Raw genomic sequence first — 72089 nt, 5'->3', positions numbered from 1 at the left:
GATCATTCCTCAATCTCTGTGCTGCCTTTGCATGTCATCTACCTAGGAAGGTGATGCTTCGAAATCGTGTTAAGAATTTTAATCACAAATAGTCTCAGCACACTGTATAGAGAGGGAAGAAAGGGGGTGCCTGCTTTCCCAGACTTCTGTTCAACCCCTGCCGTTTTCCTCACCTTAGATGATGTATTCAAGACTTGGATTCATTTTTCCATATTATAGCCATATCTTTCACAGCTGGGGCGAAGGGAAGGAGAGAGAGTGTTAGATAGCTACAGGGAAAGTCATAATTTAAGGGTCAGAAGCCTTTTAAAACTGGTGCTAAGGTTTGGGGTTCTTCTCTTCCACTGTATTTAAGAGGATTATGCTGCTGCCACCGGCCCCTTCTGTCCATCACGCCAAGCAAAATCCGGCCACGCGCTAATGTCCCTTAGCTAAAATTGAGCTGCCTACTCTGGCCTTATGACTACCATTACTTGTTCAAAAATTATTTCATTTAATTATTTCATTTAATCCTTTTGAAGCACTAAGAAGCCAGGTGCTATTACCAGCCCCCACTTTACACAGGAGAAAACAGGAGCCTGGAGAACACAAATAACCTCATTTGTGGTCACACCAGCAATAAGGAGGAAACCTTCAAACCCAGGTCTGTGTGCCTCTAAGACCAAGTGCTAAATACTGTGCTGGACAGCTACCCAGCAACTCTAATAAGGAGAATGAAATCCAGGACACACCTAATCACCAGAGCATCACACTAACTATGCAGCAGATACGAATCTCTGCCCCAGACAGGGGCCCTGGTTTGGATGCCTTCACTTCACATTTTTAAAGTAGCAGCCCCAGGCTGTATACTTCACACATGGATTGGCTCCCAAAATTTGAACCCTCATCTGGTATTCCTGAGACCTGCCATTCCTCAGTCTCTCAAGAGAGGTTGATTTAAACCATTCCTTCTCTCTCCTTCCTATGTATTCTTTATGAAAACCTCTGTGTTGTAATGGTTTTACAAAGGTAGAGATTTACTAGTGATAAAATGACTTTCCAAGGGTTAAACCTATACAAAATATAAAAATTATGACAATGGTTGTCAAATATATGTGCTATTCCACTTAGCCTCATAATACCCCTATATAAAGTGGGGACCATTAATGTCTGTACCAACGATGCTAAAAAGTCTGGTTCACATATAGGTGTCAGTCCACAAATTGTTACTGGTCTGCAGTATAAAATAATATACTATAGAAATTGAGAGTAAATTTTTAGAAATTTTTAAAACAATTTGACAGAATCATTTTATGTCTGTTAAATTTAAGAATAAAAAGTTCAATTATTTCTAGGAATTCCTTTTTACTGTTATACTATAAATACATATATATATGTATTTATATATATATATCTCTTAAAAAAAAAAAACTTTCTTCAGCACGGTTTGAGAGATACAGGGATTTACAGCTAAAGGAACCAAGGTTTAATTAGGGAGGTTAGTAATTCACGCAAAGTCACACAGCATTCGGAAAGTGGAGTCACAGTCACCTTCCCCTTAAACCCTTGGGACTGAAATTATAGAGCTCTGCTGTGTATTTCTCTCTTCAAGTGTCTTGTTAGGGGGCTATGATAAATCTCTAGATTCTAACTTGACTACTTTGACTAGCACACAGTCGGGAGGTCAGAAACCAGCAGCCTTGCTCATTATTTATATTCAGCAGCTCCTCCACACTTCCCTCCCTCTATCCATCAGATCCTATGCACTCAGGCCAGTTTGGAACATCAATCCCACAATATTCATTGACCTTAGGGTTTAGGGTCATGATGGTATGCTGCACTAGTTATACTCACTGAGTTTTACTCCTTGAGTGGGATGGTTTCTGGCAATTGGATTCTAAAACCCAGATGTCAGTTAAAGGACACCACAGGGTCCTGCACGAACCACATCAACATTCTTCCCTATTCCCCGTCCCATCATTGGCAATTTATTAAGGGCAAAACAACCTTTCCTAACTGGGTGGGATATGTTACAGAGAGTCTGTGCCCTTTATAAGAGCATTCATGACCCCACCCCGTGCTTGTTTTGACATAGTACTTTGACAAAAGAAAGTACTAATATGGCCAATGTTATCAAACATCAGTAGAGCTACTTCTTAAGACTGTGGTATCTGTCTTCTTGATTTGAAAGTCATTAGAGAAAATCTGCCAAATCAACCAGGAGAAATTTAAACCACCAATAGAAATCAAACCTGCAGACACATTTGTCTATATTCGGAACCCCTGCCCCCAAACACTGGGCAAAGCAAAAAGAACTGAGCTGTCAGGGAATAAACATGCCTGTCTCCTGCCTACTCAATTTGACAGGATTAGGGCTCTATGCACAAAAAGACTGCTCTATTTATTATTTATTTTTTAACAAAGGTAATACATGAAACCAAAGGAATATCTAGAGTAACAAATCCCAAATTATGTTTCTGGTAGTCTTGGGGTTTCTGGGAAGGTGTCATATGATCATGGGAGATGGAGGAGGGAAGGACAGAGAAGTTAGCCAGGTGAAGGGTAGGTCTCTCTGTTCCTTCTTTAATCATAGTAGCCTTGCTTTTACCCATTTCCAATTTTGGACTCTGTAAAATTCAATGTGAGGAAAAGATTCCACTCTTTTTAAAAAAATTTTTTTGAAAACTACTTATTTAACTACAATTTTGTTCCTAAACATTTTGGTTTGATTTAAATCAGCAAGTTTTAAGCCTATTTTAGAATTGAATTGGATTTTGATTTTTTTTTTATTTTTGTAACTCCAAACTTTTATTTCAGAAATATTTGGCTGTAGAAATGAGTCAGACATCTCATTTTAACTGAGACATTTTTGCCAAACAAAATGAAAGAAAATATGAATATTCTGTCCTCTTGAAAGAGAAATGTTGGTACAGGGTCTGATTTTCTTTTGTTATAAGAATTTCTTGAAGACTTGTTGGGGGATGTTTAATGCTGGATTGGGAACAGAATAATGCCCTGTCTCTATTAAAATTTTCATTTTCATTTTAAAAAATTCATTGAAATATTTCATTACTGAAACTCTTCTCTAATATCTTGGTCTGCAGATGAGAAAAAAATTCTAGCCACAGAGTGGTGCTCCACTGGGCTCTGTAGTTAACCGAAAGCCCTATGTTGGTAATGCTAGGAGTCCTGTGAAATACATTCAGAAATATAAGTGGAACAAACTAACCTATGACATTCTAGGTCTACAACCTAGAAATCAATAAATCCAGGTGTGATGGAGCCATGCCCAGAGATATTTGCCACCTTGGGTATTTCCAAGTTGAAATTTGGAATTTGATCAGTTTTAAAATACAAGTATGAGTACCATATTAAATTTATAATCATCTTTGCAGAACACTCTGGACCCCATTAAAAAGCTATTATCTTAATAGCTTTTCCACAATAATCATAATTAATGCTCTTAATTCTTTACATTGTCCTTAATATTCAGGGTAATCTGGCAAGAGAAGGATTATTATACCCACTTTGCAAAAAAGGAAGCCAAGACCCTAAAAGTTAAATGACTTATCTAGAACCATTATAGCCAAATAAATGGTTGCTCCAAGTCCTTCTAATATATCACAGGTCATTCCATGAGATTAGAAGCTACACACACACACACACACACACACACACACACCTTGAGGGTATGAAAGAGGATATGAGTTGGCATCAATTTTATTGAATGCTTACACCAGATACTGGGAAAAGTATTTTACATATACTACCCTCTTTACTCCTCACAATGCCCACTATCCTATAGTAGATACTCTATCTCAATTTCACAGATAAGGAAATTAACTGAGGTTTAACATAGTTAAGCAATCCAGGTCACATCTTGAAACATATGAAGTCAGATCTAAAGCCCGGATCCATGTGATCCAAAATACAAATAAAACCAAATTTATACTTATTTTTTTTAAGATTTATTTATTTATTTGGGAAAGGGGCAGAAGACGAGGGACAGAGAAAACCAGACTCCTCGTTGAGCAGGGAGCCTGATGTGGGGTTCGATCCCAGGACCTCGAGATCATGACCTGAGCTGAAATCAAGAGTTGAACACTGAACCAACTGAGCCATCCAGTCATCCCACAAATTTATACTTCTAAATGAAGAATTCTTCTCAAGGGACTACATACCTAGACCCCTGTTGCTTCCATTGTTTATGCTTTTTTTAAAACTCATCTTTTAAAATTGCCTTCTTGAGGGTGCCTGGGTGGCTCAGTCAGTTAAGCATCTGCCTTCGGCTCAAGTCATGATCCCAGGGTCCTAGGATGAAGCTTCACATCAGGGTCCCTACTTAGCAGGAAGTCTGCTTCTCCCTCTCCCTCTGCCTGTCACTCCCCCTGCTTGTATACACACATAAATAAATAAAATATTTTAAAAACTTAAAATTAAGATAAATAAAAAAGAAAATTGCCTTCTTAGAATCAGTTTATGAACCAGTTGGGGAAAAGTGGCCCCTTAAACCAACTTCATAGCAATACTACATTCCAGATGACTACTGGATTTGCCCGTTTTTCTCTTAAAAAAAAATCGAACATCCCTGAAATTTTTTTTTAAAAATGCCACTGACTTCAAAGTAACTCCAAGAATGTTTTGAATAATTATAGCACTATTAGATTTATAAGTTTATCATTTCCCTGGATGCATATTATAAAGGAGCAATACTCATTTAGGGACATAATTTATATATGTTCTTTAAAAAAAAAATCTATCTCACAGCTCATGAGTATCTTCTCAGTCCCATTGTTCGGCCAGCTTTCATCCCCATTCCTACATGGTGTCTATCCCCAGACATATGTTCTATGCCTGCCCTCACATAATGATTCATCAAAGAAAGTCAGGCATCTCTGAATAGAAGGAATACCAACCAACAGCGAGGAATCAGGGGCAGTGATTCTTTGGGAGAACTGCTAATCATCCAGAATTTTCTCCATGACAGTTCAGAAACCTTCCCTTCCTCGTCCTAGAGATAAAATGTCTAACCTGACAAAAGAGTCCCACATTCTCCTGGAAATGACAGATGACTATCAATATTGGCCTGCATTTTGTGGAAATCTTAAAGGGACGAATAAAGGTTATATATCTGTAGCCATTGAGCATCTTGATTAAAATCAGTATAACTCTGAAACTCCAAATCACTCATAGGATATCACTTTTGAGCTAAAATCCTACTAAGTTGGGGAGAGATTGGCATTTAAACAGATGTCAGCAGTGTTTTGGGAAATGTAAATTGAGGTACAGATGGTGACTGCTAGGGAGTTAAGAGCATCTGTGTTCTATGAAAAAAAAAACTATATTTGTGAAAAAAATTTTAAATAATAACTGAAATTCCCAACTTGATTTTGAAAAAAGACAAGAAAATATTCTCGTTGGATGGCACTGTTTGATAAGTTTCTTATCATACCAAAGATGATTTGAATTTCTGGGTCCTGGATATTAATTAGATTCAAGATGGGGAATTATACCCTATGTCTTTAGCAAGCCAAAATCAGAACTTTTACTTCAAAAGAAAACTATATAAGCCTGGGAAAGATTGCTGATTCTTCTATTTCAGCCAGTTTTTTACCTCAGTGTAAGTTCTAGGGAAAATACCAGTTATCTGCCATGTACTGGTAAAGAACAGGAGTCAAAAAGCCTGTGTTCAAATTCTGAAACTGCTTCTTTATAGCTATGTGACCTTAGGACACACTACTTAATTTCTCTAAGCCTTAGTTTCTTCATTTGTAAAATAAAGATAAAAATAACAGTACCTTTCTTGATAGGATGATTGTAAGGATTAGAATTATAGGTAAAATGGTTAGAGCCTATGGTAAACATCAATAAATATTAACTATAGTTATTATAGGCTTTCTTCCTAATCCTGGCAGATCTATAGAAGTCTGGGTATCACTGACCAATATTATCTCCCCAGGTACCACATCCCTATCTCCATCTAGACCCAGCATGAATAATGACCTAATAATCTGGATCTCATGAAATGGCAGGTCCACAGTTCATGCAAATCATTAATAATCTAACAAAGGACCTTTGTTCTCCTTTCTAACAGGACTCTAGACATTTTCCAACAAAAAATCAGCCACTCCAAATAAGGACACTTGCATTTTTTAGATTATGCCTTTTTGTGATATACAGAATCCTTTTCAGGTTACCACGATAATTCAAAAAGTTACATTCCCTTTAACATGATTAGCATTCTAGGAACCTGAGCGTGCTGAAACAATTTTCCACGAAAAACGTGGAAGAGGTTGAATCAAATATCTCTCTGTGTATTGATCTGTTTGTTTGTTTGCCTGTAAGGATTCTTATGCTCAGCTTCCTGTATTAATCCAGTTTTGCAATGAGTTTTCTCCTTTAGGGCAAATCAAGAAGCGAAAAAGTTAATTGATTAAGTCATATTAGGAAACACGGTAGAAACCATATAGGAATCCAGACTCCCAGGTTAGAGTTTAATGTGCTATACACTCTGCCTGATTGGAATGAGTTTATGAATTAGATCCCATACACAAATGGATGCATTTATCTTCGTTCACAGCATATCCGCAAACTCATTTACCAGATCCATAAGCACTTGTAAACATTGCTAATGGAGTTTGCTAAATGAATATTATAAACATAATCCAAATGAGCTCTCCACGGAAATTGCAAATCATATGAAAAATATAGTGCATTTGGTTATAGCACATTTCAGGAACGGTATATTTTAGTTAATTGTTTTAGTACATTATACATAGCTAAATGTCAGCACCTAGAAAAAAAATAGCTCTTTCTGCTTGCTTTATACCATTCAACCTAGGATACTGAATCTTATTTTAACCCATCAATCAAGGTTCTTTATCACTACAGCAGATCTTCCTGGTTCACACTGTATCCTTCAGAGGAAACTAGGGCACTTGAGAAGCTGTGCAAACTCCTTCAGTCAGTTAGAATATGAATAAGATCCCTGAAACAGCTTCCAAAATGGTGCCTTGGTGGCAACTTTCAAGTTAGCTCTATATACAAAGGGATTTGACTCAAAGTTATGCTCTTTAATTAATGAAACAAAAGCACAGAGGTAGTTGTAAACATATGATAGTCTTTTTTCTTATTCAAATACAGTGATATTTTCAACTACATATTTTATAATTTTAGTTTATTTGAATGAAAATTGTGTACTCAAGTCAATTCTTACCCAAAGCACAAGCAAGGCAAAATCTGAGACTTCCAAAGGTTTTCTTACTTAGTGATGATCTATTTCAAGCATTAGAAAAGTAAAAATCTATTCAAAACTCAAAGTCTGATGTTTTCAAGATTTCAATTCTTTGAAAATGTAAACTTCATTTTTTTGTTTTATGCAGTGAGAGACTGAATGTACAAATGGACAATGGCCAGGCCATGTATAAAAACAGAACTTTTACCTACAACCTGAAACAACTTGCCAAGGAAACCAACTCATTATCTACAATAGCCCACCTCTTACAAGTCAGACTGCTATCTCTAATAACAAATGAGGAAGCTAAATGATGAACCCGGTTAACAGTCAGCCCCAAACATACAGATCTTAACTGACAGCTTCTCTAATTTTTGTCCCTGCTACCAACTTAGGACCAAGTAAGAAAAAACAAATATGTGCCTTAACCAACCACATAGGATGCCCCACTTGCAGTTATCTTACCTACATTTTCTCCATGCTAACAGCCTCCAGTTAGAACACATCTGAAGCCTTCCCTTTTTGCCACCAGAAAGCTTTTCCAATCCCCTGCCTGCCTTTAAGTCCCTACCAAAACACCAATAACATAAATGGCTGATCCCCTTGTTATAGTAATGTCTGAATAGATGGACTTTGCTAGTTCTCATTTGGTTGGTCTTCATTATTTGTACAAGAGCAACACAGATAATGTTTTAGAGAAAAAAATAAATGTTGAAATACATTTCATCTACTTTATAGAAAGGACCATTGAGGTCTGTATGCTGGAAGAGATTATCCTTTGAAGCAATAAAGGGTCTCTTTGTCATTTTGGAAGAGGTTACTTGTTATATAGTTTTCCTAGGAAAGGAAAGTATGAGCAAAGCTAGTGTAGACATTATGAAACTAATTTCTCAGTGGCTAATGTTTCTTGAGTCAATACTCGGTCGAACTTTATTACTACTCTTGCTACCACGTACTAGATTCAGCTCTTTTTAAGTTCATCTTGAACATTTTTGTCAGTCCTCCTTCAAAGTAAACTCTAATAGTCAGGGCTATGTGTATATATACAAAAATAATAATGGAGATAGAAACCCTCATTCCCCCACCTCCGCTCTCTGACCACAAGTCCCCAGCCAATAAGAGATGGTCTCATTTGTTGTTTTATCTTTATCTCATTTTTATTCTTTATTAAATTGGATGAGACTTGGAGGTTAAACAGAGACTAGAAAACAATGATAATAACTTATCTTCAGTAGCCAAGGATGGAATGTGATGAGGAAGTGAACATTTTGGTTAATAAGTTAGTAGACCAAAAATCAATGCCCAAGTTTTAGGAAAATAGGTCAAATTTTATTTTTTCAGCTATATTGAATAAAACCTGTTTGTATTTTTTTGTTTATTTAGGGTTTTTTTTCTGATTTTAGAAGTGTTTTAAGATTATGTAGTGACTTGGAATTATCATGTGAATACCAATTATCACTAAAAAAGTGAAGTGCAGGCAAATATCAGATCTGGTCCAGATAAGAGGCATTGTCCAAGATTTTTTTTTTCCTCAAAAAATGCCACCAACTTATACTACTTTCAGTGGACATAAGACACTATTTAAGGATAAAAATGTCTTGATTACCTAAGTCTAAAAACTACAGTGCAAAATGTGAGTCCTTACTTTCTCTTTAATAGGTATACCTCAGATGCTGAGAGTCAAAAATGCCCTTCATATCACTATAGAATTTTCGCAACAGGAGATCTTTAAATGCGACATAAAAATATACCCTTCATAATGAAGCTTATCCTACATTTCTAATCAGTTTAGCTGGCCTTCAGCACATTTTTCTGTTTCTTCCATTCCATTTTTATGATGAGGTGACAAAAACTCAACATAATATTCTAGACAAGGATATGCTGTCAATTTATATAATGACACCTTAATATTTTCCACATTATTCTCACTCCTCTTCCAGTGACTTATTTTTAGCACTGTTGCACATTGAGCAAAGCTCATGATCTTTTTCTTGGAAGGTTATGGCTAATTCAATATCCATCACTGTGTATGATTAGCTTAAATTGTTCTTTCAGATGTGCATCACCTCACACTTGCCTGTTTCAAATTTCATCTTCATCATATTGTCCAATTACCTAGTTTTGTTAAGTCTTGCTGGAGTCCCTTATGGTGCTTATTGGACTGAAAATTTAGCGTCATTGAATAATACCACTCCTTTATTCACCTTGTCTTATAAGTGGTTAATAAATATATTCAACAACCAAAATCTTTTCTGGTACAGATCTCCAGGGCCTTTTGCTATTAATCTCATTCTGCATCCACAACTGGACTTGTCCCCCATTACCTCAAGGCTCTTTTCTCATCTTTTAATCCCTGGTCTGGCTTTTACCTCTAAGGCTACAATAACAAAGTTTTCTTAACGGGTACTTGGAAGGTAACTCATCAAAATTCCTGTGCAGGTCAAAAAAGCTCCTGTGTACTCCTGACAGCATTCTTGTGATCAAAACTTAAGTAGCAACCATGGTACACAATATTGCAGCCAAAGTTATATGAATGAGCCATTTTGTATTCTGCTCTGTCTATTCCTCACTTTTTTCTGTTATATGAATAAAATGTTTACTTTCATTAGTTATTTATAAGCCTCTAGACTCCTTGTAATAAAGGATTTGTAGTCTTTGGACCTACCCTCTGCCCATCCTATCACTTTATCTGTTTAAAATAGTAACTGGATTTGACTTGAAATTCACATGGCTTTGAATTTATAATTCATACAGAGTGCATTATTTACCTTCTTTTATGGACATTACACATCTTAAAGAAAAGCATAAAGTTCCACTGATATCCTAACAAATGAAAAGTTTTATGCTGTTAAATGTTTCAATATGAGAAGTCATTCCAAAATGCATTCTAATGCCCATTGAACAAGTAAGGGAAAAAAAGTCTCAGATAATTGGTTATTCAAATCCAAGGCCTGGTTTGACTTCTATATAACTTTCAAACAGGATGCCTTTAACCACAGAGAACCAGGGGCATCTCTTGGTATGTCTTTGACTCTCTATAAATGAGAACTCTTAATTCAGATTCACAGGCATTACAGCCTTGTCATTCTGCTTGTGCAGAATTTTTCACAGTAGCCATATCTAACATAACCCCCTTTAGAGTCCTCCCCAATAAATTCCAAAATGCTACCTCAGAGCTCTAAGATAAGTAATATATCATGTAATCACACAACTCACAGTTTGATATCACATAAATAAAGTGTGACAGGTTTCATGGATCTTCAAGATTCTAACAGCAGTTAAAAGAACTGAAAGGAAGAAGCAGTTATCTGGGCAGGGCATCCATTTCAAAACATGTATTACACTTTCAAAGATTCCAAAGTGACTAACGATAAGTGATTTAAGGGTACAAACTCTCTCCTTACCAAAGGACATTCCCTTTGACTCTCTTCTGTGAAACAAAATATATAGAAGCAGCCCCAGACTGCACTTTTAAATTAGGAAATAATGCACGGCAAGAGCAGATGAAGAAACAATGTTTTCATGCTTGGGAAAATGCACATCCCTTGTTTCTCAAATCCCCTTCCAAACCTAAAATTGAGAGTTCAGTTTTGTACTCAGATAATGTAAAGACTCAGACTATTGAAAAGCTGTGATGTGCTATGAAATCTTCTTTAATATCTTAACAAATACATTAGTATTTATAAGTAACTATTTATTATTTTATCTTAATAAATTACACTTAAAGAAATGCTCCTTCAGCTCTAGCATTGCTACTACTGGCATAAATCAAGTACTTTTGGATTGTCCAAAGTAGGGAGAAAAATCAAAGCCAAGATAGCAAACCCCAAAAAGAAGGTAAAGTTCTCAGACATAGATAGTATCTTAAGGGAAGATGCCACACCTTACATTTATTTCCTTCACTTCCCTATAGTTCTGGATATTTGGTTTTACAAACAGCTGCTTTAGTGAGTTAGAGAAGTCTGTGTCCTGGCTTGGCCATTCATTTTTTCATTCAACAGATTACTGACTGACACTAAATGGCACTACCCATGATGAACAGGAAGCCCCGCGTTGCTTGGGTTTCTTCACCCTAGTTCTGCTTTGATGTTTCTATCATTTTTGGACATCATGAAGATTGTTACCATACATAGAACAGCGGTCAAATACTTTATTTTCCCTTGCTGGATTTTCCCTTGTCTTCTCTACCTCTTTTATAGAGCATGTAGTCATACTAACCAAACAACCCAGAATGTAAAATGCAACAGCATGGAGAACATGTTTCAGTTTTGGCTAAACCCCAAAAGCTTGAACAGCCATTGAAGATATTCACACAAAAACCTGGCTGATGTCACCCATTCCTGGCATCAGGATCCCTGAAATTATCAGTTCTAGTGAATTTCTATTTTCAAATCTATTTAGTGAAATGAAAAGTGTTTTATCATCAGTAAATTATTCTTTCATTATAAGGTTCTATTGAGTTTCAGATATCATCTCAAAGAGATGGGAGAAAGGGATGAAGAAAAGTTCTACGCTAATACCATCCATGTTGCTAGAGGGCCAGGAATTAGGAGGTAAATTTGTTTTCCCTTTGTGATGATATTTTATCAGAAATGCTTCATTTACTTTTTCTTCTTAATTTGAACTGACAGCATAAAAAATAGCTTGGATTATTAATCCTACTAAGCTACTTCTTTTTTGTGAGCCTTCCATTGCCATATTAAGGCCTTTTAATTTTTTGTTCTGATTACTCTAATGAACTCTGATTATTAACTCTCTGTTGCTTATGTTATGATAGAATTTAAGCCATTTATCCCTATATATAATAGATTTTTACTATATTTCATCATATTAATATATGAAACTATGATATTTTAATTTTTGTGAAAAATATTTCCAGTGATTTTCAAACATTACAGTTTGGAAATTACATTACAATTTGGAAAAACATTACAGTTTGCCCAAAGTCCTAAATAAAATTGTTCCACATAGTGAAGCCACTATTTCCTCCCTAGTGAGGACTCCCCGAAAGTCTAAGAGGGTCTCATGAATTGTGTTTCTCCCAGTTACCTCTTTCCTAATCTCTGGCCATTCCTTTCATTTCCTCTCCAAAATTCAATTCAAGCTTTTTTAACCCTTTCTAACTCAAGCAACCTGCAAATTAGCCAGAACAGGATAAGAGAAAATAAATAGCACCTGCCCAAAAAATGAAGAATGGGGAGAAAAAGGAAGGAAGCAGATACAGAAGAAAAGTTCTGAAAGCTTGTTTCTGGTAGCTTTGATGACTAGTTAGAAATATTGACTTTGTGTTTCTGGATTTTCTGGCATTGCTTGATAAGAATGGCTGAGGTCCTGAGGTGCCTGAGTTGCTCAGTCGGTTGAGTGTCTGACTCTCAGTTTTGGCTCAGGTCTTGATCTCATGGGTTGTGAGACTGAACCTCACATTGGACCCTGCACTCAGCAAGGGAGTCTGCTTGAATATTCTCTCCCTCTGCCCCTCCCTCCACTTCTCTCTCCCCCTGCCCTACTTTCTGTGTGTGTCTCAAACAAATAATAAATCTTGTTTTAAAGAGTGGCTGAGGTGCTGGTAAGTAGCCTTTGGGCCTCTGGCTCTTTGTCTATTATTGTATTTACACAGAGTGCTGAAGTGCTGAAGAATTATTGCCGACCACTTAGTCACAATCCTTCTCTTACTCTCCTTGTTCCACTGCTTTAATTTGGCCTCAAAAAAAGGAGAGGAGAACGGGCACCTGGGTGGCTCAGTCAGCTAAGCATCTGACACTTGATCTCAGCTCAGGTCTTCATCTCAGGGTCATGAGGTTAAGCCCCACATTGGGCTCCAGGCTGGGTGTGGAGCCTACTTAGGGAAAAATGGATGGGGGAAGAAGAGATTGGAAGGGGGGGGAACCTATTACATGGCCTTTTGCTGTTTAAAAACATCAAAAAGTGTTCTGCTTATAATGTCTTGAAGTCTATTATTCAGTCCTTCAGAAATTTATTTTCGAACGATCTGTAAACCAATAGAGAAATATTCCACCTCTTTCTCAGAACTTAACATAAATCCTGGTACAATTCAATCTTGGGGAAATGTAATATAAGAAAACATATAAAGTTTCAAATGTAAAATGAAATTGCAATAATATAAACTATGTCAACAACAGGTTCTCTATGTTAAGTAATGCAGAAATATATCATCCTTTTTCCAAAACTCTGTGAAACTGAAACAAAATTCTTCCCCCAAAACAACAAAAAAAGGAAATGATAAATAACTACAGTGATTTGCTCCCAATTTTTTGGCCAGCCTATACTGTGTTAGCACCCTGCACCAACCCAACCACAGGTGTTGGAATCAAGAATGACTCTCTGCAGGTAGCTTGTTACCTAGGAACCACATCAAGGTCTTAAGTGTCATAAAGCAGGTTAGCTTATGAACCTGTATTTGCCTTATAAACTCCCTTGGCTTTATTATCCTTGGAAATAGTCTCATGACAGCTAAGTGAACAGAAATGAAATAAAGGTTTATCAGGCAGCACTGAATAAGCTAAACACCGAACAGTTAAACAGCAGAAATCAGTGATGATGCGTACAGTAAAAAGAAAAATCACTGCCAAAAAAATGTGTTTGTTAAATGATCCTTCTCTAGGGTGCCTGGGAGGCTCAGTTGGTTAAGCTCTGCCTTCGGCTCAGGTCATGATCCCAGGGTACTAGGATCAAGCCACACATCGGGCTCCCTGGTCAATAAGAAACCTGCTTCTCCCTGTCCTGCTTGCTCCCCATGCTTGTGCTTGCACATGCACTCACTTTCTTTCTCTCTGTCAAATAAATAAATAAAATATTTTTTAAAAATAAATAAACAGATGATCCTACTCTAAATAATTCTACTCTAAAGCTGCAAGAAAAGAATGAACAAAACTATTTTCCTTTATTTCTAACACTATCCAGAATGGGTAAATTGTCCTATTTTGAAGTCCATTTATTAAAGAAGTCCAAAGTTTCAAGGTAGGATTGATAGAACATGAAATAAGGGTTTGACTGATAGCTGGTAAAGACTTGCTGAGCTGAGCCATTAATTTACCTGATTTCAAAGACTCCTAAGTATCCTGTCTACACTTAAAAAAATTATTTTCAGAGCTAGAATTATATAAAATATACACAGAATGTTAGGTTTGAGTAGGGGAAAACAATAGTGACATTAAGCCAATCAGCTCAGACATTCATCCACAGAACTAGAATTGTCTGAGCTCATTTTTTAATGAATGCAAGAGTCTTTCATTAAAGCTTCAATATATCATCAAATATTCATTGTCCTTCAGGTTTTTAGGAACTAATTTCTAACATGCTCTTCTAATGAAATATTGTGCTTTCGAATTAAACAAAACTCAGTACAATGTAAGTTGCTTCAGTAGGGGCTTTTTCAATGCTCTGGAATCCTTGAATATTTGCTTTAGCTATAAAGGTGGTGACCCAGTACCCTAATTTTGGTCATCATTTCACAAAAAGCCAATTTAGTAACTTGATTAAAAAAAATTCAAGTACAGAGTCTGAATAGTAAATATTTCTACTCAAAGTGTGAATACAAACATGTTTTCTTAACAGTTTATCCACTGGGAAATATTTTTAGAAATGGGTTGATGCTGTTCTTGCTCTAAGTGCTCCTAGAGCAAAAATGTGTGTGATTTCTTTCAAAACTCAAGAAACAGCATTAATTGAAAAACCAGGTGCCAAGAACATGACAAAATTAAACTGTGCTTCCGAGTGCACTTTGTTTCCTATGTTTTATTTTCCATGAGCTGTTCTGGTCTATGTGCAATCCCTCAGGGCTCCCCTGTTGCTGGTTCCTTTCATTGCATGTTATACCATAGATAGGTCCAGACATCATCTACATAAGCCCAGAGCAATTTTAATTAATAAAAAAGAGCATTCAAAAATGTGAAAATCAAGACTTTAAAATGCATAGAGTAGTAATACCAAAAGGAGTATCATTTATTCTGTTGCTGGAGTACACATGAAGTAGCTTATTGTGGTTGTTGATGCTTTGCAACTAAGAAGGCAAAAATGTCAGAAATTGAAATATCTACAAGTGTCCATTTAAAATGACATGTTGGGAGGGGGAGGAGTTAAGATGGCAGAGAAGTAGGAGGACCCTGGGGTTTCCCTGTCCCTTGAACACAGCTGTACTGAGGTCAGATCAATAGGAACACCCAAGAAATCAATATGAGGTTGGGAAGGAGGATCGCCACAGTTGGAGGAAGACAGTGTGGCAGGTGCATGGATGTGGACTGGGGGAGGGAACACTTTCAGCAAGGAGAGAAAAAGGAGAAAGGGAGAGATGGGTTGAGAGAGTGTGGTCTCAGGTTGCTCAAGAAGGAAACCTCATGGAGCACAGACTGGGAAGCTGGAGGATCTGAGTGTCACAGGTATTTTGCAGTCAGTGAGTAGAGTCCAAGCTCTGATTTTGGAAGTGCATGACTTAACCTAGAGTGGATCTGCAGCATGGGTTCCTGGAGGCAGGGAGGTCTCTGACCCAGGAGCATGTAAAAAGTGGTGTAGGGATCTCCTGGGTCACACTGGGAGAGATCATTCCCCTTCCTAGAGTACATTTGGAAGAGGGTACATTGCCTCTCCAAGGACAAAGGACCCTGCAGGCACCAGCAAATGGCCTTTCATCAGAAGGGGACAAAGGTGGGCCCAGTGAGTAGATAACCAAGTCCCTGCTTTTCAAGGTAACATACCATAGATTCTGAGAATCATGCAGGAGGGCAGACTGTTTTTCTGGGACAAAAGGCACTAGTCAGAGTGCAGCCAGACTCTAATCTGGGGGAGGGATAGGAGGTGAGTGCTGGCTCCTTTAAGATTTAGACTTTTAAATCCCAGCCATGTGCCAAAGAAAAAATACAGGAGAGGTGGGCCCCAGATACAACAATGGCTTGCCTTTCTGTGAGGGCTTCCTGACAGAAGGGTTGGGGGATTGAGATCCCCTCTCCAGAAGAGAGTGGGGTGGTGACATTTTACCTACACTATCAGAACAGCTGGACTTCAGAGAGCAACACAGAGGCCCCCAGTGGAGGTGAGAGCTGCTTACACCAAACCCTACCTGTGTCTGGCAAGTACTTTTTTAAAAGGGACAGGATTGACTCAGCCAGCACAGCTAGTCTCTGCCACCAAAAGAGCAACACCAGCAACACACTGCAAGTACCAAATCTACAGATCATACAGCGCTTCAAAGCATCCCCTTCAGTTCTGGTGGAACTAGGACAAGGCTATAGGGTTTTTACTTTCCTTATTCGTTTTTTTTTTTTTTTTTTCCTTTTAGAATCAAACTTAAAGTTTTTTTCTTTGTTAGTTTGTTTCTTCATTTCCTTTTCTCTCTCTTTTTGTGTTGTTTTTGTTTTTGTTTTTGTTTTTGTTTTTTCTTGGATCAGGCTTCTTTTTTTCTTTCCTTTCTTTTTCTTTGGAATCAGGCTTATAGTTTTGTTTGTTTTTGAGCAATCATTTTTTTTTTCTCTTTTTGTTTCTTTCCTTTTTTTCCAGGCTTTTTTTAACAAAAAAATAAAAGAACACCCACTGCAGGAAAGGAGGAGCTCTACAGAGGACTGACCAGTGGGAAAGAGCAACCAAAACTAACAGCAGAGTGCACACAGCATACACCAGAAACACTTCCTGAAGTGCCACGCCCCTGACAGTCTATGACCTCTTTTTAATATAGCATTACTCTGAGGTACAGGAAACATAACAAGGTTTCATAACATGCAAAAGATAGAAACTTAGCCAAAAATGACAAGATGGAGGAATTCTCCCCAAAATAGAGATCAGGAAGATATCACAGCCAGGTACTTGCTGAAAACAGATATAAGCAATATATGTGAACAAGAATTTAGATCAACAGTCAGAAGACTATTAGCTGGACTTCATAACGGCATAGAAGACACCAGAGAAACCCTTGCTGCAAACATAAAAGACCTAAAAACTCGTCAGGCTGAAATTTGAAAATGGTATAACTGAGATGCAAAATAGATTGGATATGATCACAATGAGGACTGAAGAAGATGAGGAGAAAATAGGTGATATAGGAGATAAAATTATGGATAAAATCTTTCTTCAAGGGGCACCTGGGTGGCTCAGTGGGTTAAAGCCTCTGCCTTCAGCTCAGGTCATGATCCCAGGGTCCTGGGATCGAGCCCCGCATCGGGCTCCCTGCTCAGTGGGGAGCCTGCTTCTCCCTCTCTCTCTGCCTGCTTCTCTGTGATCTCTGTCAAATAAATAAATAAAATCTTAAAAAAAAAAAAATCTTTCTTCAAAAGAAGAGGGAAGAAAAACTATTAGAACATGAGACTTAGGGAACTCAGCAATGCCAAAAGGTAAAATAATATCTGTATCATAGGGGGCATCTGGGTGGCTCATTTGGTCATGATCAGCTCAGGTCATGATCTCAGGGTCCTGGGGTTGAGCCCCACATTGGACTCTCTGCCCAGCAGGGAGCCTGCTTCCCCTTCTTTCTACCTGCCTCTCTGCCTGATTGTGGCCTCTCTTTCTGTCAAGTGAATAAATAAAATTTTTTAAAATAATAATAATAACAATAATAACATCTGTAACAGAGGAGTCACAGAGAGGAAGAGCTGAAGAGAGAGGAAGATTTATTTAAACAAATTATAGCTGAGAAAAACTTCCCTAATCTGGGGAAGAAAACAGGCATTCAAGTACAAGAGGCACAGAGAACTACCCTCAATATCAACAAAAACCGGTCAATACCATGACATATCATAGTGAAACTTGCAAAATACAAAGATAAAGAGAGAAATATGAAAGCAGCTAAGGGGGGGGGGAGGTCCTTAACCTACAAGGGTACACACATAAGGTTAGCAGCACACCTGTCAGAAAGGACTGGCATGATATATTCAACATGCTAAATGGGAAAAATATGCAGTCAAGAATACTTTACCCAGCAACGGTCAATCACAATAGGAGAGATAAAGAGTTTCCAAGAAAAAGAAAAAACTAAAGGAGTTTGTGAACACTAAACCAGCTCTGCAAGAAATATTACAGGGGACCTTTTGAGCGGGAAAGAGAGACCAAAAGTAACAAAGACTAGAAAGGAACAGAAACAATCTACAGGAACAGCAACTTTATAGGTAGTACAATGGCATTAAATTCATATCTACCAATAATTACTCTGAATGTAAATGGACTAAATATTCCAATCAAAAGACAGAGGGTATCAGAATAGATGAAAACATAAGATCCATCAATATGCTACATACAAGGAGCCCTTTGGTGGCTCAGTCAGTTAAGCATCTGCCTTCAGCTCGGTCATGATCCCACAGTCCTGGGATCGAGCTCCATATTGGGCTCCCTGCTCAGCAGGAAGCCTGCTTCTCCCTCTCCCTCTGCCTGCCACTGCCCCAGCTAGTGCTCACTCGCTTTCTCTCTGTCAAATAAAATAGATAAAATCTTTAAAAATATATATGTGGTGCTTACAAGAGACTCATTCTAGACCCAAAGATACCTCCAGATTGAAAGTGAGGGGATGGGCATCAAAAGAAATCTGGAGTAGCCATACTTACAGCAAACAAAATAGATTTTAAACCAAAGATTGTAATAAGAGATGAAGAAGGTCACTATACCATAATAAAGGAGTCTATGCAACAAGATGATCTAACAATTGTAAATATTTATGCCCCTAGCTTGGGAGCAGCCAAATATATAAATCAATTGATGACAAAGAAACTCATTTATAATAATACATTAAGAGTAGGGGACTTTAAGACCCCAATCACAGCAATGGACAGATCATCTAAACAAAATCAACAAGGAAACAAGAGCTTTAAATGAATGGCTAGACAAGATGGACTTCATCAATGTATTCAAAGCATTCCATCCTAAAGCAGCAGAACACATTCTTTTTAAATGCACATGGAACATTCTCCAGAACAGATCACATACTGGGTCACAAATCAGGCCTCAACCAATACAAAAAACTGAGATCATACCATACGTATTTTCAAATCACAATGCTATGAAACTTGAAGTCAACCACAAGAAGGAATTTGGAAGGACCACAAATACAGGGAGGTTAAAGAACATCCTACTAAAGAATGAATGGGTCAACAAGGAAATTAAAGAGGAATTAAAAAACACATGGAAACAAATGAAAATGAAAACATGACAGTCCAAAACCCTTGGGAGGCAGAAAAGGTGGTCCTAAGAGGGATGTATATAGCAATATAGGCCTTCCTCAAGAAGCAAGAAAAATATCAAATACATAAGCTAACCTTACACATAAATGAGCTAGAAAAAGAACAGCAAATAAAGCCAAATCCAGCAGGAGAAGGGAAATAATAAAGATTAGAGCAGGAATCAATGATATAGAAATAAAAAATTAGTAGAACAGGTCAATGAAAGTAGGAGCTTATTCTTTGAAAGAATTAAAAATAAATGTATAAACCCCTAGCCAGACTTATCAAAAAGAAAAGAGAAAGGACCCAAATAAATAAAATCATGAATGAAAGAGGAGAGTTCACAACCAACACTGCAGAAATACAAACAACTATAAGATAATATGATGAGCAATTATAGGTCAACAAATTAGGCAATCTGGAAGAAATGGATAAATTCCTAGAAACATATTAACTACCAAAGCTGAAACAGGAAGAAATAGAAAAACTTCGCAGACTAATAGCCAAAGAAATTCAATCAATAATCAAAAATCTCCCAACAAACAAGAGTCCAGGGCTGGATAGTTTCCCCGGGGAATTCTACCAAACATTTAAAGAATTAATACTTATTCTTATGAAACTATTCAAAAAAATAGAAATGGAAGGAAAGCTTCCAAACTCATTTTATGGGGCCAGCAATACCTTGATCCCAAAACCAGACAAAGACCCCCCCTAAAAAGGAGAATTACACCACTATTCCTGATGAACATGGATGCAAAAATTCTAAACAAATACTAGCTAATCAGATCCAACAGTACATTAAAAGGATTATTCACCAGGACCAAGTGGGATTTATTCCTGGGCTATAATTGTGGTACAACATCTGCAAATCAATCATCATGATACACCACATTAATAAAACATAGGATAAGAATCATATGATCCTCTCTCTCAATAAATGCAGAAAAAGCATTTGACAAAAACAGCATCCTTTTCTTTTTTTTTTTTTTAAAGATTTTATTTATTTATTTGGCAGACAGAGAGAGATCACAGTAGGCCAAGAGGTAGGCAGAGAGAGAGAGGAGGAAGCAGGCTCCCCGCTGAGCAGAGAGCCCAATGCGGGGCTCGATCCCAGGACCCTGGGATCATGACCTGAGCCAAAGGCAGAGGCTTAACCCACTGAACCACCCAGGCTCCTCACAGCATCCTTTTCGTAATAAAAACCCTCAAGAGGGGCACCTGGGTGACTCAGTAGGTTAAATGTCTACTTTTGACTCAGGTCATGATCTCAGGGTCCTGGGATCCAGCCCCACATTGGGCTCTCTGCTCAGCAGAGAGTCTGCTTCTCTCTATCCCTCTCTCTCTCTCTGTGTGTTCTCTCTCTCTCTCTCTCTCCCTCTCTCTCAAATAAATAAATCTTTAAAGAAATATCCTCAATAATGTAGGGGTAGAAGAACATACCTCAACATCAAAAAGGCCATATACAAGAACCCACAGTTAATATCATTCTCAATGGGGAAAAACTGAGAGCTTTTCCCATAAGGTCAAGAACATGACAGGTATGTCCCATTCTCACCCCTGTTGCTCAACATAGTACTGAAAGTCCTAACCTCAGCAGTCAGAAAACGAAACAAAATAAAAGGCATCCAGATCAGCACAGAAGAAGTCAGACTTCCACTCTTCAGAGATGGCATGATACTTAATGTAGAAAACCTGAAAGACTCCTCCAAAAAATTGCTAGAACTAATACAGGATTTCAGAAAAGTCATAGAATATAAAATCAAAACACAGGAGTCTGTTGCATTTCTATATTCTACACCAATAATGAAGCAGCAAAAAGAAATCAAGGAATAGATCCCACCCATTTACAATTATACCAAAAACCATAAGCTACCCAGGAATAAACCTAACCAAAGAGATAAGGATCTGTACTCTGAAAACTATAGAATACTTAAGAAAGAAATTGAGGAAGACACAAAGAAATGGAAAAAACATTCCATGCTTATGGACTGGAAGAACAAATATTGTTAAAATATCTACACTACCCAAAGCAATCTACATATTCAATGCAATCACTATCAAAATAGCATCAGCATTTTTTCACAGGCTGGAATAAGAAATTCTAAGATCCAAATGAAACTATAAAAGACCCACGATAGTCAAAGTAATGTTGAAAAAGAAAGCCAAATAAAATTAAAAAGTGTAAAAGCGGGGGTCTATTATTTAATAAAAACTATATAGGAACCAAAAATCTGAATGGGAAAATCTTTAATGAAACAAAGAAATGTTTCTCATTAGCTATAAACCTGAACAAGTTTCTCAGGCCCTCAATATAATTTCCTTGTGATTACTGGATTAGGGTTTGAGAGGCATGCCAAACTGGGCCTCACACACACATCTGAGCAGATAAAATAAAGAGGAGACACACAGCAGCACAGCAAATCATGATAGCTGTCTTAATAACTTAGTCATGTTCATGACATGTTCAGTACAGTGACCCCCCCCCCAAGGGAATTGCAATAACTAAAATTTTTTCTCAAATAAGTAAAAGTAATCTTAAGGACTATGGCACTTTCAAAAACTTTCTATGGTCAAGAGAATATAGGAATTCCAAATATTTTATTTTGTTCTTGTTCCAAAAAGGAAGTGCGGCTTTATGTGCTTGATTTGGCAAATCCTCCCACGGGATTCCAGGGTAGAGACTGTTTAACATGGTAGCCATTCTGTTCAAGCCCTGTCAGAAGCAAGCCCAGAACCAGGACCCAGATATTTTTCCCCTTTGACTTAATATAACATTTCAGGCTGTAAGTGCCAGAAGCAACTGGCTTCCCAATTGCAAGAGAAAAACCTAAGTAGAAAGTCTGCATGTACTGTTACTGGACAATAAAAGTAGGAGCACTAAATGTGGGCATATTTGTCAAAGTACATCAACAGGAATCCACTAACTTATTTATCCTTAGATTCTAGGTAGACAGTATTTTAGCCGCTCAGTTTTGTAACATTAAACTCATTATCCTATTTCCTACATAATACCTAGCAGATGCCAAATCAATGAAATGAATTTTTAAAAACCCATTTTAATCCTCTCTGGACAGGTAGTGAGATGGAGTTAGAGAATGACAGGGCCACTTCAAGACCACTCTTCCTATCCTAAGCCTGGCTACCACTGGCTTATGGCACTGGAAAAGGAAATAGCATTGTTTAGGGTACTAACCCAGGCAAATAGTTCTACCTTCTTTAAAATATACCATTTTACTGATGAGTATCTGAAAGTTGAGTAAAGTATGTGTTAGGAACATGAACTCACCCTTACTTTATGCATTGATACAGTCTTCACTGCTTCTTTGTACTTGAATTGATTTTCTTTTTGAAGATGTTAAGTGATCTATTTTGCCAATTAATCTTTCTTTTTTTCCCCCTAAAAAGTCAGAGCTGGTATTCAGTTCACATGAGTATAGCGGTACCAGTTTTCACCACTGGCATCCATTCTGATTAGTCAGAATTGGTGTCTGAGCTAGCCAGCTGGTGAATACTTTGAATATCATCCCTCTGTGCCTAAAGTCAGTATCTGTGTTTACTTTTTCTGTTACTTGTATTCATTACTGGACCAGATGGATCTAATAGGAAGGCCAGACTTAACCTTGGACAACCTAGATTTTAATCCCAGCTCCATCTCTTAATTAATTATATGACTAATTTCTAGAGATCAGTTTCTTTATCTATAAAATAGAGGCAATAATATATGTCATTATATACATAGACATTAGGATTATTGAGACTATTAAACGAGTTAATTCTTGGAGAGTGATTTAATCTGCATTATGGTAAAGTACCCAATTATTGGCAGCTTTTATTATTAGGCATTGAAAGGCCAAACCTCGGGCTGCCTACACTCTTCCCATACACTTTCAACATCCTCTTACTGATAAAATAAACGAAGGGAGGATATAAAACCAACTTCATGATAACCAGTACAACTTATCTGACAGAAAAGGGAACAAAAAAATCCAATATTCACACAACCTCTTGGGGCTCAGGACTTCTTATAGAGACACCCCTACCTGGAGGTAAGATACAGATATCAGGTAAGTTCAAACATGCTATATAATGTGCTTTCAAGTCACTTTGTTTCAAGGGCACTGGTTTGTATTCTATGAGAAAATCTACTTTTCATTTAGTTTTTATATAACACAAGTCTTTGTAGAAATCTGAGAACTAATTCTTTCCTCAGTGTGATATATGTCCATCTGAGCTAATGGGTAGATAACATTTATTGATTTCTTATGAAGTATCTGGCACTATTTTAAATGTTTTGCATATAACAACTCACTTAATCCTCCCAACAAACTTATGAGGAATAGGTACTATTATTATTCCCATCTTATAGAAGGCTGAGTAGGCTAAGCCATAGAAGGATTTGAAAATTTACCGAAGATAATACACTTAGCAATGCTGCAACTAGGATTCAACCTAAACCTTCAGGCCCTAGAGCCTTTGCACTAATGACCGTACTATACAACTTCTCTTTGGAATACCACATATGTATAACTTCCAAAAATCTTTTAACAGGCCTAATTATTATTTCTTTGATATTCAGTTTTAGATTCACACTTGGGCCCAAATACACACCTACCATTTACAGCTTCCTGCATAGGTCATGCCAAAGAAGTATTTTAAATTAAATTGATTACAAAAGCCCTTGAAATAAACTTAGAAGTGAGAAAGCTGACCAAGAAAATTTAAGAGGTATCATACTCAAAAAGAAATGAGAAAGGAACACTGCTCAAGCAAGGGGTGCATTCTTGGTTTACTAATGATGCCCAAGAAAGGCATTACAAATTATATTTGGATCTGCCTATTTTAGGTAGATTTCCATTATGACACCCTCATGGTTTTATTTTTTAGATAATACTGGTTTAGATTAGGAAAAAAGTGATCTGAGAAATCCACTTGTTGAAAAAAAGGAAATACGAAAAAGTACAAAGGATAAACTAAAAGTCACCCACTATCTTATCTCCCTAAAACAATCATCCTTAGTAATTTAGTTGAGTTCTTTCAACTTACACTTTTCTAGGTAACCAAAATATTATTTCACTGAGTATAGCTATTATTATTTGCAATAATATATTTTTAACTGATACTCTTATTAACATGCTTTAATATTATGCTGTAATTAGAGGTGAGAAGACCTGAATTCACAGGAACAAATTAACCATGCAAGGTTTAGGAAATAATTAATGTATTCATAAATATATACATATGTAACAAAGACATATGCAACTAAACATAAAAATTATACACACATAATTAAGAATACGGACTTTAGAATCATGGGTTCAAAGAGCTGGCTATACTCTTTGCCAAACTATAGAACTTTGGTTAAGTAAGCTCTCTATGACTCAGATTTCTTGTCTGTAAGGTGGGAATCTGTATGTTGTAGCTGTTTGGGGGGCACTGTGAGAAGAGATGAGTGAAAAATCCTTAAAACCATTCCCAGCATTCTCCTTTCCTCCTCTCCTGTTCTGTTGGGTTAGGTAAACACTCATGTCTTCCGTAGTAGGGTGCATTTACTTACTTACTTACTTATCTAGTAAGTCCAGTGAATACTGAATTCAATTCAAGCATGAGTGGTCTCTGTCAAAGATCTCTTTGTGCTAACTGTGCTTCATTACACAATCATTTATGATATCCAACTTCCAAGACAGGATAGTATGGAGTTAAACCTGAACAACCCATAAGTATATATATGATGACGCTGGCTTCAATTACAATTATTGATCTAAGCCTTCTATGCAAAACCCAGCAACAGTCAGCTCTCAGCTAAGTGTGTCAGTTGGTTAGGAGGGAGAAATTAGGTAATTGGGGGAAAAAAAATTTTTTTTTCAAAATCTCAGGTGAACTACGACCCAGTTTCAGATATGATTAATTTGATTCACAGGCCATATGTTGCACAGCTGTGGTTTTTTAAAAATCTTTGCTGAACATGGCTAGTTAATATCTATCACAGCCCTGCTTTAAGCATATTCTTCCTTGACCTCTTAGTTCTGTCAGGTCCTGAGACCATCTCTGTTCCATATCGCTTGGTGTTTGGTCAGTTGCTATATCAGAGCTGACTTCCTGCTTACAGATCTCTCAGGTTCTCTGCCTGTAATTACTTGAATTTGGCATTAGGGCTTTCTACAACTGCACAGACATGGTCAGCCATATTGCTATTGTTCTGACAATTTCTGACCCTATTTACTCTTACACAAATTCCTGTAATGGGAAATTCTGGTGGCATAACACTCTTCAAGTACAAACTTTCCCCCCATTTCATTTTATATACAAAATCACTCCTTTTGTCAATGAATGAAATCTGCAGATAATTTTATGAGAAAAAATGTATCATTTTGCTGTCTTTAAATGGGGAAAGAATGAGTACCAAGCTGTTTCCTGGAAGAGTCTCCTCTATTACTCAAAAAGTTTCTTCTAGAGTTATTTCCTTTTTGCTCTTATCAAATATCACCCTTGCCCCTAGTTCAGCAGCCTAAGTTATATTTTGTTCTTTTGCTGCCTCAAATAACTTTGCTGTTCAAAAGATATGTATGCAAATATACTTACATACACACAACATACATGTACATAATATGCATATTATACATACACACACATGTACATATTTATATATCATTAAATTTTACCATAAGAAGCAATGACACTTACAGGAATTCAACTTAAATGACAGCAAAATTAGTTTTCTAATTAAGTCACTGCATGTTGTTTTTCTCAGCAGCTCTGCTCTCAGATGAATCCCTTCCTCTCCTGAATCCCACGCACCATCCATAGCTTGTTCTCTTCCTTCCCACTGTGCCATCCTTTATCAACCAGAGCAGTCAAATCAACCCTTGGGGTGTTCTTAAAAGCACCATATGCCCAACAGAAGAGCACTTGAATTACTCTGCATACCAGAACCTGCTGTACATTACAACAGATTATTAACAGAGACCAAAAACTAGGCCATGATGCGATCTTATAACCCCTTAGAAACAGTCACCTGAGAGCACTCCTTGATCTATTCATTCTATCTTTCAGAATCTCATTTCCATCAACTAAATGAGTCAGGCACTTAAAAGATTCTTAGATGAAATGACTTCTGACCTAAAGCTTAGCCATCTTGCTTATTTCTTTATATGCACCATGCATTTTTTTTAAGAAAGCACTTCTGAACAATATAGCTTCTATATAATGAAAAAAAAAAAAGAAAGTAAATGAACTTTTCTAACTTACCTCAGTGAATTTCTTTGTAGAATTTCTCCACAAAAAAGAGGTAGTGACAGAGCAGACATATTAGTTTAAGAACTTAAATAACAAGTACATTTTTAATATATAAATACTTCTAAAAGATTTTTTCAGTTCTATGATTTACCTTTTATATTCAGTCCTAGCCCTGCCTTGTGAAAAATTTTCAGATTGCCTTCATTGTGCTTTCTAGCTTCCCTAGGCTGAAAAATTGTATCTTTTTTTCACATAGGCCTGATACCCTAAACAAGGCAGTATTTCATTCTCATATTAATTAGTTTAGGGTCAGAAAGACTGAGTAGCCTCCCTTCACCCTCACCTGTTTGTGAAAGGGAGTCACTCTGAAAGGATATAGGAATGATACGCAACATACTGTGCTTATTCTGCAAAGTATGTAATAAGTGAGATTTGATGGTAGAACATAGTAAAACACAGTTCAGTCTTGTAAGATGTGGCAGGTGAAAAGAAACCACAGAGGAAGCTTCTCATGGTGACAACAAAGAGAAAAGGCAGGACTGGAGGTGGTCACTTGGCACAGCCTTGAAAGTAATGGTTGATATAGACAAAAACATGGCGGTGAACTTACTACAGTGAAAGTTATGATAGAAAATAATAATTCCATGGCCATGCTCTTTCTACACTTAATTTTTCCTAGAAAAAATATATTTCCATAGGAATGAGGAGTTGATCTAAAGTGGCTATTAAATGGAAGTATCTAAATAGCCATTACATCTTAAGATTAAAAACCCACACATGAAAGTTGCTAAAGTCAGACAACTATTAGTCTGCCAGTTATATAAAATTGCAAAGGTAAAATGAAATTCTTTAGCATATTAAACTGTATTCTATGGGCACTTGTTTTTAGGAACTTCATATTCTACTTAGATACAGTAAAGACTTGGGTACAAATTACTAGTACTAACATTCCTCTAAGAAGAATATTAATCTTTCTTAGTGTAGTATAAAACAAATTTATTCAGAGTTTAAAGGCCTGGGATTGAGGTCCACTCTACTACATGATTCAAATACGTTGTTTAACCATGCTGATTGTGCCACATGTACTTATAAGGATGCCTTATACTTGTACCTTGTGGGATATTACACAAATGAAAGATAGTACATAAAGCTTTGGGTACTTAACAAAAGTTAGGTACCTCACTCACATGGCCATAATGGATGGATTACAGAGTCCAAATACTTTAAGTGCTATGCTTGTACTCTGGTTTTACACTAAATCAATCTGTTTTTTCCTCAAGAAAGTTGGATGTGGCCGTCAGCTTCAGCTTAACAGCACGTTTCATACCTAGATATATAATATTTGGATAACATAGTCAAACACATTTTATTTTTGCCCTAACTGAAGTGACAATTAAATGACTATTAGCATAGCAAGCTGACACATGAAATACACAGAGCTAGTCCCTATTAATTCAGGTAGGAAATAAAGATAGGAAGTATGCTCTTCTTGTAAGAGAGGAAGGCAGGATTAGCAGATGCAAAGATCTAAGTAATTCAGTGGCACAAGTTGCTCAAGAACTAGAATTAAGTTCCTATGCAAAATGAATTGCTAAGGAGAAAGGTAAAGTTAAATATAAGTAGCAGAATCATCATTACCTCTGTCCTCTAAGTAAAAGTTAGGGATCAAATCCCATACATTCTTGGCATATCTTCTAAGAAAAGCCAGTTCCTTAAATCTTCTTGTTTTTCTGTATACAAGCCTTACATCTCCCTTCAGTGAGGCTCCAATAAAGATAGAAAGAACAAGAAGGATTTGTCAGGGATATACCTTCAGTTTAAGTTCTGACTTTGTATGTCTTCCTGAACTGAAAACTACACCTCTCAGCCTTCCTTGAAACCAGGATTCTGGACACAAATTCTCTCTGATTAAATCACTCAGATGCGATCTGAAAGGAGACAAGCTCGGGGTTTTCTGCTTCATGTCAAGTACCAGTTCCCAGTTTCCTGGATATTAAGAGGCAGCTGCATCAGTGGTAGGAACAGTCATGTTCTGTGCTCCTGTCCCAATTAGCAGCTTCTTTGGTGTTGAGAGACAGGGGTGGTGGTAGCAGCTTCCAGATCCCAGCTCTCTGTTCCCTGGGTTACAGCCATAGCAGTATATACCAGAACTACAGAGTTTTATCTGCAGCTTTCTGATTTCTTCCATTCCCAACTGCAGCAGCATTAACTGGAAGCTCGGTTCTATAGCATTCTAAGAGTCAGGCCTCGCATTTGCTCCTGCAGTCTTCCAGCAATTTCTCTTAGCACCATATTCCCTGTATTATATTCCTTTATGCCAAAATATCTAAAGGAGGTTGTGTTTTACAAACTGAACACTGATGATGAAGGTTTTGACTCAAATGCCTACTTCAATTAATTGGTAATGACTGCCTAGGGCAATGTATTTAGAAGAATTTTGAGACTGAGGCCCAAACTCCATGAAAAAGACTGCTTTACTGGGTGTTATATGCAACTAATGAGTCACTAAATTCTATCCCTAAAACAAATAATACCATATATATTAACTAAATTGATTTTTTAAAAAAAGAAAAAGATTGTTTTATACTTAGAATGGGAACATTACACATTGGCCACATTATACACTTACTTAAATTGCTGTTTGTGTGCGTGTGGGGGGAGAATGTGTCTGTATGAATAAATACAAAATTTGAGAATACAGGTAAAACTTAAAAATTTAATTTGTATTCAAGTAGAGCTATAGTGAAAATGAACTAGGTATACCAAATTAAACAAAGATTACATAGAGAAAAATGTTAGATTTATTCATAGGAATGCTAATTGTGACATCTACGAGTTAAAATTTATTAGACTCAAAATAGCAGAAGTTACTTCAATACAATCCCTCTACTCTAAACCCAGTCTTCAGGGATATAAAATCTGGCAGTTTTGTTCTCTCAACTTGCTGAATTGCTCACTGCTGGAAATGATTTTAAAGGATTAATTTTAAAGAAACTTTAAACAGAAAATCAAACTATCCAACAAGAATATCACCACCACCACCACCACCACCACCTCTCTGTTCCTCTGACTTTATAAATGTTTATCTTGAGAAGATAAGTTAGTGAGGGGTTTTCTCCCCATTCTGAAAGGCAATCATTTTTGTCCTGAGAGTGTTAATACTTCAGTAATTTAAGCTTCCTAATTTGATGCTTTTTGGTTAAGAAGGAAAGCTTAAGTGAGGAAAGGAAATGCTGAGAGGAAATTACTTGAACAGAACTTAATAGTTTTGTGATAGGAAGCTGTGATCACATTTTTTTCACAGTATGAGTCAGTCATATAAATGTTTGGTTTACTTAGTTTCTTAATTTGATATGAGACTAAACTGGGCAAAACTTGATAGTAAAATGTTATTTTTCATGAGTTAAACTATATTGATTTTATTATTAATATAATATCTCATATTTATAAGTGAAACTGGTATAAGTGGGCTTTTGGTCAGCATAAAGCTCACTTTTAAAAGTACGTTTGTAAATGAATTTCTGGCCTGTGCTGTAATTTCAATAACCCTGCCTCACACATAGGTAGTTGAAGATTGTGGTTATAGTTACTATTAGTGTCAACACAATGTAAGTAGGGTTCATTATGAAACTCTCTGGGGATTCCTAAAGTGATTACATTCTCTTTGTAATCCACAAAAAGAAACTCTTCAAAGGATAACAATTCAATGAGATGAGATGAAAACCATCTGGTCCACTTGTAAATCCTACCCTTATATTTTGTGGTATGTCATTGCTGTTCTGTCCTATTAGCACCAGAGAATGAAATTCAGGAAGGTTGGTTTTTATCATTTTTTTCCTTACAAAAATGGAAAAGGGGTTGAACATCAATTATTAGAGTAGCCTCCTGCCTAATCTCTGACAAAGGCCCCCATCAAACGCAATTCCCCAAACCACCTTTCTTCACACAATTATGTATGTTCCCTAATGGTTTTATTGTCATAGCAAAAACCAATACATTTTTTTGTTAATTTATACCAATCTTTTTTTCATTTTTCTATTACTCACATATTATTCTCTTCAAGCATACTAATAGGCAATAATCAGGGGCACCTGGATGGCTCAGTGGGTTAAAGCCTCTGCCTTCAGCTCAGGTCATGATCCCAGGGTCCTGGGATAAAGCCCCCGCCACAGGCTCTCTGCTCCGCAGGGAGCCTGCTTCCTTCCCTCTCTCTCTCTGCCTGTCTCTCTGCCTACTTGGGATCTCTGTCAAATAAATAAAATCTTAAAAAAAAAAAAAGCAATAATCAATTGGTACCTGGAAGATTCTCTTCCTGAATATCTCTGACTCAGCTCCCATAGTTATAGAAAGTCTACAATTACGAAAACAAACAAACAAATTTAGCTCATGATAACAAATGCCAACCTATATTGCCTTGATCAGCTTGAATTCAAAAAACTAAGAAATTCAGAGGTTCTATATGTACCTTGGGTAAATACCATCCTCTTTTGACATGTAAATTTCTGGGAGAGGTAGTACATTGAGTCCCTATAATTGAGAAGGAAATGGTTTAGTAAATCTCTTTCCAAGTGGGTATAGGCAACATAGGGTATGGGATTTCTAGTGTACCCAAGGCCCTAGGAAAGAAGAGAGTACTTTATGTAAGGCACACACTTGATTTCCTGCCCCTAAACTAACTTCTCCCTCAGAGAGGTGAATTTTTTTTTTCAAATGCAAATCTGTTTCTTCTTCTAAGGGAGCATTTCCAATGGAATTCAATTGTATTTTTGTCCTGCCTCTTGTGAGAATTCTCATTCAAGTTTCTGTTCCAGCTCCAGCCCCACCAGATCTTAAGCCCAATCCCACCCAGCAACACGTTCTTTTATGGCTTGAGACAAAAAAGCACAGTAGGAAATGCTTGGGCTTTGGAAACAGACCAGGTTTGGATTCTAAACTCTGTCACATACTGTATGATCTTGAGCAAATTACTTCACTTTTCTGAGACTCAGTTTTCTCATCTCTGTAATGGGGTTAATAACACCTACTGCATAGAGGTTGTGGTAGATAGAAGAAGGACACTCAAAACTGTCCACATGCTAAGCCCCGGAATCTGTGAATGTTACTTTACAGGCAAAAGAGACTTCCAGAGAGGAATACAGCCCTGCTGACACCTTGATTTATTTTTTTTAAAGATTTTATTTATTTATTTGACAGAGATCACAAATAGGCAGAGAGGCAGACAGAGAAAGAGAGGGGGAAGCAGGCTCCCTGCTGAGCAGAGAGCCCGATGAGGGGCTCGATCCCAAGACCCTGGGATCACGACCCATGCCAAAGGCAGAGGCTTGAACCCACTGAGCCACCCATGTGCCCCAACAGTACACATTTTTAATTTTATAGTTTTAAAGGTCAAAAGTCTGACAGAGTTTTCATGGGGCTAAAATCAAGGTGTCAGGGGCGCCTGGGTCAGTTAAGCATCTGCCTTCAGCTCAGGTCATAATATTCAGGTCCTAGATCAAGCACCCCTTGGGCTCCTTGATCAGTAGGGAGTCTGCTTCTCCCTCTCCCTCTGCCTCTCCCCCTGGTCATGCTCTCTCTCACTCTCTCTCACATAAATAAATAAAATTTTTTAAAATGTGTATTGTTTTGAGCTACTAAGTTGGTGGTAATTTGTTTCAGTTACAATAAAAAAACTAATACAGAGGTGTCTGTAAGAAAGCATAAGCAGAGTTTACCACAGTTCCTGGCACAGAGTAAGCCCTAAGTATTTGTTTCCTCCTACAATTTATCCAGGAAATTCTAAATATTTTATTCACACACACACAAACACAAGACCACATTCTATGTGCCAGACACCATTCCAGAAACTCATAGAATTTACACCCTAATCAAAGGAACAAAGTTGTTTTATATAATGGGGTTATTTTTCACTTTCTACACACAACAGCCTCAAGTAGGCATTTATTTTCCTCAACTATTGTGCCACAGGCTCCCACACATTCATGCTCATATGCTTCAGCAAGACCTGCCCACAATTGTCCATCTCCCAGTCTTTGACCTGCTTGCATAGGGTGAGTTTATTTCTGTAGAATTCTAAATGAAGAATATTATTTATGCTTTGTTTCACATTAAGGAAATAGATGAAAAACTGAACATTACTTATAAGTTTGGTCTTAGTGTACCTGACTCTGGTCATATAATAATAAAAAATCCCAAAGCCCAGCCAAAATGCCACTATGATCTCACAATGGCCACAAAGCAGAGAGGCTCAAATCAACCTCGTTATAGGTTCTAATGATAGGAGATAGGGAGAGGAGGGGGGAAAGAATGGCATTGCTGCTATGCCCCTTAAAGGTTTCATGAATGGAAATACTGAATTAAACATGTATTTTGGTGATTTCAGACTCACAGTATTGAATACAGGTGAGCCAGGACATAAATTTAAACTGTGCTTCCAGAAGGGGAAGCACCACAGAAGAGTCTATTTAGATCAGCAAAGCTGCCTGGCCTTGCCTTCCCCATTCCACCTATCCTAGAGTACTTCCTAATTTATATAATAAACTCAAGGTACCCAGATCCACAGCGGAGGTGACAAAATTCTCTAACCAGTGACTAGGACAAAATGCTTCTGAATGCAAAGGAGTAGGAAGTCATTCAGTATCCTGCCCATGCTGGATGCTGTAGGGTCTTCTGTCCCAGACTGACTCCTCCTGGTAAGACTAAGGCAATTCTGCTTCTAGGAGTCCAAATTAAAATTCCATTTCCAGAAGTAAGAATTCCACCCCACACGTGAACAGCTGAGAGCTGGTACCCCCTGAAGAGCACTCAGAGAAACACATTCTCACTTTGTGATGACCTTTATAGCTTTACTCTGCTTCCAAGTATCCCTTTCTGCTATATTTGAATCCCAGTGAATGCAGGAAGACCTACTAGAGAAGTGCAGACTTTTATTAGAGCATGGTCCCTGGTTAGATAGGTTAGCGTTTTCAGCAGGGGATTTGCCAGCCTCACAAAGTGATGTTTGCCCTGTAATTGCAGAATCCCACTGTCCAGGAAAATCAAGCCTCACTGTCAGAGAAGGAATCCAATCACTTCACTCTGGAATGATTCTGGGACTCTGTTAGATTGGTAGAGCTCTCCTTGTTGTTTCCCTTTCTTCTCTGTGTGTAAATGTCTGTGTGATTTTTTTTTTAATGTTTTTATTGATGTCAAGTCTTGTTTTGGTACAAAAACAAGACTAACAGTGTTATGATTCGGGCTCTTGGTTTCCCACGTCTCCCCTTCTCCTTGAGCAGATGGCATAGTTGGAAGACTGTTTACTCTATGGCTTATTTCCCCCTTATCTTGGATGTCCCCAGATGTCAAAGGTTGTAAATTTAATATTGATTTTATAAAGTAGTTTTACTCTAACATGTCAGTTATGATTAGCTTCAACCCGGAAGAAGCTCAGCCACTGATCTGGATTTGCACGCAACGGGGCTCCCCAGCTTTCAGACTCTCTGAGTGAATGCTTTATTTATTAGAGCGGCAGTGGTTTTTAAAGGCTAGGACAGACCTCAGCCCCCCCAGCTTCCTCTCTGCTCTGAGCCTCCAGCACCTGGGCCCTTTCATTAAGCTTGAAAATCTAAGATCAGGGAGACATATCATTTGCTGGCATGTCACCAGACAGAAGCGTTTATAGATCACATTATACCCCAGTGGCTATAACTAGAGAGAAAGGAATGAGAAGTCTTACTTGGATTTCCATCCCTCCCTTTCTTCAGTCGCCCAGTACCCTCATGCTCCACAACCAGGGTGGGGGCTATTGCTGTAATAACATTAATAAAAGCTGACATTTATTGAACACCTTTTACGTGGTAATCACCTTAGCATCAGGCACTGTACTAAGGGTCTTCCATGAATCATCTCATTTAATCCTTATATCATTCCTATGAAGTATTTATTATTACCATTATTATTTAATACTAATATTACTCCCATTTTACAGATAAAAGAATCAAGGAACACCCAGAATCACACACTACTACAACTCTTGAGGCTGGAATTCAACCCCAAGCAGTCTGAGCCACCAGAGTCCACATTCTCATCCCCAACACTATAAGGTGTGTTTTATAAGGAAACAGGGAAGTGACATGTTTGTACCAATTGTGCTAACACCTTTGGCTTAACATTTTTTGTTCTTACATTTTGATACAAACTGATCTTGAAGCAAAATAATAGAATTCATCATCAAATTCCATTTTCTTTCTTAAAAAGAGGTAGGCAATTAGTGTGTTTATCCTGCTGTGTTGACCCTCTCTCCCTCACACCTTGGAACAATTCCTCTTTGGGAGATGAAGCTCAGGATGCTCACTGCTTTGTGGTGGGAACTTCTTCCTGAAGCCATGTGTCCGTGTTCCCACTCACCAGGTGCTACAAAGGGGCCACATGGCCTTCCAAGTTAAGGCAATGGATCACAGCCTTCTTACCTTGGGGAATCTCAACTTACTGTATTTTAACATTGCCAGGGCTAATTCACCAGGAGGCTGACAGAGGATACTTAGGCACTGTAGCTCCCAAATTAAACATACATCTTGAGCTTACCTGTGTGCTGAAGTCCTCCATTCCTCCTTCCAGGCTGAAACAGACCAGATGAGGAATCTATCTAGAACTGCTTTTCCTGATACTTTCCTTCTTCTCTCTTCCTAGATATTGACAATGGGGGAAAAGATAAATCAAGGCAAATTAAAGATAGTGCCAAATTCTTTGAATGCCTTCCATCAAGAGAGGAGATCTCTCTACCATCCCCTTAATTCTGGGTGGGCTCTGTGACTACTCTGACCAATAGAATACAGTGAAGATAATACCAAGCCCATTTCTGGGCCAGTCCTTAATAGACTCCAGCATCCAACCTGTAAAAGAAGTCCAACTACTGGGGCGCCTGGGTGGCTTAGTGGGTTAAGCCTCTGCCTTCAGCTCGGGTCATGATCTCAGGGTTCTGGGATCGAGTCCCACATTGGGCTCTCTGCTCGTCAGGGAGCCTTCTTCCTCCTCTCTCTCTCTCTGCTTGTCTCTCTGCCTACTTGTGATCCCTCTCTGTCAAATAAGTAAAATCTTAAAAAAAAAAAAAAGAAGTCCAACTACTCTGATGGAGAGACCGTGCAGCGAGGCCCTGAGACAACAGGAAGAGGGGTCCAGCTGAGTCATCCAAGAGACCAGATATGTTAATAAATCTGTCTTGAACTCTCCAGATCAGCCCACATATCAGCCGAATGTCACCAAGTGATGCCAATCAAAGCACATGCAATAGAAGTGCTTGAATTCCTGACCCATGAAATTGTGAAATATAATAAAATGCTAGCTGTTTTACAGTTGTGGGTTACATAGCAAAAGAGAACAGGTATAGATACATAGGTGCCTGACATGGATCACTTCAACTTTTAAGGCTCCCAGACTTTTGGTATGTACTCACAGATGGAAGGCTGCTCTATCTAGCCCAACTCAATGCATTCAAGCATAGGGAAGAACACACTGCTTTCCCCAGATAACTCTTGATCTGTGACTTGATACCATTTCTGGAAGACAAACACTGGTGTGCTGTCCTCTGGGGAAAGTCTTCCCAACTGATTACACAATATTAATAAAGTATTAATCTTTTAGTAATTTGCACCTCATAATTCACAGGCCACTTGGAACCCAGGCATAAGTAAATCACACTGAGCCTACGCTTTGTTTTTCCTTTTAATTTCCTCAGTTAGCACATTATTTTCAACAGCCAGAAGGTAAATCTTTTCACGTCAGAAGAAGTACATAGAAAGCCCTGCTCCTAGGTAGATAAAGAAACACGTTCTTTGTTGTAAGGCCTAAGAATTATGGTGAAAGACATAAAGGTAGGCACTTTTAGTTAATGGCTTCCAAATATAATTTCATTCTTCTATTTAATTATATGTATTTCAATGCATATTCTAAACGACTGTGAGAAGACAGTGTATTTTGGAAACATAATGCACTTTTTTGAGTATCCACAGTTTATTTGTCAAACCATAACATACTTTCATGGAGATGAAATAAATAAGAAACAACCCAAGAGAGAGAAGAAGCTTGGTTTTATCCTCAAACTACAATGGCCCAAAGTCTTTTTTGAAGTGAAACAATTTACTACCGATGTGCTTATTTTCTGCACTAAAGTTTTTGTTGTTGGCTTGTTTGGTTTACTGTCCAACAGACAGAAACACAAAAGCGTAAGAGAAAACTTTCTTCAAGAGAATCCCATCCTAGGATTCTAGAGACAGATGTGCCAACCCTTGACCTTCTAAATGCAGGTTAGCATCTCTAGAAGTTTAAAATAGAGACATTTATGAAACTTTTATCTCAGACTTACCCTGACAATCACAGATCACAGAATTCAGAGATCTTCACTGGCATGGAGAGATCAGTTTCTGCATCTGTAAAATGAGATTGATTATATCCAACCCATAGGTTTTGTTTTAGGAATTAAATTATATTTTTGAAGGAAGAAGAGGAGTTAGCCAAAACACAAAGAAAGGAAGGGATGAATCACCAAAAGTCAATGTCACATCGAAGTTAGGGAGGAGGATAACAATGTTTTATCTGGGTGGTTGGATTTAGGGTGCTTTTTGTATTCTTTGTATTTTGTATGGCTTTTTTGTCATTAACATGTGTCTTATATTTAAAAAAATAAAAACAAACTAGAAAGTCAGGAAAAGAAAATGTTTCAAGAAAGTTTGGTCAAGAGGATTTATTAAAGAGGGCCAGAAATCTAAGACAATGACTTCTCAAATGACAAATACGCCTCATTCATCCTAAACCTTTTTATGGTGCATTGCTAGATGCAGGAGAACCCTATCAGGAGCCAAACCAAAGAATGACTGGAAATACCGGTTTCTAGGAGTCCCCCTTTAATGATTAGTTGCTGTACCTTATACTCATGAGGCTCCCCAATTTTTTCCATTTTAAACAAATCTCTGTTTGGAAGAAGCTTGGCCATTGTAATATTCCAGATTCAAAACAACTGGAGTAGTTTAGAATAGTAATGCTATTTCCTTTTTATACAACTATAAAGTTTTCAAGATTTTCAAGATAGTGTGGATACAATCTAAAAATAAAAACTTCATGTAATGTTTTTCATAGTCTGTAAATGCTATTCAATAAGTAGTTAAAACTCATTTTATCATGACACAAACATAGCCTAAATGTATCAGATTCATCTTATTTTATTTTATAAAATGTCTTGTATTTTCCCCTTCCCATTAAAAAATAAGCTTTCAAAAAATTTAGGATGAACAATTTTACATATTCTGCCTTAAAATTTGCAAGAAGTTTCACAAAATTCTTTAGGCTTCAGGGGTTTAATAAAAGACATACAGGTTTTGGACGCAAAAAGTCCTGGGTTTAAAGGCCAGATTTGCCACATAGTGGGTGTGTAACTGAGCACAAGTTACTTCAGCGGCATTCCCTTAAAAGTGCAGACTGAATGTTCTTTAAGCAACAGACATATACTAGCCACTGAGAATACAAAGATAACAGGGTACAAATGCTCCTCCCTCATAATCTCTTTGGGTCTCCCCTACACAAAACACCTACCTGATAAATGGCTGTTGTAAAGACGCAGATGTACTGTGTAGGGCATTCGATACAAAGTTGGGCCAGAAGACAAGCTATATTACCATCATTGTGATTGCCAGGGCAAAGGGAAAAAGTTCGTCCCCTGCATAAAAACCATTGATCTCCAGGATGGGAAAATACAGAGGAAAGCAGGAATGGCTTTCTGTCCCAGAAGCCTCAGCTCCTCTGAAACCACCTTTCCATTCCAGACACCGAAGCGGCAACCAGCGGAACAGGAGGAGCAGAACCACGCATGCGGCCCACACGCGTTTCCCATCTGCCCCCGGGGCTCTACACCTGCCCAGGCAGCCTGCAAATGCCGAGCTGTTAGCCCCGGAGAAACGATTCCTGGTTGTGGGGAATGTGGGCCGAAGCATCAAACACCATGTTTTAAAGGCTCTGTTGGTAAGACCACTCAGACAGGAAGAATCCACTGGCCCATCGTGGGCACAAACCACGGTGTCGTACCTTCTCTGTTTCACTGTCCCCGGTCGCACTCCTGACTCCGGCCTGGATCGCTTCCCTAATGAATAATAGGCATGCAAGTCCTTGTCTCCGGCTTTGCGTTGGAGAGAAAACAGCCAAAATTCTATCTATGGAAGGAAAATATTAACAGCAGAATTTTGTTGTTGGAGGAATATATAAAAATGGCCATGCAATGAAATAATATGCAGCCATTAAAAAGAGTGAGATTTGGGGTGCCTGGGTGACTCAGTCGCTTAAGCCTCCCACTCTTAATTTCGGCCCTGGTCATGATCTCAGAGTCCTGAGATGCACCCTGGGTGTGAAGGCTGATTAAGATTCTCCGTCCCTTGCCTTCTCCCCACTCCCCCAAAAAGGTGAGGTAAACTAATCAAGTTGACATCAGAAGGCTTTTTTTTTTTCCCCTGAGAAAGAGAGAGAGCAAGTGGGAGGAGGGCAGAAGGAGAGAGAGAATCTCAAGTGGACTCCACAGAGCTCTGTCTCAGGACCCTGAGATCATGACCTGAGCCAAAACTCAACAGTGGACTTACTGACTGAGCCACCCCAGCGCCCCTTAATCAGAAACTTCTAAGACATACTGTTGCATAAGATAGGGAAGATGCAGAGTAGTGTTACGATAGGATGTCATTTTGTAATACAAAACAAAAATAGCCCCTCAGAAAGCTACATATCTGTACATAAACATCCTTATTTGCAAATGTATATGTAAGCATTTATTTTTAAATTATATATGTATATATACTTTAAAAAGGATACATGCTAGCTTTTTAAATGTGTTTGGGTATATGGGAATAGAAGAGGGGGAGGTTAGTGAAACAAAAAGAGGTCTTTATTTAAAAACCACGTCTGTGACGTATTATTCCATTCAGGTAAAACCATACAAATATGAGTACGTGCTTACGACAGATGAAAGAGAGATAGTCACCAATATACTAACAATAATCATCTCTGAAACATGGGATTTCAGGTAGGCTTTTACTTTCTACCTCACACTTTTCCTGTTTTAAGTTTTTCAGTAGTTGTAGATTAAAAACAAAATATGGAGAGGCAGTTTGGCATAGTGGTGAAGAGTACAAACTCTGGGACCTGACAACTATATTCAAATCTTGTCTCTGTCACTTATGGTTGTGTGACCTTGGACGGGTTATTTCATTTCTTTGGGCTTCAGTTTCCCCCTCTGTAAAATGGATATAATATATTACCTACTTCATTGGGCTGTTAAGAAAATTAAATAGGAAATACAGGTAAAGCTTTCAGAATGGTACCTGGCACATAGTAAATGATACATAAAGACTAGCTATTATTATTTCTTTATAGTTGACTGAGAAGGCAAATAGCTGGAGGGCTCAAATACACCATTAGTTAGGCAGGGAGAAAAGATATGCCTCACTGTTATTCTGGCCTGGGTAACCACTCACATGCAGCCACTCTGCTCCTGTAAGTAAGCAGCCTCTACTTCCTGGAAGAAAGAAAAAAGAAGAAAGAAAGAAAGAAAGAAAGAAAGAAAGAAAGAAAGAAAGAAAGAAAGAAAGAAAGAAAGAAAGAAAGAAAGAAGAGAGGAAAGAAAGAAAGGAGTTAGAGAGAGGAAGGGAGGAGCAAAAAGAAGAAGGAAGGGAAAAGGAGGAGGATGACAAGGAAAGAAAGAAAAGGAAGGAAACAACCCCAAAGGTTCCACTTGGATACTGATGCGACAGGGCAAACCCCCCTCCTCCCAAGTGTCTGGTCTGACCTGAAGGATTCTCTTTCATGTTTCCTGGTAATCTCAGTTCTTCAAGAAGTGTACAAGTCCATGTTGGTGGTCTATTTCTTCTTAATTGAGATATATAACTGTTAGTATATACATTTTGCTGACATTCATGTCACTATCCTAGATATCAGATTAAAAAATACTTTTAATCAGTTATAAATGAGAATGTATACACGATAATTCTAAAACTGTGTCTTCATCAAAGTTTGCTTCCAAGTATGATACATGTGGCTTTAGTGCCAATTCTTATTAACTGTGCAGCACAATGTGCTGACACCCATGACACATTTCCCCTTCTTCAGTCACAAAAATACTTCTAATTAGCTGTAAATGAGAATGTACACACAACATTTCCAATAGCTACTCTGTTCCTATCAGAGTTCACATCAGAGAAAACTTAAACTGTTGCCACTGAGCTGCCTTGCTCTAATTCCAGCAACTCTTATTTCAGAAATGCTTAGAAAATTGAATCTTCAGATCTTGCTGGGTAAACAGATCTGAGGTAGATTTATTTCAACCCAAGTCCTTTATTTGAGATATGTGTGCTCCTGAACCCAACTAAAATGCATACCATAGCCATTTCAAAGGCAGTGATAAAATTACTTGGTTAAATATTTTGGCTAGATTTCCTGTTTCCAGAGGCCTGGGCTTTGTATTCTGTGGCTTCTGCATTTGCATGTGGTGTTGGGGGTAGTATTAAATGGCACCACATCTGCCAACCTCCATAAATACCAAGTCACACAGGATAAGCCCCATGCACCCATCGCCACTGTGAGCCACACAGACAAGACAACGCCACATCTCAATTACCACCTTCAAAGTCTCAGATTCTTTTTGGCTTTCTTCAGGAATCTAGGCTGTAAGTTTTTTAGGATATCACAAACCATAACATAATTCCTCAGTTGAGCGTGGAGTCTATAGTATCACCTTAGTTATAATTCAGATAATTCTCCAAACTTGAGGCTGTGAAGCATTCTGATCTGCTCTTAGATTTCTCTATAATCTCTCCTTCGTTTTATAACAGGCTTAGTCTTCTGTTGCTGTGTGCAAATGGCAGTCCTTTACAAGTCATCAGGCCATGATTTGTGCATGGCCTGATACATTGAGGTGAAAGAGAAGCTTTATGTGAGGGGAGGAAAAATGGTTCTGTTAAACTTTGCTTACTTTCACTACCTTTAAAAACTCATTAAATAGGTTTCTGCCTTCTACTTGCCGAAGTGTTTAAAACCCTTTTTAATGAAAAATTCTAATCCTATATAATCACACCATAAGTACTTTCTTTCTGTTCAAAGAGGAAACAGTGTTAAATTTTAATGCATACCTCTGGCAAGCTATAATAAAAGTGTTCAGTCAGTTTTAAATCCGATTAGTGTAACTGTTACAGATTAGAGAAAAATCCCAAGTGATTGAAGCAAGTCCCCAGCTCAAGGAACTAATTTAAGGTCCAGGCCTATCACACCAGAATCAAAGGGAACATGAAGGCTTTTGCATCCAGTTTGCCCAAATTTGTTCAGAAGCTAATATAATAGATATTGCAGCAATATAAAGACAAGTTTTCAAACAGGAGGCTGATAAGGCATAAGACAGCACTAGACAATGTGAAATGAGGGGAAGAGCAGAAGTGAGGAGTCCTCTAAGAGAATTCAAAAAGGACGGAATCACCTGCCAGGGAGAGAAAGCCTGAGACTTCTTAGACGATGTAACTTCTAAAAGAGGATTTTTAGGACAGACAGACGCCACAGACGAGGCACGGTTATCGCTGCTAAGGTGAGAAAAAGTATAAAATTTTCCAAAAATTTGAGAAACTTTGTTTAGAACTTTGAGAAGGGCAAGGAATGCCACTTTGTTGAGCAGAATGTTGAGCAGGCACTATATCAGGCATCAAGATCTGTTTTCTCATTTACTCCCCACAGCATCCCAGTGAGTTGGTTATTATCCCCATTTTGTAGGTGAGAAAAATGAACCTCAGATTGTCAAACTTGACTAATGTTGAACAGCTAGCAAGTGGTGGCACTCAGAAGAAAAATATGGTTGAGCTTCTCTCAGTATTTAGTCTCAGGAACTCCCTGAGTCATACATCCCTCTTATTCACCATTAAGGCCTGATTTGTTCTAAAAGACTTCCCTGACCACCTGAATTAGAAATGGTATTTCTGGTCTCTGAAATCACATTCTTATTGTCATTACCCAAGTGGCATCTACCGTACCCTGGCTTCTATTGTTATTTCTTCTCATGCAATTGTTGTTTGGGCAATTGTGTAGAGCAGGAATATCAAAAACATCTGAGAAGAAATGCATATATATATTTAAATATTTATATTTTTGAGGTTGTCCTTCCACCCACCTCACTTTACCTTCTTCAGTTGTCTAAGACCATCTAGAGGAGAGGGTAGTTGTCTAAACCCCAAGAGTTTATGCCAGAACATGTAAAGGCACCAGCAATAAGCATTTTTAAATATTCCCTCGGTGGTTCAAATTCTCACCCCATCCCCAGTGAGAACCAGTAAGCTAGGTGGATTGAAAATCAGATGATTACACTAAAAAAAAAAAAAAAAAAAAAAAAAAAAATTAAATTGAATTTTTTAAAAAATCAGGTGATTTGATATCAGGTCCCAGCTCTGCCCCTTATTAGTTGTGTGATCCTTACCATCTTTGAGACCCACTCTTATCATGTATAAGTTGGAAATCATTTTATCTGCTTTTTAGGATTAATGTAAAAGTCAAATGACTAAGTCTGTAAAGTCTTATATAATGGGATGGTATTAACATGTCTGGATTAGAAACATCTTAAAATCTGGACCCTGTTTGCTCCTTGCTTTTATATATACAAACTAAGTGATTGCACTTAGTAGATACTTAATAGTAGGTGTTGATTCACAAATGTATGTCTCAGAACCTTAGGAAAATAACACATTCAACTAAGATGTCAGGGAAACATACTGAAATGTCCTCCACCTGGGATACCATTTACCTCACAACTTTTCCCCAACCTGGATACATTTTAAGGACAATGCCTATTTAGAAGTCATGGCTGTCTCTGAAATGAGGAACTTTGGGCTCCAGATTATCATTCCTCTCTCACGCTCTCCATTCTATACGCCCAAACCAAGATGCTCACTTATACCTCTTTACAGTCAAGGTGGAACTCTGCCTTAATAACTTAATGATTACTAAAGAATAGAGGACACTTTTTACCTTTCAAAACAAATCTTCTAATGAATGATAAGAAAAATTAATTTCCTCATTAAAAGAGGACCAGGAAGGGGAAATGAAAGCCAAATACAAACCCCCTACAGTAAGAGAAAGGATAGCAAAAAAATAAAAACAAGGATTCATGAATGCAGGAAGAAATTAAAACAAACCTGCAGGCCCTCATAAATACAGCAATCAGGCAGCTCCATGCATGCATCCCGTATTTGAATTTTTATTTTACATGAAGTATTTTTGTATCTGCTTTGCCTAAATTTGGCCTCTTACCAAGCCTAATGACTCTACTTTATGTTAAGCTTTTCGAAGGATCTAAACTTAAAACTCGGGGGGAAAAAACCTGTTAATTTATCTTGTAGGAAAAGGTGTTATAATTTGAATGAAAAACAGCAAGCAGACAGATAAAAAGGAGCTGGCACAAAGCTCAGGCAATCAGTAACGTTTTTTTGTACCTGCAGGCTGAGAAATTGTCTCCAGTGTTGTATGATGTTATTACCATTGCCTATTTTCACTTGTACATTAGGTTCAAGCATAATTGTGTGAAGATTTGAATGTTCTCCACAGATTTACTATTTTAATAAGCTCATAATGTTAAAACACTATATGTGTTGACAGAGGTACTTACACTGTATTAAGCAAACAAATCAAATCATTTTCTTTAAAATGCTAAGCAGCCTAATTTGACCTTTCTACAAGCCCTGGTCAGTTCGGAAATGGTCCCAGATAATAGTCTTCTCTGACTCTCTGTCTTTATTCCATTCATCAGCAAACATACTTGTCCTCACAGACCATATGCCCTTATCACTCCAGAAACTGCCTTTACTTTATTGAAGTTTATGGGGCAGAGTGGAGCCACTATGCTCTATACTCCTGAATATTCATGGTAACCAGAAGTAAGCTCAGGTACCAAAAAGCAAGTGTGTCATCTAGTTCATAAATTATTTTTTGAAGTAAAATTTAGGACTTGGTAGGATGTGGCTGTATTAAAATAGGAGACATTAAATCCATGCAACAAGCAAAAGGGAGACTCGTTGGCATAAGTAAATTCAAGGTCAGAGGCAGCTGGATGTTGACATTGAGTTCAATATCGAAACAAAGAAAAAGTAGTGTCCCCAGTTTTAGCAGGTCATTTTGGTCTCTTCTTTATTTGAAGAAATAATTTAATAACTTTTTTAAAATACATGTCCTTTTCTTTAGATTAAAAAAAACACATAAGCATGGAAGAAAGAAATCAGTGATTCTCTCTCTCAGAAATGATCCTTGTTGATTTTAGATCTTATTATTCCAGGCTTCTTCTGTGCATGTTTGAATAGGTTCATCTGACACAAACTGATTTTTAAGTTGGTGTTTTTCTTTCCACTTAATGTTAATATCTCTCCATGTGATTAAATACTCTCCAACTTCAATAACACATTAATAGCTGTGTAGTATTCCATTAAGGAATACTGTGTTGCCTATGGTGGGATATCTGGGTTGCCTTCACAACCCAGTTAAGATGGTAATGAACTTATAGCAAGTTCTTTTTTAATATCAAAGCCTCCGTCTGCACTCCTCATAAGACATTTTACAGCTCTAAAAGCCTTTAACTCTTGTGAATTTAGTTACTTAGACTTTTCTATTGACTTCCATTTAATTTTAAGGATATATTACACAAAACACCCCTTTTATCTGAAAACTTGTCAAAAATAATTACATCTGCATCAATTAACATTTTACTTCTATAATTCCATAATGTGTACTTCATATATATTTGCTTCTGCAACATCATCCTTAGAATAAATATATGAAATAATATACACACTTAAGAAGCATTGCACAATTACTTCCACCTAATCCAAAGACAATTCTCTTTTATTTACTGATTCATTCAACAAGTACTTATTAGGCACCTACTGTATAACATGTACTATGCTACATGCCACTGGAGAAATATTTAAGCATCTACATTGGGTATGTCTTTACTTCAAAGTCAAAGCCACTAGGAAATGTTTATGTTTTTCCTATATTTTCCACAAATATCAGAGGCAATACTTAATTTATGTTATATAAAGATGTTCTACTTTTGAGTGGCATGTGGACCTTTATCACTTGTTGACCAATTAACTAATAACAAGAAAATCTAACAAATCTCTCTCTCTGTCTTTTTTTTTTTTTTTTAAGATTTTATTTATTTGTCAGAGAGAGTGAGCACAACCAGGGAGAGTGATAGGCAGAGGGGAGAAGCAGGCATCCTGCTGAGCAGGGACTCAAGTGGGACTCAATCTTAGGACCCTGGAATCATGATCTGAGCTGAAGGCAGATGCTTAACCAAGGGAGACCCCTCCAGGCCTCCTGTAACAAATCTCTCTTGACAGAAATATAATCTATACCAATTTGGGCCAAATTAACAGGGATTTTCAGCAGTTCTGTACTTTCTGTGGCCCTTAGATAACAGCCAATAGATAATCAATTATGTAAGAGGCTCATCTTGATAGGTGAGATAGGCAAATGAGCAGTTAGTTATATTAACAAACTTTAAAGGTCCCCATCACCTCCACAGTAAGTTTTAGGGCCTGCCCATCAAGATCATCCAATATCTCTCTTGCATATCCTCAGGCTAAACTATGTTCCTTTATCCCATCATTTCGCTTTTTAATATGTCTACCTTTACCTTCTCATTTTTTCAGTGAATCGGCTATAACCTAAAAATTCACCCATTCTATCTGCCATCCTTCTAACACCCTCCCAAACTTCCATCAGGCTAAACAATGACACTCTTCTAGTGAACACATCAAAGAACACTCAAAGCTGGCCTCTTTCTCAAAATCTTTCCTGACTGATTGGAAGATAAAGCAGCTTTCCAAAGAGTTCCATCTCAACAGCATGCCATTCCCCATAGAATGTGTATTTGGATATAGATAGTGTTGTTACATATGTATGAGAATATGTTTTACTTACTCACCTGCCTTTTTTCAGCCTGATTGTGAGCCCCTAAAGACTAAGAACATGTTTTCTCTTTATTCTGTAATGATCCCACCCCCACAGAGTTACACTGCTAAATGTTGGTGCCACCTTTCTTCAAAGCAGCTATCAATAATTACAACATTTTAACTAGCTAGGTCTTAGAATACAGATTTTTAGAGGTAGAAGGCAATGTTAGCGGTTACCAAGTCCATCACCTTTCTCTTTTTAAAGCTCACATTTATTTAGTATTTATTACATGCCAGATGCTATGCTAAGCTCTTTATGTGAATTATCTCATGTAGTCCTCACAAAAATTTGATGGAGTAGGAATTCTAAATATCCCCATTTTTGTGTGCCTACCAAAACTCTCCTTATACCTTTCCATGATAAAATATACACAAATGAATGAACAATAATAGCTTAACCTAGGATCAGGACTAGAATAAGATGGAGGGGTGCAGGGCAAAATTTGAGGAGGCTTGCTCTTTCAGGGTTGTTCAAGCACTTCCTTAAATTTTGCCCTTTAGGTGCCTCTCTTGCCTCACCCTAGTCTCAGTCCTTACTAGACCTTATTGTATGTCAGGTACTGCTGTAAGTATATTATGTAGTTAATACAACAAACCTATGAGGTAGGTAGTGTTATCCTCATTTACAAATAAGGAAATGGAGATTAAATAATAATATGCCTGAGATCCCACAGTTAGTAAGTGACAGGGATGGTATTCAAATCCAAACATCCTGGTTGCAGATAGATAATTAAATGAATACATGAAATAAAGAATGAATGACTATTAAGGCCACAATGAAAGTTAGGCAGAGCTGAGCCCCAAATCCTGATTTCTGGCTCTCAATCTAGTACAATTCCCCCATACCTTTCAATATCAAAGTTTATTTGGTGACTTATCAAATTAAATGTAAGCAATTGTTGACTTTTCTCTAACTGAACAATTTTTTTAAAGCAGGTAATAAAAATGTTTGAATCAAGCACATGTAAAAGGTAGCAGTCTATAATTTCTAACAATCCTAGACTTCTTTTTCTCCAAATTATTTAATCTCATAGTTGGGTAAAGGTCAAATTTCCAAACTATTTAAAAAATTATGAACTATAAGTATAACTGCATGCTACCAAGCTGCTAATTTTCTACTAAAAGTATATACTAAAAGTATATCCAAGTATTAAGATCAAGTCCTTTCCTGTCCCACTTTCTAGGTAATTTCTCTGGTTCTGGTAATATTTTCATGGATTCCATGATTCAGAGCAATAGAGATTATCTTCACTAAGGGATCTAATACTTCACAGAGCATTGAGTTGTTGCTGTATGTTCCATGGAGTATTTTTGCTCTGCCTTAAAGCTTCCTTCTCTTTATAAGAACATCCCTACCCTGATTTTATGTTACTTTGATAATTCTCACATTGCAGGAAGTTCCCAGATGATAAAGTTTATAATACTTGCTTGTCAAAAAAAAATCAAGGAGTCAGAAAAATACTGCCACTTTTGTTACCATTGATACTAGGTTAGTTTTTTAATTTCCTAATCTTCAGTTCTAGGAAATGAATCTGATTGACCCAGATCATCTTTCTAGGCATGCAAAATCACCTATGACTAGCTGCCTATGGACTAACTCCCCTTAAATTAAAGATCTTCCAGTAATCTAATCAGATGAGGCCAGGGATGGGGACCCATAGAAGAGATCTTGGCAGTTTAGGGAAGCTTCATATAAAATGGTACAGATTGGAAATAAGTAAGCAGTGAAATAAATAAGCAGGGCAAGAAATTTTTTTATACTTTGATGTGTATTTAAGAAACAAATTGGAATAGGGAAGTCTATGTGAATTAGTAAGAAACAAATTGGTTTTTAAAAACTCCTCAGTGAGTGTTATACTCTAAAAACTGGAACAATGGGAAAATTTAGAAAATATCAGAAAAATGTTGTCTTTAGGAAAATGTTGAAGAGGGCTTCAGTAGCAACAACTGTCATGAATGGGTTAGAACATGTGACATGCTATGTACTGTAATACCTAGATATAAACACATGAAACTGACAGTCCTAAGAGTACATCCAAGAACTTCATGGACATACCTAATAAAATCTCACAGTTGTATTGAGTGTCTAAAACATCAGGCACTGTTTTTTTAGACTCCATTTATTTATTTTAGAGAGAGAGACAGAGACAGAGAGAGCATGAGCAGAGGGAAGACAAGCAGACTCCATGCTAGGCACAGAGCCCAATGCAGGGCTCAATGCCAGAACCCTGACATTATGACCTAAGCTGAAATCACAAGTCAGATGCTTAACCAACTGAGCCACCCAAGTGCCCCAACAACAGGCATTTTATTTGAATGAATTTATATCTGTTTCATGTCCTTTTAGAATAATAGTTTCTGAAGATAATGCTTTGCTATTTAAGATTTGCCTTATGCAGCACCTAACCCCATACATCAATCCAGGCAATAAATAAATAGAACACTATAAGATGTTGGAAAATATAAATATCTTTATTTTTCTTTTTTTTTTTTCTAATTTCAGGGAAAAAATAACATGAGACCCTATAGTGAAATGGAACAGCTATAGATTTTGAAGCTAGAGAGGACAGATTGAACAGTGCTTCTGTGAGGACATGGGAAATCAATTATCTGCTTTAACCTGACTGGTCTCATTTTGTAAATTTTTATGAGGATTACATAAGAGTATGTAAAGAACATGCCATGTCAGAATTTGTCAAGTCCTCAGGATAAGGTAACTTTTATTACTTTATCATATATATTTTTGGAACAGTAGAATCATAGTATAAAAACTATGACAGATGGATATAATATATCTAATGTAAAATGTGGCCAACATAGACAAATCAAATATTGAAGAATCGTGTATCAGTCAGGGTAGGCTAAATCAACTAATTAATTTAGCAGAGGTTCAGCTTCAGTTACTCAGGGAGTAAGGCTGACAAAGACACTACCTTCTAACAGCTGCTTCTTCTGGAACATATAGATAGACTCTTCAGTCACCAGCACCATAAAAGGGCACTGGAGGGTCTCACATTGCTAAGCATGTATCAATATTAGAAATGACATGTATCACTTCCACCCACAGCCAATTGCAAAAGCTAGTCAACATGGCCCCATCTAATTGCACAATGGTAGAGAAATGTAACCCTCTCATATACTTGGAAGGAAAGGAGAATCAGATACAGTGAACATTAGAAGCCCTTACCAAAAGCCTTGTCCTTAGCTCAAAAGGCTTTCAGAAAGGAACCATATAACTGAGTTTTTAATAAGGTGGGTTTTTTTTTTTTAAGAAATGAATTTTATCTTCATGGTGATTTGGCATATTTGGTTGATTTGAGTGTGGGGCAAAACATTATAATTAATCATTGTCGGAGTTTGTCCTGAGTATGGCAAAATAAAAGAAGTTGCCATCCAGAAAGGAACTTTGCACAACAAAATGTTAAATGAAATACTACCAGACAAAATAAGGCAATTCTCTTTTGCTGTCTAGCACCACACAAGATGCTAACTAAAAGAGTAAATAAAAACACTCAACATGCATTTAGCTTTCATAATTTACCTTCTGCAAGGTTGATTTAGAGTACGCAGAATATGCCACATTATTTAAGCTGTAAAAAGGAGCTGCTTTACACTACCTGCCATGTACAATTATAATAATCTGTCAGACAAATATAATTACAGAGTGTGATGTCTGTTTGAGTGTGAAGGATTTGATTGTGTGGTATTGTCTGCTCCACACTGTGGCACAGCATAAACAATTGTATTCTGTGGTAACTCTCAGCCAGAACTGATGCTCACATCAGGAACGCCCCATTAAATAGCACAGACGGGTGGGTTTGGGTTGAAGATTGTTGACTTTGTTTGATTTTTTCCCCCAACACTTTTCCAAGGGCAAACTTGACCACAGTAAGTTTTCTGCAGTACAGTATGATAGGTCTCCAAGATATTGTTAATAAAAGTGAGTGGGAATGGGAGGCTAAGGCAAGGTATGGCCAATTAACAAGTGCCAACCATTTTAATGAAGAAAAGTAGGTTGAGAAAGGAATGCATGGGTCACTTTAATGATTAAAAAAATAATTAGGTGACACTTCATGGATTTAAAAGATTAAGTTGCTATTTTATAGAGTAAGTTATTATTGTAATTTGTTACTGGACCTCACACCAGCTGACAAAATAGAAAAGGTAACCATCATTATAGCCTCATAATCATATTAAAGAAATTAAAGATGGGTTTGGCTTTAAATTAATCGTTTCCTCGCTGTACCTTCTATACTAAGTTGGATCAAGCTATTTTTAATTTATTTTTCAACTGATGATCTCATCACTGTGACTGTGACCTTCATAACCAGATATTTTGCTGTGGGACTTCTCTACAAGGTACACCTTTTGTTTTTTAAGATGAAACTTGCCTAGAAGGGATTTAAGAGTATTGGGTTATCAAATTCTGCTCTGTTATAATTCATGCGGTAGAGAAGTTTTATATTATAATCCAAACTCTACACCTGAACACATGGTCAGTCCAAAGTAAAAACCTGGATTTGGCTTCTTGTTTTCTTTTAACTTACAAATATATAATGTTCTGATGATATCTGAAACAGCTTAGAAAGATCAGACAAATTTTCACTAACAGCACAAGTTGCTTTCATCGATAAATGAGCACTAATATCCTATCCCTTCTGGCCACATGGGAAAAGAATTCCAGAGATTAGTTAATATAAGCCTGATACCTTTGTGCTAGAGATGTGAGTTTTTGGATGAATCCACCATTGAGAAGAAATGGCATTTTTATGATGTTTCAGTGTTTGAGTCTTCCAGTGTAGGCTCCGTGGACAATAACAAATCTATCATAAAATAACCACAGAATCTTGAAATCTTTGCACTGGAAAGACCTCGACCAAACAGAAATGATACTTCATTCCTTGGACCCTAATGTACCCTCTGTATCTTTCTCTCATGGTTATTGGAAGGATAAGATGCCTACTTATATTGGTCTACAAATTCCTTAAAACCAAGAATTATAATTTACTCCTCTTTGTCTCCTGAATGCTTACAATAGGACCTAGGGTAGCCTGAATAGCTGAAATGATAGATGAATAGAAAAAAGAAAAAAATACTATATTGCAATAATGGATATTTGTTGGACCCTCTCCAGTATCTACTCCCTCCCTTCCTTTCCAACAGTCCCAATTTCTGTTTGAAGATTCAAGTGGTTTCAGAGAAGCTCTTATTATCTCCAACTCCAGGAGTGGAATATGTAATCTAGGTTAAACCAATTAGCACATTCCATCTATCTAACAAGTTTTTGGCTCTGCCTTGAGCACATGACCTAACTAAAAATTTTCATTCAGAGTGAATCTCAGAATTATTTCTGGGAAGGAAGAAACAAAGATGCTTTTTGCTGGGTGTAAATGTGGAAGCATGCAGTCCTAGAGTAGATGACAGCCACTCAGGACCATGAGGAAAGCAAGTCTTAGAATAGAACCAACGTTAAGAAAGGTATATAGCAGAAACAGAAAGAAACTGGAAGCCTCATTCGAACCTAATCTTATCTCTGGACTTTTCAGCTACAAAAAAAGAAACAAAGAAAATAAAATTCCTTTATTTTTCATGTTAGCTTGGGTCAGATTTTCTGTTTCTTACAACACAAAGCGTCCTGATTCAATTGTAAATAATGCCATTGAACAGATGTGAGCTGAACAAGCACCATGTACTTCAGAAATATTGGCAAGCCCTAATGCAAACCATTCCACAAACAAACTACAAACCAAAAGTGATGAACACTCCTAATTTCCATTTCCCAATAAAAGGAACCAAAGCTTCCTAAAGAAATGGTTGATTTTCCAGGTCTTGTGTAGGAAATGTACAAGTTGAGACAGGGACATCTAGTTATGTCAAAAGGCAAGATAGTTCTCAGAAGCGATTATGCTAAAGAACAAAAGCAATTTGAAACGACTCCTACCAGCTAAAAGTAGGACAGCTTGAGCATCTAATAATAATAATAATAATAGTAATAATAATAATTACTATGGATCAAACCGATCAAATATGTTAAATACGATGCTTTCATAGTGGTACTAGAGTAAATAAACTTCATTGATCATAGAGAGTATTAGAAGACCACCTAAATAGAAACAAATATTTAATTTGCCTTTTTTGTATGAACTCTGCTTTAGGGAGTTGTTAAGTTGTTAATAGTTGTTAAGGAAAAGTTTCTCACTGTACTACATTTCCTAGCAAAGAAATGAAGAAAACTCCTTGTTGCAAATACTTAGTGCAATAATAGATCTGGGCAATAAACATGAGTGGCTGCTTACATCCCAAAAAATAAAACTCACATATTATGTGCCTCTTGATGGAAGTGTACCATACCACCCATGAAGTATTCTTGTCACATAATCAAACCTGAATCAGATCAAGCCTCTTAGTCTAACTACTATTCCATAGGAAATAAAAGAGAGATGCAATCAACAAAATCCAAAGTGTGGGAAGCTCTACAGAGAAAATGACCCAATTTTTATAAATAAACTGCAAGGAATATAGAGATATAACTTATAGATTAAAAGGTTCTTAAGAGATACAGCAATCATTTGGTAACATGCAGACCTTGTTGACATTCTGGTTTGAACAAACCAACTATAAAAAAATATGAGACAATCAGAGAGATTGGAATCCTGATTAAATATTTGATGATAGAGGGAATTACTATTTTTATAGGTGTGATAATGTTACCATTGTGATTTTTTTTAATTTCTTATCTTTTATAGATTCGTACAGAGGGAGTTATGGGTGCAAAGATGTCTAGTACAACATTATTGGGGAGAGGGGAAATAAAGATGAAATAAGATTGACCATGAATTCATTATCGAAGTTGAGTGGTAGGTATATGAGTGTTCATTATACTATTCCTTCTGCTCTTCGGTAATATTTAAGATTTTCCAAAATAAAAAAATTTTTAAGTATATCATTCCATTATCATTCAAAATCATATATACATGTCAGCCTTTCTTGCTTTCACATGAACAGGCTGTCATCCTTCAATCATGTTTTAATTCCTCCACATTGTAATTCACCCAGTCACCAATATCTGCATGCCTTCTTCCCAGAGACTGGGCATTATCCCACAAATGCACACTTATCTCCATGGAGGTGTTACAGGAACTCCATCACTCTCCCAGCTTAAAAAACTTCACGTTTTTTTTGTCTTATTGTTATGTCCAGCTAGCCCACATATAACAACATCATTAGTTTTTGATGTGGTGTTCAGAAGTTCATTAGTTGCATATAATACCCAGTGATCATCACAACACATGCCCTCCTTAATAGTCATCCACCCACCCACCCCTTCTGCAATCCTCACTTTGTTTCCCAGAGTCCAGAGTCTCATAGTTTGTCTCCTTTTCTGATTTCTTTCCATTCAGTTTTCCTTCCCATCCCCTATGGTCCTCCACGCTATTCCTAACTGGAGAGGATTGTGCTAAGTGAAATAAGTAAAGCAGAGGAAGACTTCATTTTCATAGACATGGTTTTCTTCCATTTATTTCCTTATACCTCTATTCTACTTTAATGGCACTATTTATTCCAATTCCTACATCCTTCTTTAGGAATGAACCATACTCCCTAACTCATGCAGACAGACCTATAGCTAGCCAGTGCTATGTTGAAAAGTTCCAACATCTACATTTCTCTGGGCCTATATATGTAATCTGGCTCAGGGTAAACCTCTTAAGTGAAATGCTCTCCTGGAAATAAAACCTGCTCTCTATGTTCTTCTATTTTATTTCAAACTCAATACAAAGCAATGGTCCCCAAAGAAAAGTTATGCTGGAGTTAGGTTCACACTATTTCCCTGAAATGTAATAGGAGATTTAAACACAGATGATATGACTGGTTAATAAATGTCACCATTGAGTAGCTTTGTTCACCTAATAATATCATTCCGATCATTATAAACAAATTGAAGGGGTTCTTATGTGAAACAAACACGGCAGGACTTATTCTTGCGTAACACAAGACCAAGCCAGGGCAGCCAATCCTAACGGCCTTCAAGAAGGGGCAAGACTGGTGTGCAGCTTTGTGGTATCCCGGGAGGATTTTATTTCCAAATATAAAATTCATGCCATGCTCACAGGCAGAACCTTAGAATAGTCATAATGATCTAATGGCAGCATTACTATGGAAGGCTGCTACTAATACTTTGAACTACTGCCGTTCTATACAGATCCAAGGATATGATTTCAAAGCTCATGTGGAATGAAGACTGCCCCAACTGAAAGCAATCCACCTGAGTAAAAAAGAGAGGAAAGAAAAGAACAGGGCAGAATGCAACCGAAGCCCACAATTTGGGATTTCTAGGATAGGGAGGTCAGAGCTGGTTCTTTGATTATGGGGTTTCTTTGATTATTGTTGTAGTTTGAAGGATTGGCAAAGAAAGAGAAATTGTCTCTAAATTGCATAACTGACTTTTTGAATTACCTCTAACTTAAAGATTATAATGTGTTTATTTTCCTCTTCCAAGAAGAGAAGGATAGGAATTGCTCCATCACCCTCATGCTCTTTTCCTTCTGCAATCAAAGGAACAAGAATTCATTGATGACAACTCCCTTGTGCTCAATCTTGCTTCAATACTGACAGCAAAAAGAAAAGAAATAGCATATTAACTGCAAAAGGGGTCCAAACCCCTATAAGTCCAACCTTATAAAACATCCAAGGCCTGTTGGGCCTGTCACTTGACATTTAGACAAAAATGGCTGTTAGGCAGAAAACTACCTAACAGTTAAATGCCTGTATTTATAGGTAATACTCGCTGTTTCAAACCTAACCATGCAATTCTTGTGGGAAAAAGTTCTGACAGAGCTAACAAGCCTGTAAAATATAGATAGATAGATAGATAGATAGATAGATAGATAGATGATAGATAGATATAGATATATGTATAGATATATAAACACATATACATGTATGTATGTGTGTATATATATATACATTATATATATATATACATATATATGTATATATATATATAAAATTTTTAAATGCTTTGGGAATCTCCTTTCATTCGTTCAATAATTTGCAGTTGGAATTCATAATTTTGGCAGTGTTTCTCACATACAATCCCAAATTTGGAAACACCTATTTAAAGTATATTGTAACATGTGTTTAAGATACATTGAATCTTTAGAGAAAAGTGCTATAGAAATTTAATAAATGAAAGCTCATTTTTGAAACTTTATAAAAATACATGCATTTGAATTAATTTTTAGCTAGACAATCTCCTTGGCAGGTAATATGTAGTGATCCCATATGCCCCAGATTTTAAGGTTCTGGAGAATGGGAAGAAAAAGGTTATGGCCTAAAGAAGCTCATTCTGAGAGTGGAATAGTTCTCGACAAAAATCGGAGTGGGAATGCCAATTTTGGCCTTGAAAATGCATTCACTTATGCTATTTGGAATGTGAAAGAAATTTGAAATATATAAAAAGTAGAGTTATAAAGGGCAGCTGGATTCAACCACATGGTCAAATTTGAATCAGCAAACTGACATTCTCTGAGATAACACACATTATGTCCTTTAAAATTAAAAAAGGAAAACAAGAGCCAAGTATCATTACTCATTTGTTATTTTGTGAGCTGGTTCAACTCAAGAATACATAATTTTCTGGTTATAATGCAAACTAAGGAAGGATGAGAGCCAGATATAAACAATCTCTTCCTTCTGGAGTAAAATATATAGCTATCTAGGGAATCAGTGCGATTATGAAGAGACCAGATGCTTTGATTCTTGGCTGCTATAGGACCTGGCCTGGCAACCTACAGCTTTATCATCAGAGAGGTAAAGATGAGTCTAAGAGATTAAAAAAAGATAGAAATAACATTCTTTGTAAGTAAGCAAAAGTGGGGACAACCTTTTCATAAGCAAAGTAAGCTGATGAAGGTGCAGAAAAAGGTTTCACCAGAAAAGCCACTGTGTTATCATCTTGCTTAAAGCATGACATTCGAACCTTCACATGGAAGCATCAGTTTCTAATGCATTAAACTTTGGGGTTATATATTGGACAAGTTCTGGTTCTTGTTTTTATTTTTCTTTAGTGATTTGTTGACTATTATGTATTACCAACATATACACAGCATATATAGCATTTGATTAATATGTGTATTTTGTAGAGATGTTTTATTTAAGCCAACTAAATAATGTCCTTCATACATAACTTCCAAATTTAGGACAAATATGGAAAAGTTATTTATGTTAATATCATGTATTACATTGAAGTTGCCAGATCATTTAATTTCCCTGTTTGCTAGAGTTAGAAATGTTTTACATACACCACAAATGACTTGATCTTCCAAGAAATCTTATTTTGTTATTCCAAAAGTATAATAAGGGATTGAGGGCAAGTCTGGGAAGATGACAGAGTAACCAGATCTTAAGCTCACCTTGTCCATGGATACAACTAGATAACACATTAGTGTAAATAACCCAGAAAATTACCTGAAGAATAGCAGAACAAACTCCACAACCAAAGATAGAGAAGAAGTCTCATTGAAGAAGGTAGGAAGGGTAGAGATGTGAGGGGTAGTGGGGAGCAAGGGGCATGGAGAGGGGAGAGAAACAGATTATCACACCAGGGGGTCCACATAGGGACTATGAGTCCCTGTAACATTTGGCTTTGAAAGTGAGAAGGATTGAATTGTGTGAGTTCTTACAACCAGAAGAACTTAAAACCTGGAATTTTAAAAATCAATGGCTCATATCTGGAAGAACCCAGAGGGTGATAGGAAGCCAGGTCCCCATTCCTAGAGAGATAACACAACAAACAGTCCAAGGAGATACAGTCTAGAAGCAGTAGTTTGAAAAATACCTAGTACATATAGGAGGGAGAGTAGTTTACTCATTTCAGAGCACATCATGGAGGGGCAGGGATTGCTAAGGGACTTCTCCAGGAACAAATTTGCTGGCAGGCACAATCTCCCTTCTCTACCCCCCCAGGATAAACACATGGCCACCTGCATAACCAGTGCTGAACTGGCATTCACTAACTCTTACACCAGGCCCTACCCCCTCACACTTTGGCAGATCCACCCTTTCTGGTCACTTTTGCCTCAGTCCCAGTGTTGTGGGCCCAGAAGACCTGTGCAAAGCTTGCCAACACCTTGTCTCCTGACCTGCATGCTTTGTGAAGCCTCAGTCCCACTGGTGGTGGAGACAGCTGGCCCCCAAGGTGGGCCCTGAGGCACACCTTGTTAAAATTGCATGTCCCACCCCATCCAGGGACCAAACACTACCCACAATTAACAAAGAGAACCTCTGCAAACAACTGGACCAAAGGAAAATGTGGCCAGGGCACAACAGCAGTGTGCACACAACACACGCAGGAGACATCCCCTGAAATGCCAGGTTCTCCTGAACAAGGGACACCACACTACAGGGCACATAGGACCTCATCTTCATAAGGCCATTACTTTCAAGAGCAGGAGATACAGCTGACCTTCTTTTTTTTTTTTTTAAGGTTTTATTTATTTATTTGACAGACAGAGATCACAAGTAGACACAGAGGCAAGCAGAGAGAGAGGAAGGGAAGCAGCTCCCCACTGAGCAGAGAGCCTGATGTGGGGCTCAATCCCAGGACCCTGAGATCATGACCTGAGCCGAAGGCAGAGGCTTTAACCCACTGAGCAACCCAGGCGCCCCTACAGATGACCTTCTTAACACACAGCAACAGATAGAGAGTTAGACAAAATTAAGAGACAGAGGAACATGTCCCAAATGAAAGAACAAGACAAAACCACAGCAAGAGACCTATACAAAAAATGTATAAATAATATGCCTGATAGAGAATTTAAAGTAATGATCATAAAGATACTCACTGGACTTGAGAAAAGAATGGTGGATATCAGTGAGATCCTTAACAGAGTGATTAAAAAAAAGAACCAATCAGAGATGAAAAACACAATACATGAAATTAAAAATACACTAGAAGAAATAAGTAGAAGGCTATAGGAAGCAAAGGAGCAAATGAGTGACCTGAAAGACAGGATAATGGAAAGTAATCAAGCTGAGCTAGTGAGGGGAAAATAAATTATGCAAAATGAGAATAGACTTCAGGAACTCAGTGACTCCATTAAGCATATTATTTGCCTTATAGGGATCCCAGAAGAAAAAGAGAGAGAAAAGAAGGCAGAAATTTTATTTGAAGAAATAATAGGTGGAAATTTCCCTAATCTGGGAAAGGAAACAGATATACAGATCCAGGAGGTACCGAGATCCTCTGACAAAATCAACCCAATGAGATCTGCACCAATACAAATAGTAATTAAAATGGCAAAAAGTAGTGATAAAGAAAGAACTTTAAAAGCAGCAAGAGAAAAGAAGATAGTTACATACAAGGGAAATCTCATAAGTCTATCTATGGATTCTTTCAGCAGAAATTTTGCATGCCAGAGGGACTGGAGTGATATATTCAAAGTGCTAAAAGGAAAAAAATATGCAGCCAAGAATACTCTATCCAGCAAGGCTATCATTCAGAATAGAAGGAGACATAAAGATTTTCTCAGACAAATAAAAGCTAAAGGAATTTATGACCACAAAACCAGCCCTACAGAAATGTTAAAGGGGACTCTTTTAGTGGAAAGGAAAGACCATAAGTAAGAGTAAGAAAAGTAGGAAACATAAAAGCAGTAAAAATAAGTGTACCAGTCAAGGAATTCACAAAATAAAAGGATGTAAAATATAACACTATATATCTAAAATGTGGGGTGGGGAGAGAATAGTAAAGAACAGGTTCAAACTTAAGAGACCGTAAACTTAATATAGACTGCTATATGCAGAAGATATTGTATATAAACCTAATAATGGTAACCACAAATCAAAAACCAGGGATAGATATGCAAAAAATAAAAAGGAATCAAAATATATCACTAAAGAATATCAGCAAACCACAAAAGAGCATAAAAGAATAAAGGAACAGAGAGGAACTACAAAATCAACCACAAAACAAGAAACAAAATATCAATGAATCCATATCTGTCAATAATTACTTTAGAATTTAAGTGGATTAAGCACTCCATCCAAAAGACATAGGGTGACAGAATGGATTAAAAATAAGACCCACCTATATACTGCCTACAAGAGACTCATTTCAGACCTAGAGACACATGTAAATTGAAAGTAAGGGGATGGAGAAACATTTATCATGCAAATGGATATTAAAAAAAAAAAAAGCTGGGTAGCAATACTCATTTTGGACAAAATAGACTTTGAAACAAAACTGTAACAAGAAACAGAGGACACTATGTAATAATAAAGGGGACAATCCAACAAGAATATATAACAATTCTCAATATTTATACACCCAACATGGGAGCACCAAAATACATAAAAACAGTTAATAACAAACATCAAGAAACCAATCAGTAGTAATATAATAATTGTAGAGGACTTTAACACCCCACTTACAACAGTGGACAGAACATCCAAACAGAAAATCAGTAAGAAAATAGTGGCTTTGAACAACACACTGGAACAGATGGATATAGCACATATATTCAGAACATTCCATCCCAAAATAGAATACACATTTTTTTCCAAGTACACACGGAATATTCTCCGGAATAGGTCACATGTTAGGCTGCAAAAAAGGGCTCAACACATGCAAAAAGATCAAAATTATACCATGCATCTTTGTTGACCACAATGTTATGAACCTAGAAATCATCCACAAGAAAAAATCTGGAAAGAGCACAAATACATGGAGATTAAATAATATGCTACTAAACGATGAATGGGTCAACAAGAAATGAAAGAAGAAATTAAAAATTACATGGAAACGAAGGAAAATATAATGGTCCAAAATCTTTGAGATGCATCAAAAATGGTTCTAAGAGAGAATTTTATAGCAATACAGGTCTACCTCAAGAAGCAAGAAAAATCCCAAATAAAAAACTGAATCTTATACCTAAAAAGGCTAGAAGAATAAGAATGAACAAAACCCAAAACCAGAAGAAGGGGGGCACCTGGGTGGCTCAGTGGGTCAAAGCCTCTGCCTTTGGCTCAGGTCATGATCCCAGGGTCCTGGGATCGAGCCCCACATCGGGCTCCCTGCTCGGCAGGGAGCCTGCTTCCTCCTCTCTCTCTCTGCCTGCCTCTCTGCCTACTTGTGATCTGTCTGTCAAATAAATAAATAAAATCTTAAAAAAAAAACAGTAGAAGGAAGGAAATAATAATAAATATTAGAGCAATAATAAATATTATGGAAACTAAAAAAAACAAAAACAATAGATCAATGAAACCAGGAGCTAATTCTTTGAAAAGATCAACAAAATTGATAAACCTTTAGCCAGACTCATCCAAAAGAGAGAGAGAGCGGGAGGACTCAAAATCATAAATAAAAGAGGAGAAATAAAAAATGACACCACAAAAATACAATGATTGTAAGAGAATATCATGAAAAATTATATGACAATAAATTGTACAACCTAGGAGAGATGGTTAAATTCCTAGAAACATATAACCTATCAACACTGAAGCAGGAAGAAATAGAAAATTTGAACAGACCAGTTACCAACAATGAAATTGAATCAGTAATCAAAAAACTCCCAATAAGCAAAGGTCCAGACCAGACAGATTCACAAGGGAATTCTACCAAACATTTAAGGAAGAGTTAATAATGATTATGAGAGCTTTTCCCTGAAGATCAGGAATACTCTCACCACTTTCATTCAACATAGTGCTGAAAGTCCTAGCTACAATAATCAGACAAAATAAAGAATTAAAAGGCATCCATATTGGTAAGGAAGAACTAAAACCTTCACTATTTGCAGATGGCATGATACACTATATGGAAAATACAAAAGACTCCACCGGAAAACTACTAGAGCTGATAAATGAATTCAGTAAAGTCAAAGGATGCAAAATCAATGTATAGAAATCTGCTGAATTTCTATGCATTAATAATGAAGCAGCAGAAAGAGAAACAAAGAAAACAATCCCACTTATAATTGCACCAAAAATAAAATACCCCAGAAAATAAATCTCCCAGAAAATAAAATGACAAAGAAATGTATAGTAGGAAATAAATAAAAGAAAATTAAAGACTTGATCCAAGAGGTCTGCATCTAAATTCAAAAAGAACAGAGAAAATGGTGTGCTAGAAATTACAAAAAAAAAAAAAAAAAATTCCAAACTGAAGTCTAAAGATGGGAAATTGCCTCTGAGTATCCAGCAAAATGAGTAACAACAAAAAGACTCAGATGAAAGCACATCATCCTGAAATTTCAGAACAATGTGAATATTAACACTATTATAAACAACAACAAACTTCATTAGAAAATAGATGTAGAGGCATATGGGTGGCCCAGTCAGTTAAGCATCTGCCTTTGGCTCAAGTCATGATCTCAGGATCATGGGATCAAGCTTGGGATCGAGCCCCATGTCAGTCTCCCTGCTCAGCGGGGAACTCTGCCTCTCCCTCTCCCTTTGCCCCAACCCCCTGCTCATTCTCTCTCTCTCAAATAATAAAATCTTTTAAAAAATGTAATCGTGACTTTCTAGGTGAATAATTATGGTGTCTGACTAGAAAAAACAACGCAAATCTGCCAGAAAGTTTGCTTTGCATCAGCTCAAGGATTCATACTACCACAGGTCCCCATACATGCAACCTCCTGTTCTATCTTACTTGCTGGTAGTCAAGTGTCCTGATTAACTGGACAACATCGTTAGTCAGCTGACATCTGAAATTCAGTATTTTAGGAGTATCAATGTAGGATGTGTGAAAGCATGGGTCATATGTGAGATGATTATTTTACGGAAGTTAAGGATGGTCTGTAATAATAACACTAACAGTTACTGAATTACTGCATTCCAAGTGCTTTACTTGATTTATTCCCAAAGATGAACCCTGCCTGTTATCAGCTCCATTTTTACAGATGAAGAAATTGAGCTTTGAAGAAGCCAGGCAAATTTCTCAGAGTACTATGGCTCAGATTAGAGTGCAGACAGTGTAGTTTTAGAGGCTGCGCTCTGGACTACTGATCTCTTCTGCCTTAATACCTACTTAAAGAAATGCTGAAGGGGATAGAAATTTGGAAAATCGAGGAGGAAAGAAGTCTTCTCTGGTGGAGGTTGTGGTAGAATGAAGTGGAGTAATGCCAGACAGCAGGAGTCATGAGGGAGAGGAGGCAATGTGTCAGAGTTGAGGACTCAAAAGAATTGAGAACTGATGTGGTTTTGTTAATGATTCATTTAACTTATGGAGATATGCTGATAAGCTCCTTTACTGAATAGGACAAGAATATTGGCATCAAAATGGATCTTTCTTCTGAGACTCTCCCTTCATCCTTTTCATGTCTTTTTACTGCCATTTCTTTCCCTTCTCATTCCCTTTAATCACCAGGCTTCACATTACAAGCAGAGAAACCCAGGCTTGGGTTTCTTCTGTTCTTCTGTTTTAACTTTCCTTCGTTTATATTTGCCCCCAGGAGTCTTGGCAACTAGGCACGGTGACAGTGACAGCAACCTGAAGGCAAAGAGGACCTGGTTCTCCCTCCCACCCCCGGCCTCATTAAATATGGTGCAGTCCTACCAAGAGGGCTGGGGGTGGAGGCTGTGTGGGCAAAAGACACAGCTTCCAAATGTTCCTGTAAATATTCATAAAAACATGTCAGTGTTGCTAAACCCACAGAAAACGATAATCATCCATCCCCCTCCACCCTGCATCTTTTTGCTATTAATCCTTTTGTCCATGTTGAAATCCTTCCCACAATTGCTTCTTCATCTAGCCTTGTGTTTTTGAATTGCTGCTAGCAACCCCAGCCTTTGCAGCCCTTCATGCAAGTCTGTGGCACCATTTTAAAAGCAATAGTCCTCTGCTGCCAGCAAGGGATGTAAATGACATAAGCCATCCTAGGGATGTTGCTTCTTCTCATCTTGATTCCTTGCTCTTGGGGAACACAGCAATTATTCTGCCCAGGAACTGATGGGAATTTCTGAGCAACCTGGCACATCTGAAACATTTTTCTGACTCATTGAGCTGGCATATACTGCTAGATCAGCACTGGCCCTGCTCCACACAGCCTGTCACCAACAGTGGGTGTTGTTGTAAGCACTAGTTTTGATTGTGGCAAGATGGGCTCTCTGACTCTCCTCTTGTTCTGTTGAGTTCAGAAAAGGCATCTGGACTCCATTCACATTACATTTGACAGGAGTCCAAAACCTAAATGAATGTTGCTAATAAAGAACTGTAAGGAAAAAACATGTTGAGAACTACTGAGTGTATTCAACACATATCAAGCTTGGAGCAGGGGGAAGGGGAGGAGAATGAATGCACTGGGATAGGATCACCAACTGGAGGGCGAGAGCTCCGGGCTCTGTTCCTGGCTCTATCCAAGAATTGTGCCTCAGATTGCCTTCTTTAAATTGAGAATGCTTTATGGTACCATAGAGACTCCACATAACCTTGCATATGTTTAACTCTGCTGTTGGTCAACTAAGTCTCAAATGAACTAGTATTAATTGAACAACCACTCTGTCTGTGTCTTAGTCAATGGCTGCCAAAGGGTAGCTTTAGCTCCTGCATAATCTTTACTGGCTCCTTCTCTCCAAATTCTTTGATCTGGATAACTGGCATGTCCTCTTTCTTTTATATAGTACATTCAAACTTGGCCTATACCCAGGTCCCTTTTATCTTTCACAGGCATATCTTTTGTATTTCAAACTCTATCTTGGTCCCAGAAGACAAATGCACAGAAGAGGGTTTTTTTGTTGTTTTTTTTTTTTTTAAGATTTTTGCTTATTTATGTGAGAGAGAGAGAGAGAGAGAAAACATGAGCAGGGGGAGGGGCAGCGGGAAAGAGAGAAGCAGACTCCCTACTGACCAGGGGGCCCCATACAAGTATCAATCCCAGGACCCTGTGATCATGATCTGAGGTGAAGGCAGACATTTAACCACCTGAGCCACACAGGTGACACAAGAAGTCACCTAAATGTTGACTAAATGTCTAAATGGAGTTGGTCAGAGTTGGCTGAAAAATGTAAATACATGTAAACTTTAAGTATCAACAAAGACCCCCTTGAGCAGTGATTATTTTCAGTACTATCTTCTAAGTATGACTTATCTGCAAAATATACATATACCACAGTAACTAAATGAGGAAACTTTTAAAAGACTATCTTGAGTTTTAGGATAATAATAATATATATTATTATAGTTAAAATTCTTCTTTCAAGTGACATTTAGCTAAAATAGAATAAAATAAAATGATGGAATCTAGATCACCTTAGATTGATAAAAATCATATTATCTGTATGTGAAACATTACCTGCCTTTATGTTATCTAATATAGAGGAAATATGCCTTGGTCATTAAGAAGTGGTATCACATGGGGCACCTGGGTGGCTCAGTGGGTTAAGCCTCTGCCTTCGGCTCAGGTCATGATCTCAGGGTCCTGGGATGGAGTCCCACATCGGGCTCTCTGCTCGGCAGGGAGCCTGCTTCCTCCTCTCTCTCTCTCTGCCTGCCTCTCTGCCTACTTGTGATCCTTCTCTGTCAAATAAATAAATAAAATCTTTAAAAAAAGAAAAAAGAAGTAGTGTCACATGAATAAGAAACAAATATTCCTGCTGAATATTTTTAACTGCTTTGTCCAGAGAAAATTTCAACCATCTAAGTTTTTGCAGAAATATTATGATTAAAAAGTATGTTTTTAAATGGATTACCAGCCTGTGCTATAATGTTATGATTATATTTGTGTTAAGACTCTTTAGTTTTAGCCCATACCTCTGAGACCTTAACCAATCCAGTCTGAAGACTAGGAAAAGTAAAAAAACAAAAACAAAAACAAAAAAAACCTACAAATAATCTAATGCTGTTCTTGGTGGATTATTTTATGGTAGATAACCATGTCAGCAGCTTTTCTGCTCCACAGGTGAAAAACTGGGCCAGGAATTCAGAGTTGTGATGTGTCAAGCAAACATGTAGTACACAGTGTTGATGGAACATATAATAAAGTATTAGCATATTATTTTGGAATAATAGAAGGTTGCCCTTTTTGAGGATGTAATTTCTATGCGTAGATATAACCATGTATAATTTACCCTATCTGAACAAGCAAGGACTGGAGCACAACATTCAGAACAACCTGCAAATATCTCTATAGGTAAAAAGTTTTAGTAAAGTTGGAAAAATATATTGGCTGACTTAAAGGGGAGAATAGTAATGAGTGCAATTGCACATGTGTTAAGTTCCAGGTGTTGGTGAAGCAGTCAAACATCAAAGACCCTGAAGTCAGCTAGAAAGGTAAAATTACAGGTTGAGGGATAGATTTGGGATTCAGCTGCTGAAACTGTGTAAGCTGAGCTCTTAGAGAAGGAGCATATGCAGGACAGAGCAAGAGTCAAATGACCTGAAGCTTGTGGGATTCTTGTGGCTATAAGTCAAGAAGGAAGTTGACAGAAATGTGGAGACAAGTCAAGGAAGAGGAGAATTGAAGAATGAATCTCATATTTGGATTAGAGCAGATCTCATTTAATCATTCAGACATTAAACCAGTATGTAGAGTACTTATTTGTACCTGAACCTGTGTCAGGAGCTGGAGATATAAAGAAGGAAGTTGTGTGTCTTGCCTTTTAGTACTGGCATAGAAAACCAAACAATATTACATGAGGTGACAATTGTTTTATTATAGAGATACTCATGGAGAAATTGCACGGAACTTTTTGGGGGAGTCTCCTTCAACCCTTGATTCCCTCCCAATTAACCAAATCCCCTCTCTCCATCCAGACAAATTTTGACATTTGCTATTTCCATTTCTTTTTTTTTTTTAAGATTTTATTTATTTATTTGAGAGAGAGAGAGAGAGAGAGAGAGAGAATGAGAGGGGAGAAGGTCAGAGGGAGAAGCAGACTCCCCATGGAACTGGAAGCCCGATGTGGGCCTCGATCCCAGGAGTCCGGGATCATGACCTGAGCCAAAGGCAGTTGCTTAACCAACTGAGCCACCCAGGTCACTCAACTACTTCCATTTATTTACCTCTTACTCCTCAGCTCACTCTATGGTAACTTTATGCAGCCACCACTCCACCAAAGTTGCTCTCAAGTTTCTCTGCTAAATTCCAGGATAATCGTCAGTCCTTATAAGCTTGACCTCCTGGCAGGATTTGATACCTTTAATCATTCTTTCTTGTCAAAATCCTTGCCTTCTTTAGCTTTCCAAGATGACACATTTTCTCCCACTTTATTTATTGAAGACCCTTCTTCCTCTACCCACACCATAAATATCAGGGATCTCTGGAGCTCTCTCTCTTATTATGTGTACGCAAATTAGTTCTTCACCATATTTATTGTTATTGTTATCATTGTTATTTCATTGTCCTTCCTGCCAGTCACTGTAAATTTGCAAGGCCAGGATTATATCACTGCTCTATTTCCAATGTTAGCCCTAAGCATGACACAAAGTTTGTGCTTAATAAATATTGAGTGGAGCTCCTGGGTGGTTCAGTGAATTTAGCATCCAACTCTTGATTTCGGCTCAGGTTATGATCTCAGGGTTGTGGGATCAAGCCCAACGTCAGGCTCTGCACTCAGCACACAGTCTGCTTGAGATTCTCTCCTTCTGCCACTCCCCTCACTTGCTCTCCCTCTCTTTCTCTTTCAAAAATAAATAAATAAATCCTAAAAATAAATAAATATTAATTGAGTAAATGAATAGTTAATTGAGTCTAAGAATCCTTTACCATAAGGTTGTACTTGAGTTGGAGTTTAAAAGAAAAGTGGAAGTATCAAGAAAGAAATAAATGATAGATGATTGTAGACATTTGTGGATTTTGAGCAGATGGGTGATATACCAAGATTTGAAAGTTGGATAACTCCAGTGGCAGTGTTGGGGAAAGACAGGAGAAGGGGGTTTAGGACAACTAGTATCGCAATATTTTTAGCAAGAAGGCCGATGGTTATAAAGTAAAAGGTAATGAATGGTTCAAGGCATAATTAAGAGGTTGAACCAATAAACGTTAAAGATGGATTGGCTACAGGGAGTGACAGAGAGGAATTTTGGATGCCTTGGATTCCTTCACTAGCATAGGAAGCCCAGGAGAAAAAGAAATTCGGGAGAAAAGATTAGGACCAAATGAGCCTTGAGTTTTTAAGTGTTCCATTATGGGTGCAGGAGTTAGAATTCATTATAAATTCTAGGAGTTCAGGAACCATGTCACTTTAATCACATAGTTTATCCTAATGTTGGTGCTTGATAAATTCCTTTGATGGTATTGATGGAATACCACATTGCCAATACTGCATTACAGTTCCATCTAGGGGATCCCCTTTATACAAAGACGTGTGTTTATTTACTCATCTTTGTGGGGCTTTATGACTAGGTTGCCCTTTAGATGAACATTATCTATTTTTGCAGATGCTGTTTCAAAATTGATTAGTTCTCCGACACGCCCACTGGAATCATCCAACCTATTGAAGAAGCAGAATGGGATGTGGATTATAGGGTTTCAGATAACACCAAGTCCTTGTGAAAGGTATGTTATTTCATTGCTTTGTTCTGCTTTTGGAAGAGTGTAGCTGTGTTTTCTTTTCTCCAACTGTATAGGTCACAGCAATTTTTTTTTCCACCGGGAATTACAAGCTATACGGAAGATTTCCAGAGTAGAATCACAGTCTCACACAAATGCTAAATACAACTAATCAGGGCCTGGAAGGTACACAGAGGGTAATTAGTAGGTTATATTTGGGTCAGCACTAAGGTCATTTATGAGATACTACAAGAAAAAGACTGTTTGTCTTTCTGTAGGGAAAAATAGAAATATATTCATCTTGTGCACTGTAATAGATGCATTAAAATGGGTTAAAGGCATTTTTGGTAATTTCACATGTATATGTATCTCTGTATGTAAGACGGTTTTAAAGTACAAACTGAAACGTTTTACCGTATTCATAATGAGTATTAAAATTGGTAACAAGAAATTGCGTAAATTTTCCCACTATGCTATAACTAGTAGCATTGACTAGTAGCATTGCTACAATTGACAAAAGGAGATGCTTACTCTTAACTTAGTAGGCTTTCCGCTACTAAAAAGATATCATTTGGTAGTCGTAAAGCCTTCACCACACAGCTATCACTAATGAATTTATAATAGTAGAACATGCCAAGTTTACAGTAGATCTTAGTTCATGGCCTATATAGGCTATTCAGGGCTTCCCTGACTTTTTTTTAAATTTTTATTTATTTTTTAAATTTCTTTTTTATTTTTATTTTATATAATAATATATAAATAAATATATAAATAAAATATTTTATATTTTATTTTATTTTTATAAATTTAATTTCTTTAAATTTATTTTTTAAATTTCTTTTCAGTTCCAGAATTCATTGTTTATGCACCACACCCAGTGCTCCATGCAATACGCGCCCTCCACAATACCCACCACCAGGCTCACCCAACCTCCCATCTCCCTCCCCTCCAAAACCCTCAGTTAGTTCCTCAGAGTCCACAGTCTCTCATGGTTCATCTTCCCCCTCCAATTTTCCCCAACTCCCGTCTCCTCTCCATCTCCCCATGTCCTCCATGTTATTCCTTATGTTCCACAAATAAGCGAAACCAAAAATTAACAAGACAGTAAACAACATGTGTTGAAGAGGATGTGGGAGAAAGGGGAACCCTCTTACACTATTGGTGGGAATGCACGTTGGTGCAGCCACTTTGGAAAACAGTGTGGAGATTCCTTAAGAAATTAAAAATAGAGCTTCCCTATGATCCTGCAATTGCACTACTGGGTATTTACCCCAAAGATACAGATGTAGTGAAAAGAAGGGCCATCTGTACCCCAATGTTCGTAGCAGCAATGGCCACGGTCACCAAACTGTGAAAAGAACCAAGATGCCCTTCAATGGACGAATGGATAAAGAAGACATGGTTCATACATACTATAAAGTATTATGCCTCCATCAGAAAGGCTGAATACCCAACTTTTGTATCAACATGGACAGGACTGGAGGAGATTATGCTGAGTGAAATAAGTCAAGCAGAGAGAATCAATTATCATATGGTTTCACTTATTTGTGGAGCATAAGGGCTTCCCTGACTTTTATGAACACTAAATGAGAGAAGATAGTGTTAATTCAAAGTGTGAATGTAAGATATATATTTAGGAATTGTTGAATATAGTGTAAGTTTATCATATTGGTGAATTACAGGAATAGTTTAAAAATAAAAGCCATTAAAAAAAAATCTCTTCTTCACATACATAAGGATCTCATTTATACCCACTGTTTCAACCACCACCCTCCTGGAACATATTTCTCATTACTTTCTCTGTCTAGGTCAGACCATCTCTCTTAAACTCTAGATACACAGATCCAACTACCTTCTATATCTACATCAGTTTCTGTCCAAATACACAACCTTATCAGTGTCTTTACATTTAAGTATATTCAAAGTTAAGCTCATTATCTTCTCCCATATCTCCCATATCTTCTCCCATAAACCTCTCCTTCTTCTTGCTGAAGTTTCAAATGAGCCAAATGTTCAGATCTGGGTATCATCCTCCTTTCCTCTCTCTCCATCACTACTAGTGTATAAACAATCACTTCTTATAATAATTTAGCTTATAAATATCTATGGAAACCATTCCTTTTATTCCCTCTGCCACTGTCTTAATTCAGGTCTTCATGATTTTTTTCCGCCTGAATGACTCCAATGATCTCTTAATGGGTATCTTAGCTTCAGTTTTTTCTGATCTCTCTTTAATTCATTCTTTGAATTTCTACCAGAGAGAGCATTTTAAAATACAAATCTGGCCATGTAACTCCCCTCCTTAAAATCCTGGTCTGTCTCTCTTACCCTTAAAAAATGAACCTGAACTTCTACTTCTCACATAAAGTAGAAGGCATCAAGCATGAGTGCTCTTAACTTTACTGAACTCTTCCCGTGTGCATACGTATTTTCAATTATTCCTATCTTTACCTTCTCATCTTCCTTCTTTCTGGCCAAGGCAAAGTTCTGGGCCCTTGATCTGTGTCCTTTTGCTTTCTGCTTCCTCAGCTCTCAGACCATCATTTGTAGCCATTCTCCTCATTCTCTACTTCTCTGCCACCTCATTCCTCTTGACATACAGAGTTTCCTTGACATACAAGTTTCCTTCATCTTAAACAAACAAAAATCATTCCTCAGATGCAACAAGGCCAAAACAGAACTCACCATTTCCCCATACCATACCATTTATGGTTAACTGGTTTTTGTCCTTCAAAACAGAGCTTATGTTGTACTCTCCATGCTCACTCTGTGTTATTATATCCTTTTGAATATTTACCTATAAAACACTTCACATATTATAGTTAACTATTTGTTTGCTTGTCTTTATTAAACTGTGAGCTTCTTGAGTGTGGAAACTGGTATAATTATTATCATCAATTAATTAATTAAGTAATAGTGAGTAATAGATTAAGTAAATAATTAAGTAATAGATTATGTCAAAACATAATCTCGGGTCTGAACACCTATTATTTTTCTAAAATTTCTATTTTTAGCTCTCATTTTGTCAGAAACTAAATTTAATCAGTCAGGTTTTTACCCACTTCCCTACTCCATAGAGAACTGTGTGTAGATTCTAGGTAGGTATGAAGTACTGATGCTGGTGAAGGTGGGGCCTGGGGTATGTCTGGGCCCAAGTTGGCCAGGCTGCATCCTCAAGACTTCCCATTCCTGGCTCGTCTTCATTTAATGTACATTCAAATGCCTATACCCTCCTGATCTAGACAACAAGCTGACTTGGCTTTCTCTCAATTCTCTTCTCTTAAGAGACATGTAACTGGAATTTCTCTTGTTCTTTTCCCCTCCCCCACCCACCTACCCCCAGAGATAAGGACAGTGGTTGAGCACTGAGTGGGACCTCATCTCAGGAAATAGCAGTGTCTTAGCTTTCTTAATTTCTGTCTCTCTCTCTCTCTCTTTCTCTGCCCTCTGGAATCAGCTTTTAAATCAAACTGGCTTTGAACTTTCTTTCCAAATCTGTTGGCATAAACTAATTGCCCTGAGTATTTCAGGGATTAGGGTTTTGAAATTCCAAATCCTAGTGTATCAGTTTGATCCTTTCTACTGGAAAAAAAAAAAAAAAAAGAATACCTAACTAAAACATAGCCTCACTAATGAAAAACTTTAATGATCATATGTAAGAGGAGATTCAGTGGTTAGGGACAATTCTTGGGTTGGTTCACAGAGCAGTAATGTCAATGATTTTTCATATTCTTGCCTTCTCTCTGTGACTCTATCTTCTGTAGTATTGGTTTTTTTTCTCAAATTTGTTTCCTCATGATCTCAAGGTGGTTGCCTTTCTCTCTTATTTTTAGGGAGCTATACTTACCATATATTTTTGTTTTATTTTATTGTATTTATTTATTTAAATTAATTTTTTAAATTTTAATTTCAGTATAGTTAATATACAGTGTTATATTAGTTTTGGTTGTACAATATAGTGACTCAACAGCTCCATGTATTACTCAGAGTTCATCAAGATAAGTATACTTTTAATCCC

At 37.4% G+C, this 72089-nt stretch overlaps 1 long non-coding RNA gene across 1 annotated transcript; it reads left to right on the top strand.

Moving 5' to 3' along the window:
• Window positions 1–39585: 39585 nt before the first annotated feature.
• On the top strand, window positions 39586–68077 carry LOC116867413. Its single transcript, XR_004382592.1, has 3 exons — window positions 39586–39628; window positions 49087–49296; window positions 67960–68077. It is a non-coding gene; the product is annotated as an uncharacterized LOC116867413 (long non-coding RNA).
• The last annotated feature ends 4012 nt before the right edge of the window (window positions 68078–72089 follow it).

The sequence above is a fragment of the Lontra canadensis genome, unplaced genomic scaffold (genome assembly GCF_010015895.1).
Source record: "Lontra canadensis isolate GAN:19392208 unplaced genomic scaffold, GSC_riverotter_1.0 scaffold12, whole genome shotgun sequence".
NCBI lineage: Eukaryota > Metazoa > Chordata > Mammalia > Carnivora > Mustelidae > Lontra > Lontra canadensis.
The sequence above is the reverse complement of the archived record's forward strand: the minus strand, read 5'-3'. Positions and strand labels throughout refer to the sequence as shown.